Below are 56,758 nucleotides of genomic sequence, written 5' to 3' on the forward strand. Positions count from 1 at the left end.
TCATGCGCGTATGCACATGCTGTGAGTTAGGCAGAGATTTTTCGTGAGAAGTTCTTGTGCGTACAAATACAAAATAATCCACGCAATTATTATTGAATGAGACCCAATGTTCTGTACATCTTTTTATCCATTAGAAAATATCAATATAAGTTTTGAAATAAATATTGCTTTGAATTTTTATTGTGGAATGATTTTATATTCCATTGAATGTAATTAGGGCCCGAGCACCGATGGTGTGAGGACCCTATTGTAATTGCTCAGTCAATTCTTCTTCTTCTCCAAAATGAATCGCATTTTTGAGGGCCTAAACATGCTCGAAAACTCATGAAACAGAAGTGGTGAAAATTTACATCTGATATGGGTTTCAGGATTAGGTGTGGCAAAATGGCTCGATAGTGCCACCTACAAAATTTAAATTAAGCGCCATTTGCGCTACGTTTCACGTACAGGTATGAAATTCGGTAGACAGATGTAACAGCCCAATTTAACAAACTCCTCCTAGAGTTTTTAATCAGATCAAGGTCATATTTGGTCAGTCTAATCTAAAGGCCTTTGTGACGTTAAATTGCGAAGATCTTGACTTTTCACTGAAGGGCGTGTCCGTGGAGGCCTGACAAAGTTCGATGTTTCGCCATGAAACAGGAAGTTGTTGTAACTTGGGCATACGATGTCTTATCTGCCCCAAACTTCACATGATTCATTAGAGTCCTGGCCTGAAGACATCTACATGCCAATATTCAGTTACAGTCATAGCACCACCTGCGGGCAACAGGAAATTACATGTTTTACACTGTGATTAACTCCTCATAGAGATTTAATCAGATCAACAAAATATTTGGTCAGTCTAATCTTAAGGCCTTAGCGATGTTACATTGCAAACATCTTGAGTTTTCACTGTCTGTGGAGGCCTGACAAAATGTGATGTTTCGACATGAAACAGGAAGTTGTTGTAACTCAGGCATGCAGTGTCCGATCTGCGCCAAACTTCACATGTTTTATTACAGTGCTGGCCCGAAGACATCTACATGGCAATATTCAGTTACAGTCATAGCACCACCTGCTGGCAACAGGAAATTACGTGTTTTACACTGTGATTAACTCCTCATAGAGATTTAACCAGATCAAAATAATATTTGGTCAGTCTAATCTTAAGGCCTTAGCAATATTAACTTGCGAAGGTCTTGAGTTTTCGCTGAAGGGTGTGTCCGTGGCGGCCTGACAAAGTCTGATGTTTCGCCATGAAAGAGGAAGCTGTTAACTCAGGCATACAGTGTCCAATCTGCCCCAAACTTCACGTGTGATAAGAGTCCTGGCCTGAAGACATCTACATGGCAATATTTAGTTAGTCATAGCGTCACCTGCTGGCAACAGGAAATGGCATGCTTTGCACTGTAATTCACTCCCAGAAACACATTTGTATATGCCATGAAGTACCAAACATACTAGAAACACGTTAAATCATGAAACACTTGGCATACAATGTTCGATCTGCTCCAAACTTCACGTTTGATAATAGTCCTGGCCTGAAGACATCTACTTGGCAATATTCAGTAATAGTCAAAGCGCCACCTGTTGGCAGCAGGAACTGTGGTGCATCAAAACTTTGCCATATTTCTCCTCTATTTATCCGCTTAAATGAATATCACCCACTGTTCAGTTTTCCTAAGGCCACCGGGTGGCGGAAAGCCCGGGTGCAAGGGCCCTTTCATCGCTGCTTGCAGCTTTAATTTATGGTTTGTTTTTTTTCGTTAGCCAGGAAAGTTTTCTTAAAGGGATAGTGAAAATTTGATGTTTATCTGCTTACCCCCAGGGCATGATTCCCTTGCACGTGCTTCCGTTTTCTGTATTCTTCAAAAAGCTTACGGAAAAAAACGGAACTGGCGCTGCGTTCATTCCGTAAGTTGAATAGGGAAGGTGTAGGACATACAGCGTAAGCTTTTTGAAGAATACGGAAAGCGGAAGCAAGTGCAAGGCGATCATTTGTGTTTATAAAGCATATACATTTGTATTTTTTTAGAAAATGACCGATCGTTTCGCTAGATAAGACCCTTATTCCACATCTGGTATCGTTTAAAGCCCTTTGAAGCTGCACTGAAACTGTAATTTTGACCTTCAACCGTTTGGAGAGACCATTGAAGTCCACTATAAGGAGAATAATCCTGGAATGTTTTCATTAAAAACCTTAATTTCTTTTTGACTGAAGAAAGAAAAGCATGAACATCTTGGATGACATGGGGGTGAGTAAATTATCAGGAAAATTTTATTTGAAAGTGGACTAGTCCTTTAAACTACACCAGCGCGTCTTTGCACACGCGTCATGCATGTCACCCACTATTCACTGTTTTCCTAAGGCCACCAGGTGGCGGTGGCCCCAGGTGCAAGGGCCCTTTCATCGCTGCTTGCAGCTTTAATTATATATACATTTCTACACACATTTCTAAACACACACCATCCATCCATCCATCCATCCATCCACATGAATGTATTAGATCGGATCTATAAAAAAGACTCATTTGTCAGGCTTTATTATGAAATATGTGCCATTTATGCAATTTTTACTGCCCTTCTTGTATATTGGTTATTCTCTTACCTCACAAGTGTGAAAGTTCCTGAAATTAACACAGATGGCCAAATCTACCTGTCAGGCCTACAACCAAATGATGTCAATGCTCTGTAATTCTCTTCCTGTTTTAAAAATAAAGGTCAGACATACCTCTGTTACCCAGATTTTATTCCCCTAACAGGTCATTACAGTCCTGTTGCTAACACCAGGACCCATGTCCCTCCTCACTACGGCTGTGGGTACAATTAAGGAGAACAGTAAATGCAGCTGGGGGATTAACAAAGAGCAGGACTTTACTTACAAATGTGTCGTCAGGTGGCTTCAGAAAGAAAGATGGTTTCAGGAATTGACAAATGGTTGTGTGCTCGTCACACACTGATCCCCTAATAAGGCTATGGTTCTTTAGAGTTTGATTAGCCTATGAACGCCCAGTTAGAGGCTCATAAATGGACCTCCAAAAATGTGTTACTTCGAGAACAACCTTCATACCAGAAAAAGACTAATGAGGCGTTTTAATGAACTAGTTGTCTTGCTGCTGTCTTTCCAAGGAGGGTAAAGGGTAGGGGGTCAAGACCATTACCAGCCTTTATGCAGACGCAAGGCTGTTGGGAAATCTATTGACAGCTACTAAGCAGTTCAAGTGCACTGAGACTTAATTAGAATTACATGTTTGAGATTGACTCTGAGATTTGTTGATAAGTTTTCTGCACTACAACTGGTTATAATGAAGCATTGTGAATTTGTCCTCGACACTGGTACAGAGGATGAAATTGCACTGCTCCTTTACAACCACCTCAAATAGACCCTCCACAAGAAACCTGCAAAGAACTTTGGTCTCATTTGTTTTAGAGCTGTTCATTCTTTAAAACTTTAGTTTTTTCAATGTTAAAACACATTCTCTTATCCCAGTTTAATATGCAACTACAAGTACGCCATTTGTAGGTTGATTTCTTTGAAACATGCTTTCAAAACATTGCTATATGTTTGTTTGAGCATCATGACCAGCCTGGCAACAGCAACACTGACTAACTAATAACATTTGCTTGAGGTAGGACTATCTGTTTGTCCAACCAATGGAAGACCAGGGAAGTATTCAGATATAAAAATACACTGTTAAATGTGTGATAAAAAAAAAAAAAAAAAGGCAGCTGAGGATGCCAAAAATTCACTGTAAAAGTATGGTGACAATGTTTCAGATATTATGGGATCTCTGTATATTTTCATTCATACTTCATTAAATGATATAATATAACATGCTGCTTGTGCTTTGTACCTTAAAATGTACTGATAACCACCATAATAATATAGGTGGTACAGTACAGTCACATCAGTGTTTATCACAAGTGTTTATCATAAGTGGCCTGTCCAAAAAATATGGTCTATACTCGTATATAGACGATGCACAGAGTTATAAGCACCATTTGCAATAAGCATTTCTGTCTAAATAACAGAAAATGTAACACAAACCACCCTGAGAAACAACACTATATAATATATTACATATATAATCATATGTTATGTGGATTTCTGGGAATTTTTTTTTTTTACTGTTTTACACCATAAAAAATATGGTAAAGCATAGTTTTTAATTGTGAAAACCATAAATTGGAAAGACTTTTAGAGTAAAATTACATACAATATGATGTTAAACCTTTTACAATTTTCCACGAAGGTATCTTGGAGTTTACATATTAGCATGCTTTTACTGTAATATTTTTTTGCATTATTATTATTATTTTTTTATAAAAATTACAATAAAAATTTGCAGTGCAGGAAACCTATATGAAAAGTCAATATTTTTTATATTTTTATTTGGTGATGCTAGTTGCATAGATGCTAATTACTCACTTTTATGATCTTTAAAAATATATAACCAATAACTCATGACTGAGCTATCATAATTTAGTCCATCAGAGTAACACTTACAGTAACAGGAACAAATCAAACCAGACTTTCTGTGGGAAAACTCCATGATTTCATCAATTAAACAGAGCTTTAAATAACAGGCATAATGTGAGAGTTCCTTCCCGGTACACAACTGACAAGCCACTTTTGTTGTTTCATATGTACATACAGTAAGGTTACACAATCTGAATAAATATAGTACAGTGCCAGCAATGCTGTTGTTGGCCAGCTAATAATCTAAAAACACTGTAAACGAGTCTCCAACATCTAACCAGAGACGGGAAGGAGGGGTTGAGGGGGGTGAGAGAGGGAGAGATAGAGACAGAGACATGGAAAGAGGAAAGAAAAGCGGGAGACAGAGGAACTAAGAGCGAAAAAACATTAATTATTAGCCCCAGTGGGATCTTTTATATTCTGTCGAGCTTGGACAACACCAATTAATACAGCAATTATTATCCTGGCCTATAGCGAGGGGTTGACTAAGCTGCCTTGCCATCTGACGATCGCGTGAAGAGGGGAGCGCGCCGGGAGAGGCATGCTGGAACCAGATTACTCATCTCACCAGAAGCCTCTTATTATGCATGGAAGATGGAGAGAGAGACACAAACAGAGGGTAATTATTTAGTCTGTGAATTTCAACCCAACAATCACTAATACACAGCCTTTCATGAGATAATAAGCAGTTTGCTTTCACCTTCTGGGGCTTGGAACGGGGCTAATGAGATGAATTAAGACTAAAGATGGTGGAAATGTACTGTTCTTCTAGCTTGGTAAAGAGCACTTTTAGTGTGCTCGGACCTATTCCATATTCTGTTTCCTTTCATCACGTACGTGCTCCTCTCACTTCTTCTTCCAGTCTCTTCTTACGGCTCTCCTCTCAAATTATTCTGCTAGAGACACTCATATATCCAGTTTATTGACAGATACTTGCTTACTCTGCTTACAGTGGTCTGGAGCCAATACATACCCCAATATGGCTTTTGATGTCAGCAGTCCACCATTTTGGGACCATTACAATACTAATGACTTTAGAGTAGTAATGCCTGGAGTGGAGCAGGAGTGGACTGATTATAGAATGCTTTAATCAGATAGTCCATTCCAGTCTGTGTGCTGCTTAGCAATATGCAAACTCGATGCTTTGGCACTATTTTCATTGATGTCGGGGGGCTAAAAAATTCTTTATTGGCATATATAGTTCCATGAATAACCTTTAACATCCATGGAATCTTTGCACTATACAAAAGGTTCTTTATAGTGGAATAAGGTTCCTCTGATTATTAAAATGTTCTTTACACTAGGAAAAACTGTTCACTTAAAAGGGTTTTTTGGGGAACCCAAAATGGTTCTTCTACGGCACTGCTGTGAAAACCCTCTTTTGAAACCTTTATTTTTGAGGTTTATAAAACTATCCATTTTCATAAAACCGGTTTCTCAGTTTAATGCCTCCACTGTCTCTTTCTCTGTTGCTCTCACTTTCTTTCCCTCCCTGTCAGTCTCTCTCTCACCCCCATCTATTTCTTTCTTGCTCTTTTCAGGTGCTATTTTAAGTCCCCTGTCCCTGCCTGGGAAACATAGGCTCCGTTTCCTCAAGGCCACTGTAAAATCTCATCTGACAGGCAATGAATGCCCACTAGATGCTTGCATGTTATCTTGACATGGCCATGTTAAGCTGGCTTCACTGATGCTAAATGGATGTCATAAACCTTTTAGGAGACATGCCGCCTAATGTGTACTTGTGTAAAAGTGTATGCTGGTGTAATACATTTATGTTTTTATTTAGACCGAGAGGGAGAACTTACGGCATAACAATGGTTTTAGGGTCCGTACTCGTCAAACTGATCACGCAGGCTACACTGCAATTTATTCAAACCTCCTGTGGCTTACAAAACGCAAGTAGCGCAGGATACAAATTGCATAAATGTAATGCAAATTAACTGATTCACACATTTGTCAGAATTTACAACATCTCAGATATGTATAACATACGCATTTGCTCAATAATAATGTGCCAAAGTAACCTCTCTGTTCTTCCAGGCTATTATTGCAATGGCAGCAATCTGACATAATGTATTTCAAAGAGAATTTATCTTTGAATTAGCGATGATTGGCGGAGCAAGTGATATTACTGTATATGAAAATAAAATGGAAGAATTTATGAAAAAAAAAAGTTCAGGTTCAAAGTTTAGTCAAGGTTGGACTTGTTTGACATATGCCACAATAAAGTTTAATGGTGAATGATGATTCTTGGACTTTCTATGTGTTTGCTGCCTCTGAATAAAGTTTATGTTCAGCTAATGATAATAGCAATACTTTAAGACCAAAGTAAATTTGATCAATTAAGACCAATTAAAATAGCAAATATGCAGTTTATTTGAACTGTTAATAGGTGAAATTATGCCCTGCCTTCTCAACTTGTCTAGTCAAGTTCTCTTCTGTTTTGTTCCTTGGCTGGCCCTTCCTTCTGGAGAAGCTTCATTTATTTAAAACGGTGTTGTGTTGCATCCCGCGCCCCGTTACACAAAAGCAAAGACGAGCAAGGGACAGAGGTGCTGTCATTGTCACCAGCAGGTGTAGAATAACATCTCTTGAGCAGCTTGTAATTAGAGTGGCTGCTATGTAATGAGGGTGCAAGATTCCTCCCTCTGTTGTTTGTGCCAAACTGGACCTGGCTGTAGATGCCCATCATGGGAGAGACTGCAACAGCCAAAAGCAACAAAAATGATCAAATTAAATAGAATGACCATTCTGTTAAATTATAATCACTTGTCTTTTTTGAGCAGCCAGGATGATTCATCTCTGGATAAATTGTCAAGAAGTACTTCCAGAAAGATCTAAGGAATGATTTATGAAAGTATTAAGGAGCATGCATACTTCTCTAACATTTGTTCTAATAAATTTCAGGGCACAAAAGTGTCTGACTGTTTAATAACACTGTTTATTTTCGCTTACGACATAAAATGTTTGATGGAACAAGCTTTAATATTTTAAAAGTGTCAGACATTCATAAATATTATAAGTCACTACTTAGGTGTGCAGATCAATTTAATTGTAAAAATCTCTTTCAGGCATCCATAAAAACCCTTCACTCCCAATGTTAAAGCTACCACTTGCATCCACATAGTGTGTATATGGTCTCTCCCCTTAACTCGTTTTGCACTCTTGGCAAAATGAAAACTTCTGTCAGAGTCAGATTGAAATTTATATCAGTTTGTCAGGCACAAGCCAAAAACGATCTTACTCAACATTATTGTGATAAGTTTGGTGCCAGAGATAGAGAAGAAATGGAGGGAAGAGGGAGAGAAGTGCCTCACGCTTCGCTCACCAGATAAATCCAGAAGCCAAGATTCTCCACTCTCTCCTCCATCAGAGAGCTCCCCAACCTGACCCTTCAAACAAGAAAAAAAAAACCCCCTCTTTTGTTGGGTTACTGCCTCTTTGCATAATGTTCAGCCTCGAGCTACACTGTGGTTCCAACTGCACACAATTTTCTCAGGAAAATATAATCGATCCTCCTCAAAATAGACTTGAACTGTCTGACAGTAGAGCAGCGCAGTGTTAAGCAATCTGGCGGTAACGCAGATCAAACGTAGGCGTGCTGGGAATGCCTTGCCCCTCGTTTTTGTTTTTTCACTTTTTTTTCTTTCCAGCAGCATGGAACACTCAAGCTGAGTTTGTAATTACAGAAACACAAACCGCCTTGTCATGAACAAAACCCCAACATTAGTAGTAGCTGATATGTAGATATCATCTTACACATAATGATGTCTGAAACCAACATTGAATCCATATAATTTTTTGATGGTGAGCCAGCAGTCACTAATTAAGATTAAATTAATTAAAGAGCCATTGCCAGTGCCATTGTGTTTGACACTGAGATGCGAACAATTGACAAACAATTTCCCTAATTGCCTAATAATTGTCCCTGATTCCCCAGTCATCTTCAGGCGAGTGAGAATGATTTGGATTTGTTAAGTGGCCAGGAAACTAAAGCATGGCTCTTTGAAAAATGATCATAGCCTAGAAAGTTGGTTGAGGCCACGTTATTCACAGCTGCATCTGTAATCAACCACGAGGATCTGAACAATATACATATATTGTGATATAATAATATATGTATTATTAATTGTATAATATTATATATTATATATATAATATATACTTTACCGTCAGTGTGTGACAGAAGAGTATATATATATATATATATATATATATATATATATATATATACACACACACGCTTTTTTTTTTTTTTTTTTAAGTCTTCTGCTCATGAAGGCTGCATTTATTTGATACAAAATACAGCAAAAACAGTATTATTGTGAAATATTTTTGACAACTCAAAATAACTGTTTTCTATTTGAATATATTTTAAAATGCAATTTATTCCTGTGTTGGCAAATTTGAATTTTTAGCATCATTACTCCAGTCTTCAGTGTCACATGATCCTTTAGATATCATTGTAATATGCTGATTTGCTGCTCAAGAAACATTTATTATTATTATCAATGTTGAAAACAGGATTCTTTGATGAATAGAAAGTTCAAAAGAACAGCATTTATCTGAAATGTAAAGCTTTTGTGACATTATGTCTTTACTGTCACATTTAATCAATTTACTGCATCCTTACTGAATTAAAGTATTAATTTCTAATATTAATAAAGTACTATATTCTTACTGACCATTTGTAACTATAATGTTACAAAAGCTTTCTATTTCAGTTTAATACTACTTCATACTATTTACATGCTGAAAAATGTGTGTATATATATATACACACACATATATATATATATATATATATATATATATATATATATATCAGCTTCCTAAAACCAAAAGTGGAGCACAGCAACTCCCTATCCCCTACCCAGGAGTACCAGAATGTCACTGAGCAGTAAAGAATGTCTGGGTAAAATGTCAAGGGGATTTATAAACACCTGGAAACCCTGGACAAGGATTTACAAATGGCAGCAGGACTTAAATATTAACAAGAACATTATCTATGCTAAATAAATGAACATACAGATGTCGATTTAATTGACTTGCATTCATTCCTTCTATAATTCTCTCTCTCTCTCTATATATATATATATATTTTTTTTTTTTTTTTTTTTTTTTTTTTTTTTTTTTACAGAAGACAAAGCAGCAGATGTGTTAATACAGTACACTGAGACTTATCGGGCCTTCAGTGTCTGTCTACGGCCAGATAAACAGTGCCAACTATTGGTGACTTACTATAAAAGCCTGACAGACAATTCACTATATATATTCTGTAAATTCCCTTTTCATCCTAATAGTTCTGCATAAAACGCATCAACATGCAAACCACATTCACACGTTGTTTTGAAAGCACTGTGACGGTACAGTATGGTAGAACACAACATATTCCCATGCACTCTGTGAGAAAACTGACCTCTTTACTTGGCTGGATATTATCCCATGGTAACCTGTAGTAACTGACCTTTGAGACCTGCACTAAGTTGACCTCTCTATAGCCTCTGTTGAAGCCCAGGTCTCTTATGAGGGGAGAGGAGGACGTCTCTCCCTTGTTCCTAAAGCAAGGTGCATTCAAGACTCCGTCACTGCCCACCTCCCTCATTGCTTGCACCTGCTAAAACATTCGAGGTATTTGCACGGCAGGGCAACACATTTGCTTTTCATTTAACCTGCCTGGCTAGATCTTTGAAGTGCAAAATGGCAGAGCCGCAAAAGTTTCTCTCGCTCTCTCTCTCTATCTGTAGCTCTCTCTCTCTCTCTCTCTCTCCCTCCTTAATCATTTACCTCGTCGAGGCGCATTCTCTGCAGCTAACCCATCAAGCGGAAAACGAGGTTGGCCCACTGTTTTTCCCTCCCTCCTGCTCTCTGCCTTTCATTCTGACATTCTCTTTGTGGGAGACTTCATACTCAATCACAAAGAGGGGTTAGAGAGAAAGAGAGACAGAGAGAGAGAGAAAGAAAAGAAACAGATATGTGGTCTTGGCTGAATATGAATGTTGAAGCAGACAGCAGGATTGAAGTGCCATTGATCAGGTTGGGATAATTATCTGATCCGTCCCGGACATCCAGGTTCATTAGTGTTCTCCTCATACACTATCACATCTTTGCGTTCCCACATCCCACTGGTCGCACAATGAACATAACATGCTAAAGATCCTAAGTGACGATAAAATGCTTCATATAACTGATTACCTTTGATTTGCTTGTGATGTTCATCATTTGCAAGTCACTTTGGATAAAAGCGTTTGCTAAATGACTCAATAATGTAGATGTAAATGTGTCGGATCTCATGTGGAGAAATGCCAACTTCATCTTGTAGTAGATTTCTAAAACCAAACACACAAGAATTATGAATTATTTACTGCTGTTTTGCATCATTACTTAAGCCATGAAAATTAAATGACAGCAAGCCAGAAAACAATTATCAACATACATTTGGTACATTTTTTAGCATTTCATTTTGTATTTTACAATTATTTTTATTATTACAATTATTTATATTTTGTATTTTAACAACTTATATATGAAATATGATTTGTTATATGGACATTTTTTTGTGAACAGCATCTGCTGCTTCTAAATAGATAATCAATTACAAGATATGTTATTTTCCTTAAACACTCCTCCATTTATTGTTTTAGATAAATCATGTATGATTTGCAATTTATAAAAAAATGTATGTTGGAATATTCCTCATTACATTACTATATAATTAATATAATATAATAAAATAAAATAATTATACTATTAAAATTTGTTACTCCAAAAGCATTAAAAAGCTATTTATTTAATTAAACTTTGACATTTGTTGAAACTATCAAATATTTAATTATATATAAACATTTAATAATTATGAGGCTATACCACACATTTCTGTACATTTATGAAAACATCTGCTAAATAACTATCACAGCATGCTTTTTTTCTCTCCTGTAGATGTGACACGCTCCATACAAACATATTACCTGAGGTTTAACATGCTAAATTTGCATGCTCAATTTAATGCAATCACTGGACAAGTGGACCGCATTAGACCAGGCTATATAAGAATTATAAATCTCTCTCTCTCTCTCTCTCTCTCTCTCTCTCTCTCTCTCTCATGCTCTCTAACACTTCTCTTTGGTTTTAGATGAACACTACTTGACCATGTAGAGACCCCCGGGGCTTGAGTACAGGAGGAAATAGCTGGATTGATTCCCTCAGTGGAGGCTGTCCCCTGCTGCTATTTATTTACTGCTGTTATGCATCTCCTGCTCGCTCTCTGCGTTTCCTCTACTCTTTATCTTTCCTTTAGTCATGTCAACCGTAACTGAGGTTACCTGTTAATATGGTCAAATCTTCCTGTTACCTATAAATCCCGAATAATGCAAACAGTGGTCAGATGAGAGTTGGGGGATGGTGAAAATCAGATGAAAAAAAGAGGGCTTAAAATCAAATAAATCACACCTGCCGGCTGTTGGAAACTGGCACAGCGTTCCTTATATTACACTCAAAATTACTCCATTTGTTCCTCTAGATATTTTAATCCGCCCTGACCTCAAACTTCCCGTGAACCAGCGCCCGAACAAAAGGCCGCCCACTGTCTTCGCAGTAAATCTGTTGTCTCCTTTCTGGGCTCTGGACTGGGGCTCATAGATCACCACTGCGCCACAGCTTGCTTCAATTTACTCAATTAACTCGGGTAAAGCACTTGTAAGTTCTGCAGATGTTGGTTTATTATCGAGGACTAAAATGTACAAGTGAGTTCAGGAGCCTGGGGTTATGGTAAGGTTGACAGAGGGGGGGGGAAGGGCGACCCTCGCTCTCATACTCAGATGCTGCAGCTGAGAGGATGGGAAATAAAAAGACAGAGAGATAGATAGCATCTAAAAATGTAGAATCCCAAATTGCTGACATCAAGAAGAACATCTCAAAGAAATGCTGGCAGAGAGACTGTGTGACTATTCTGTATCCTACGGAAGAGTTGGTGATTAACCGATTTTAATTGCTCTATCTCTCTGACAGAGAACTGGGCAAAAGACACCAGCGGTCCTGGCTAATCATTTTCACCGTCGCAGCTGTTAGACTCAGCCTGGTGTTGCTTTATGAAACGTGCCTCTGCAGATCTTACACACATGAAATGGCTTAGTCGCTGAACCTGAATCGCTCACAGATGACAAACTTTCAGAGAGCGTTCGTTAATCATCAAGGGAACATCTCGCCAATGCTTAAAGTTGACTTTGTTTAGCACCTTGCGTGTCCTCAAAACAAACTGTGCATTGAGACAAAGCCAGCATCTGAAAAATCAATGACTCAGTGTTTATACGAGTACGAATAAGCCATCTTATCTCTGCTTGACCTCCCTCGGATAAATCAAAGTCAGAGCGACGCATGGAATGTAAAATATACTGTAAGGGGGGTTTGCTAATATTAAGCAGGTGTTGCTAGTATTGCCATAAAACATGCTGGCTGAGGCTAGCTATATTTCCTCAGTTGGCGGACTACATTTCAATTAAGAATGGCAACACATTTTGACATTCATGGAGCTTTAAAATAAGCTTTTGATACATGATTTTCCTGTGTTGGTCTAACATGCTACCAGCAGGTTAGCATGTTTGGATTTAGCTGCTTTTCTTCATAAGCGAAAGGGTGAATTTTGCTGGTAGGGTTGGTGAAATAGCATAATGACATAGTTGATTCTGATTGGCTGCCTATAGTGCAGAGGCAGTTCACACATCTTTAATAAAATTGGTGGGGCAGTACAGCAACAGGTTCATTAGGCTCGAGGCAGCTTTACTGCTGAGATTACATGGGATCATAATCCATAGAAACCGCAATTAACAGCTTAGAAATTGGCAGCAGAAGGAAAAATTATGACACAAGTTTATGATTCAGGCTTAAAAAATCATCTGAAAGTAACCAGATTTGAATTTCCTGAAGAAAAAACAGTGCTTGCAAGGTGGCAAAATATAACGTTAAAGTTTTAGGTAAACTATGATTTTTTAAAAATCTTCTTAAAAATAAATAAAATAATAAATAATAAAATAAAATAAAATAAAATAAAAATGATTCAGTTCATGCATTACCTGGAAATCTAACTGCTGACCTTGGCACCATGCTCTACTGCTCTGCATAAACAAAATATGGCACAATACTGTTTGTGTGCAAAAAGTTTGAATAAAGTGAGTCTGTACATTTAGGCAGAATTAATAGCAAAAATTAATTACTTCAGGTTCGAGGTGTAGAACAAACTCTAACCAGACTGTTTGAAGTTCATTCCAATACAAGCTAATGATGTGCTGTGATGCTATACGATCAGTATTTCAACTCAACACTTGTAGTATCAAGCATTGTAAATTGCACGCTAAATTAATCTAAAGCCATGGATTAATAGATTCTGTCAGACAGCAGCAACAGCGAGCTGCAGTGTGCCAAGAAAAGCATATGCAACTGATAAATATGAGAAACTTTCACTTTACAAATTACAAAAAAGTGTATCCAAATAATTTAGGAAGCAATAATTAGCAATTCCCTGCTAATGGCATTGCCTAAAAACCTTTAATTTATGCAAACAACTGCTTAATTTAGGGTCTGAGGTGTATATGACGCTTCATGATGAAACAAATTCAATTGTTCATCTACATGCATGACAAACAGCATCTTGTTCATTATGCTCTGAGTCAGCTTGATCCAATTAGACTAGAACGGAGGCATTTGTAATCACTTCTCTTCCTACAAACCTCCACCCTCCTGTTCATTTTGTTAGTCAGAGGAAAAATAAAAGTTGTGCTTGGGGAGAACTTAGGAATACAAATGTTTAAGCTGTACTGGAAGAAAAAGGGTGACCTTTTGAGGAGGGGGTCGAGGATGTGGGGGTAGGATAGTAGATGGCCCTCTCACCCTTGGGCCTCTGCTAATAGGTATTGAAGAACAAGACCTAACTCTTGCATTTCTTCAATGTCTTCCCTGTCTGCTCCTAAGGGAGTGATGGGGAAGTGGAGAAAAGTATAATGAACTCGTTTGCCTTTTTTGCCCCCTCCTTTAGCTGTCATCTAAATCACCCGTGTAGCCTAGCATGTCACTAGTCCAACATCCAACACACATTGCACATCTTTCAGCACCCACTCAGGTCAGAGTAAACAGGCTAATTCACTTTATCACAGACTTGAACCTCACTAAGCTTCTGGTCCAGACCATAACTGGAATCTGTTTGAACCGTCACACGTCTTCAGTGGTCATATAACAGAAGAATCACTTGCTTTTTATACACACTAAACTATGCACTGTAAATACCTTCACACTATCGTTAAAAAGTCTGGGGTCAGTAATTTTAATGTTTTTAAGAACAGCATTTATTTGAAATAGCAATCTCAGAGTTCTGAATAGTATATATGCAATATAATAATCACACATTTGAATAATGACATGCAAAACATTAAGAATCACAATGTTATCTACCAAGATATCAATATGAAAACTCCAGGTCCCTGCCAATTCCCACTTCAATAAACACATTGAAGACTGAGCCAATGTTTTAGCACAGCCACTGTGAGCGCTCTCTAGGATACTGGCGAACTAAATGAATGACATTGAGAGAGAGGAAGAGGGAAAGTTTGACACGTGGTCACAAAGTGTGGACAAGTATGTCTGTTTCTGATTAGAAGTACAGATCTTCATCAAGTGTCCTCGGCATCCTCGGCATCCTACAACGATTGATTGGAAACGGTCCATCTCTCCTCCCCCTCTGTAATGATGTAATGGAATCAATTAGCCTCCATTAATTTAGCAAAAACAAATAAGCACCTCTGCCCTCTCTCTCAGGTTTCATATGTGCTCACAGGTGGCTCTGATTTTCAGTACTTTATCAGGGGCTGCCGTTGGGGGTAATCTGAAGACTAAGGAGTCCTGGCCGGTAGAGACCACGACCTTTTCCTCCCTTTCCCTGGACATTAGTCCTGAAGTCTGCAGCTGACCCTGGGTCACCTATCCTCAACATATCCTTTTGTGTGTGTGTATATATATATATATATATATATATATATATATATATATATATATAATATATATATATATATGCAAAAGGGTATGTTGAGCCACAGTGAAGTAACCTGAATTTAAGCTCATCCAGATCCATTTGAAGTTGAATGTCTGAAGGAGCATAAGTATATAAATACTACATTACAAACATTTAGAAGGGCATAATCTGCAAAAAAAATGGCTTAATAGTTGCAACAACGAACAATGAAACATAAAAGACCATTTTCATTCAGATATCTTCCATAGGAACTTTTTGAATCCTAGTGCCTGTATTCGGTACCGAAATCTCATAGGAGGCCTTGGACTACTTTATCTCAGTCAAGCAAGCCAGTAGCACAAATGGATCCTAGACCATGGCTCCATACAGAAGAACAATGAGTGGAAAGCTGAAGTGGTCAGATTAGGGGAATGTGTAGTGACTGGATCACAAGGTATGGTTCACAACGCCCAGAAATTTACCCACCCTCTGCGTGGCGGCACACTGATAAAGAGCCTAGCAATCATTTGATTCTGGCATGCACTCAAAATACTAACCTAACAATCTCCACTCAAGACCCGTCCCCTTTGGCGGTTTAGTCAGAAAGCTCCCTGTACATATGTTTGAAGTTTGCCTTTGTCATACAGAGTTAGCTAGGCTTTCAACTGGATAAAAGTGTTTTTTCTCAAATTTCAGTAACAAACAATCCACAGTAAATCATAATCATCACCTTTGGATCAGGATCCATAATGATTCCTCAAATTGATTTCCTATCAGAAAAATTCAGGAAAAACATAAAACACAAAATCTGTTACTGGGGGAGTACTCTTTCAAAAGGTTCATTATTGTACCTTATTTACCTCTAAAGGGTGCATATAAGTGCAGCACCTTAAAGGTACACATTAGTACCTTTTAAAAGGGAACCACCCCAGTGATTTTTTTGTAACTGTACCATAAAATTATTTGTCGATTCAAGGCAAAACATTTCTCTCGTTTAATTTTGACACCCCCTGAGGTAAGTTTTTCATGCATATTTCATGTCAAATAATTCTATAGACTAATCTACCCGGTAGTTATAGGAACTTGTCACCAGGGCGGTTCCCTGAGAAATAAAGATTCCCCAAGGGCCATTTTCCTGGTTGCATTCGCACCAGCAGTAAGAACTCTGAAGTGATGTAAGCCGGCCGAGACCGGCAGCGTATCATTCAACAACGTCAACAACTGGAGAATGGAGGACGCTGTGATTGGAGCTGTGTTTTTGTTGTGTGTCGTGGGATTCGCAATAACGGAGATGGAATGTAGGACTTATACTGTTATAATGTAGACGTATATCAGTTATGCGATGGAAAAGAGCAAAAAGGAGGGCCAAGAGATGAAATCTCCTACAACTTGCGGTGCTATATGTCATTGAGGCCAAGAAAAGAACAATACTGCAGACAAAGGTGACAGGTAAATGCCAGTAACATTAGCTTTCTGTATGTTTCTTTATGTTCGTGGAGAAAACTGTGCGTTTACACTACTTTTTAAAAATGGCGGGTGCTGTTTTGTATGGCATGTGTTCGACCAATTACGTCAATGTTAGTTACTATTGTGCTGGGTTAGACCCTACTTTGAAGTAGGAGCTAATTTAGTTCCCCCAAAAGGCATATAGAACTAAATTCTTTCCCAGTTCCTGCGGTGCGAACACACCAAAAAGTGGGTACTTCCGCCATTAGTTCTAAGAACTATGAAAAGGTTCCTCTGCTGCAAAAGCCCCTTATCTCAGAGGATTTTGTAAATAAAATTCACATTGGGACATCTATGCATGATCAAAACTTTGAAGAAATGCATTGATGGCCTAAAACATTTTTAAAAAAAACAGTCCTACAGCACTCACCATTACGGCGCACACACACACACACACACACACACACACACACACACACACACACACACACACACACACTTTCTCTCTCTCCTCTAGTTTCACAGAATAAAGATCAGTGGAAAAGTCAAGAGAGCCAGTGTGTGACTCTATAGCACTCTGATTGAAGTTGTTTATCACGACCTAGCCATCGGGAGAGGGCTCGACCAAGGAGTTTATCTGTAGCACGATTCAATTAAACAGCAATGATTTCACTCATGACAAAATCTTAATCTAGACTCCTGTGTTTTCTCGATAGGGGAGCATATGTTGGTTATATGATTGCTTTTCCTGCCTATCATATTTACTTTGGTCTGAGAGAACAGCAAATCTCTAACCCTCTGTCTCGCCTTTCTCACTCTCTGCTAGAAAGCAATTCCGGATACAGAAGTCAAGCACCCTGAAGCGTGTTAATACTCACATATTGAAGTCTTACAGCAGGGTTTAGATGCAGTTCCTGCCGACATGAGCACTGATAACAGTCTCACAACAGCAGTGTAAAGTTTCTCTGGCCTGCGAAAGAGGAACACTACACTTAAAATGTTTTTAATCTAGAAATGTGCTTAATGATAAAAAAGTGCATGAAAATTATTTTGTATTTGCTCAAAGTTTGTTTATTGCAAAAAGCTTTATATTTAGTCATTCATGAGGGAAAGTTTTTTGCATGTCGATTTCAAGAACCTTGTTCAAAACCAGAATAATGGCATGTAAACAAGTTAACAAACACACAAAAACACACCAACATAGATTCAGTCAACTAATTTCAATTTCAATTTCATGAATAATGAGGGTAGACCAAAATTTGAACAAAACTAAACTGCTTCATTGTGACAACTTACCCAATATATTTGGACAACATGTCCTCGTTAATCTTTCAAGAAAGATTAATGAGTGTTCAATTAACACTTTTTTTCCTGGGAAATATTTTTTGTTACCATTTTACAATAAGGTCTCATTTGATATAGTCTCAGCTTCAGACAAGGACCGCTGGCTAAAGCCTGATGCATATGGCACATAAAATTGGAAACACTTTAGGAGTTTCAAAGTCGTCATCTGATTGCTTAAATTCTACAGGATTTCTGGGAGACGTGTGTATTGTGTTCTTTAACAGTCCGCCTTGAAACAAAGCTGTCATGACGCCAAATCTCCTCATAAAAGAAGAAAGCTGCGGTGTTTACAACACTGACAGTGAGTGCTTATAATCAACTAATCGCTGTATTTTTTCAGAATAATGTGAATTATGTATAGTTCACTACGTAGATGTCCAAAAGTTTTAAATGTGGGGCTGTTATTGTAGAGACACTGACTTTACATTTTAACACCCCTAATTATGACACTGAACAAAACAAACTGTGATTGGTTGCCTTACATGTCCAGCTACTATGGAGTCCATGTGTTAACATTAGTTAATGCATTAACTAACAATGAGCAATACAGTATTTATTAACCTTTGTTAATGTTAATTAATAAAAGAGTTTGTTCATGTTAGTTGACAGTGCATTAACTAATATTAACAGATGTTCATTGTTAGTTCATGTTAACTAATGTAGTTAACTATGTTAAAAACTTATTGTTACCGTTTATTTATTTTTTTAAATGGATCCAACTAGTGTGACAACTCGTGCCAATCATAACACTCCACAAAGCTTTTTTTTTTTATTTATTTTTTTTTTAACACAGACACACACACACAACAAAAAGTAGAGAATTGCTGATGCACAAACGGGAAGACATATATGGGACCTTAGACACGTCCTACTGCAGAGGTGCTTATAATGACACTATTAGCATTAGCTTATGCTAATGCAATTCAATGGTCTTGTAGACTTTTATTGTACTCTGTTGTGTTGACAGAGAGACAGTTACAGATATATCTGTCTCACAAGTCCAAAATCATACCTCCAGTCTCTCACTTGATTTTTCTCTCATGTGTGATCATGCACTGCTGACCTCTGGGCAGATGGAGCTGAAGGAAGTGAAGGTCAGATGGGGTCAAATGCTAGTCCTCCTGATGGATTCCACCACAGGACAGTAATGTCACTCTCAGATTATTCATCATGCTGCCAATGAAAAAGAAGCATATTGAAATAAGATCTAAAATACCTTATAATAACACTATAAAATCTGTGTTATTTACACTACCTTTCAAAAATTAGGGTTTTTTAATGTTTTTGAAAGAAGTCTCTTATGCTCACTAAGTTGATCTAGTTGTTTCAATACAGATGCATTTTGAAACAATTGCACCTCTTCACAGCAATATGCTAATGTATTTTTTGTACAGTTGTATTCATGTATCAATGAAATGTACTGAATTTATCTTTACAATTAATGATATAAATTGGAGAATTCAATGTCTGTATGACTGTATACAGTCATGCCAGATGTAGACTCTGGTGCCCTGATTTCTTGGATATTTAGTTTTCCATTTCAGCCTAAATCTGGACACTTGGTAACACGAAGTGAGTGAGTGTGTGTGAGTTTTCTGCGAGCGTGAGCTGTGTGGATAAGGGAGGTGAAAATGTGGAAATAAATAATATGGATTAGGTGCTGTGGAAACCTCATGTTTGTCCACGGCCGAATGAGTTTTTATCCTCTCTCTCTCTCTCTCTCTCTCTCTGTATGATAATACTTTTGTCAGGGCTCATGACCTAGTTGGTACAAAGAGGCGAAAATTACGTCATTTGCAAATGTGCTTTCATTTCACGATAGTGCATAATTGTCTGAATGAAAGGAGATTACCTCTCTAGCCCTCTATAAACAGTAATACCACAGTACAGGGGGAGGCAGGGAAGGAGGGGATGATAATTTGCCAAAAAACCCAAAGCATGGAAGCATGTACTCAACCCAGGGTCCAGGTTATTCTGAGGGAGCCAATCTTTGATCAGCCAAGCTGAAATGGCCAAGATAAGTAGGAGCTACAACTCACGCCGGGACCCGCACACCAGTCTGTTATTGCGATTTCCTCTCTAGTTTCTCAAGAGCGGTAAATAGCTGCTTTGCTCACCCCCCTCGCACCATTTCCCCTACCTTCAGCGAGCACCTTCACCTCACCAACCCCTCCCTTATCTACTCCCCACTTTCTTCTGGAGATCTCTGTCACTTTAATCCAGCCAGTCTGTGGCTGGTTAACAAGGAAATCCTGTGTCAATTATCACCAGGCACTTCCTGCTGGGAGAGCAATGGCGAATCAAAGTGGTCTGAGAGTCTTTCACACCAGAGGGAAGCAGCAGGCCTAATTAAATGGACCCTGTGTCCTGCCAGCAACCCGTAGCCCTAGCTACAGATAGCTTGCCCCTCGATAACCCCCACCTCTCGCCGAGCGATTGTTTTGATTGGGTGGAGCCGGCCGTTCGGCTTTCCCTACAGGCTTTTAAGGAGGGTGATACTAGACTAAGGGAAAGTGATGGATGAATATTTAGATGTGGAGGAGGCATGTGTGAAAGGGAGATCAGGACAATTTGTCCACGGTGATATGGATGGTGACAGAGAGGAGGGGGCAACATGTTTGACTTGTTCTCCCATTTTTTTTAGGCCCCAATGTCGGCTCACTTCCTCTTTCCACTTTGATGATAATTTCTGGTGTTGTTACTTATCATACCTTACTTTAAAATGCATTTTATAACACATAGTTATTTAAAAAGACTATATCTGTCTAAAAAACCAAACATAACTCTTTTTATGGTATTTCTTTTAGAACATAGTCCAAAGGGGGGTAATGCATAAAAAATGCACCTTCTGATGGCCCTGTTTGCTTGTGTTGTTTTAGTGCCTGATTCATTAAAAGGAATTATGCAAATCATATAACACCCACAAAATCTGCAGAGTACAATTTGAATCCCACACCTATTCTAAGATTGCAGATGCTGCAGCAGACCACTGCAATTTGGTTGTCTTTGCTGAGACTGTTAGCATCAATCTACAACTACAATCCATGTACTGAGGGATGCTTTTTAAAACACCAGAAGTACGCTTTTCAACACCACACATTTAGCTATATGACTGGTTATTAGGGCTGTGCAGAGATATCAATACAGCTATCGATAGTAAGATTTCACGATAGTGTATCAATATTCCAACCTATAGTATCGATACATTTTTTTTTTTTTTAATTTAACGTTATTGTTTATAGCAGAGCCTACTGTAAGGCGCAAGATAGGAGGAAAAAGGCAGCTTGTCTAAAGGCAGTTTTACACTGGATGCCACAATCGGAATCACAGCGCGACTGCTGCTTTCTCTCGTTGTGGAAACGTTTTGTGCAGTCGAGGCAGTGCTCGTGTCGCAGTCTCGGAGCGGACGATGCCATAACATAACTCGAGCTACAGCAGGGAACAGTCAGACTCACAGAACCATTTTCACGGTTCGTGTTTTATTCCAACCTCAAGATAAACTCGTATAACTGTCTTCCACAAACGTCCCACTGTCAACAGTGTTACTGAAATTATTTCAATTAACTATTTCAGTGTAAAAACAAAAAATTAAGTGCATGAAGTAAACATTCATAAAAGTTTTATGAATGTTTACTTAATGCACTTAATTTTTTGTTTTTACATCCTGACTATTTCAGCTAGCTTTATAGATTTTGTATACTTGATGCAATTTATTTTTATATGATTTTTGTGGCATCTACATCTTTAGTTAAAAGTGTTCAGTTACAAAATATGCACTTCATACTTTTCAGTGTGTTCACTGTTCAGTGACACTGTGCAATACAAATACCTTTGCTAATAATTAGCTACAGATTTCTTCTTCCATATTGTGATGTACATCAGAATGAAACAGATTACCCAAAAGAAAAACACTGTAGGGCAGGGACTTGGTTCAATCCATTGGTTGTTGGTTGGATGGAGGCAGCTCTAAATGTGAGCTTACAGTCTATTGTAAGAAAGGTCCAGGGTTTAAGCAGACTAAATGACTGGAGCAGTCCGGCATTAGTCAAAGATAAGTCTGTTGTCAAACATTACAAGGTCAAAAAAAAAAAAAAAAACCACTATGCGTGGATGAACCATTCACAGTAAGACTAATAACATGCAATTAGAAAATAGAAAGGGTGATTTTTCATTTCATACTGACTGTAAAATAGTATTAAAATATTTCTGGTTAAATTGGATTATTCGATTATTAAGTCTCAGGTTACTGTGGTGAAATCACCACTGTTGTGGTGCATCAATGGTGCTACCATTTAGTGAATTCACCAAATAATTTTCTAAATATTAATATCTCATGATTTACTTAAAGACTACTTAGAACTTTTCTTTGAAGCATAAAAAGCCAGCAAATGATATCTGGATTTGTATATGCCTCAGGCAGTATAACACTCCAATATGCAGAAAATAGGAATTCTTAGATACGTTTCAAGTGGCTGTTTATGAACCTTTGACTTCAGGTTCAAACCACTATTTATCATCCTATCAGTCTGAGGGGTCAGAATGTGTCCCACTGCCTTTACTTGTAGCAGCCGCTTCACTGAAGGCTGTCATTTACAGAAATAGAGTCGGCTGCATAATGTCAGATTATACCGTCCCCCTCGTGTCACCACTCGAAAAGCTCTATTTATGACTCCATGAATCTATTTATGAGCCCATCTGAAAGTTTAAACTGTTGAAATGAATCATTTAAATGGTGCCAACATCTCGACCCGATAGAAAGCGAAGCGGGAACTGTATCTCCAATGCAGTTGAACCATTAGAAGTGTTGGAGTTGAAATTGAAAACTGTAAAAGAAGGCTTATATCCGCATTCTCGCACTGTATAACTTGTTCAAGAAGAACTTGGCCCATGTTCCCGAGACATATTTTCCATAAATGAATCGAGCTCTAAAAATTCAGACATGCTAGAAACTTTTATGATCTAAACAGTGACAAAATAACCATGTACATAAATGTATAAAAAGACTAGATTCTGCCTGAAGTGCTCACACACTTCTGTCAGTATATCCACAATTCCATATTCTGTCATCTCCTCGCCGTCCACCTCATCCACCTTTTACATTTCCATATGGAGAAGCAGAGACAGGGGAGTGGGAAAAACCAATTTACCCACAGAGCGACATCATCTGCTGGGGCGTTTATCTCTGACACACCACCCCTCGGTCCACTGTTGACAGTACATGATATTCCATTAATCTGCCTAATGAAAATTTAACCAGTGTTATAAACAAATAATTGGCCATTATCCTCTCAAAGATCCAGAATAAATTACTTGGGCCTCTCTTTTTTCCCGCCGACTAGCAGGAGGAGGAGGGAGAGAGAGCTTTAGAGAGTGAGACGCGGAGAGAGACAGTGAAAGCGAGAGAGAGAGACGGCCTTCCTGATTGATGTCGGAATAAACGCATAGGGTTCCCTCCGCCGCTGCGAGTGGGCTTCGGCTAAGCCTGTGATTGACTTAATGAGAGTCTTTGGGGTGAGTAAATGTTCCAAATTGCTCAGTCATTAGCTTTTGCGCGGCTGTCTGAAGATACCCCCGATCTGCTGCGCTGGGTCGACTCCTCTTGTACCATTCCGCCTGCAATTACATTTTCATTTAGAGCAAACCTCTGAAGTCCGATAGCCAGGCCCCCTTTTCATTATGCTGGCCTCCTTTTTCTTTTTTTTTATCTAAATGGTGTGAAATGTCTCTTCATTTAGACCAATTAAAGTTGAAAAAGACGCCACTGTAATGAATTATCATACAAATTATTTACTTAATGCTACGATCTCGCTCACTCTCTCTCGCTTTCGCGTCCTCTCATCTCGTCCTGCGCTTCCCATCAGGGATGCAGGGCATGGATGGAGAGAGGGAAAGAAAGAGAGGACGGCGATAAGAGAGAAGTGCATTTGGCCTGCTGAGACCACATTAACATCTCTCGGCCTTTTAGCGAATACTCTTTGCAGCCTATGCGGCGAGACTGTGTTTTATGACAACATGGAAACCGAAGTCGATGAATATTACTCTACCATTTGAGAGGTGATGAGGAAGGGGCATCCTATGAGCTGGGGAATATGAGGACATTAAAACTCATTTCAGGAATTTGATTTCAGTGCTCAACTAACCTCCTTTAATTAAGTAGCTTATGCTTTTAAATTAACTCCACTTGATTGATGGAGACAGACGTTTGCTGTCGGAGGCAGGGGAGAGGATATTCCTATATCTTCGGAGGCTGTTGAGTGTTCGCAAACACTGTGACAGTTTGAGACTATTACAGTCTCCACGTCACATCCTACGGGAATGCTCTTTTTCCTGGTTGTTCTAACTATATCGGCCTCAACATTTCAAGCTTCAAGCTTTTCGATCTTTTAACACCACTAGGCCTTTTGATCTGTTGATCATGCAAAGATTGGTCGAACATTTTTTAGGCCTGAGACTTCCACAGGAGATATATGTACATGTTTTAATATTTAGACCACTTATATTCTGGATCAGGATGTGAAAAGAGTTTTCAACCAAAAGTGTTTATAAAACAAATTGCCCACACTGCCTTTAATAGCTTGAAGTATGAGATCGATAGGGCTGCACAAAATATCGAAATATCGCGAATGTACATATCGCAAGGGTTTGCGATAGCTGCATGATTTTAATACTCCAAAAGATTACAAAAAGTCCAAGTTTTAGGTCGACACAGGCAGCAGAGAGTAGACTGGACACATGACTGTTGCATACATGTGACATGCTTAATGTTATTAAATGCAATAAGCCAAGTACTCTTCCGCAGCTTATATGGCCATATACAGACAAAATTATGTCAAGATGCCTGTCTTTGTGAGTATTCACATAAATACAGTCAGTTATGCCTTAAGTGGACTAAACAGTTGAGAAAGATAGTGTGCGTGTAACAGGATCCGTGTAGCTCTTAAAGTGACAGCAGCTTAATAAACCTGCTTCCGTCTATGTGCTTAATGTTAATCAAACAACAAAAGACAAAGAGAAAAATCACACAGCTGTTGACTGAATAACTTTTATAGCTTTAATAAGAATCAGTATATATTTAATTCATACAGTGAAGACTAAGCAGTGTTTTATTTGTACATTAGATTACTCAATTTCTGTTGTTAAATAAACCTAATGTAGGCCTAAAAACCCTAAATGACACTTACTTTTTATTTAATGCTACAGTAAAATACTGCTGTTCACTTTCAGAACTTGTAGGGATGCTTTCTTCTCACAAAAAGATTGTGAAACATGTTGGTTATATAATTTTCAGTTTTTAAATATAATTTATATTTATTTTACACACTTAAAGCATCATCGTATCGCAAATCGCATATCAGCATTATTTAATTATATGCGATATGCTAAATTTATAATGCGATATGCTAAATTATAATCCCATACTGCATTTTTCTTCAATATCGTGCAGGCCTACTTAAAGACCTTTCCTCTAATAAAAATGATAAACAAAAATGTAACTTGATAATGCACTTTAATTGTCATCCATTAATAAAGCTCTCCAGATATAAAAAATATTTGGGCTCTCCAGATATAAAAATGAATAAATGCAGTTTTCACAATTCACATTCATACCATAAGAAGCTATTGTACTTGGCCCCGTTTACACTAGTACGTTTTCGTTTTAAAACACATCAGTTTTGCTACGGTTACGCCTGTCGTTTACACTACGTCGGCATTTTCGAACCTCAAAAACTGAGACTTTTGAAAATGCTGCAGACCCTGTTTTAGTTTGAAAACGTGGGGGTTGCGTTTTAATAAATGATGGCGTGGCTGCCCACGTTCGCTCTGTATCTCCTTGACGACCGTGTAAACAATAACATGGAGACTGAACTGCAATCTTTGCTGGCTTTGTTGTAATTTTTAGCAGCCATTGTACAGTTTTTAATACTGCAGCTATATACATGCGCAAAAGGGCATCTGTTTACACTTGTACGCACATGCCCAGTGTGTTCGAACGGTCATGTGACATGCGTTTTCGGCCGTGTAGTGTAGACGGAGATCATTTCTGAAACACTGTGGAAACGCCAGTGTAGACGAGGATTGTTTTCATTTTAAAACACCGTTTTAAGACAAAAACTCACAAGTGTAAACTGGGCCTAAGTTTTCATTAAGTTAGAGAAACACATTAAAAGAATTTCAAAGGAAAGTTAATTTCAAAATTTCAATATATATATATTTTTTTTTAACACTTGCATCACTGTGATCTCTGGGACCTCAAACAATGAAAAAACAGTGAAGTAAGCCTTACCAGAAAATGAGGGTTAAAAAGTTGTCATTTTTATAATTACAATATAATTCTCTATTCATCATAATTCATAATGTCCATCCAACATACAGTAATTATTGTGACCCATAAACCCAACAGTTATATTCTTTTATTCTTTCAAATTCTGTTTGATTCAAAGCTTGTTAACACTGGGCACCACTGACTGAGCTGAAGTGGCTTGTCACCATGGCGACAGCAGCTTCTGTGGCATGCCAAGCCTCTGTATACTGGGGGGGTTTAGGGAGAGCGCCACCAACGTTTCCCTGTAAACCCCTAAATACTCCCATTCTACGGCTTAGAACTTTATTCCAAACAAACCGCCTGCCTCATTCTTTTTTTTTACACACTGACACATATAATTTGTGACTGGGGTTCTTTGGGCTATCAAAAAAAAAAAAAAAAAAAATCATAATAAACTTAGGCAAGTGGCACATCACAAATTTTACACGAGGTGTCAAGCTGTTATTAGCCCTTCTGGGCAATAACGTTAAGTGCTGGGTGATTTGCACTAATCGCTATGAAATCAGCCACAGTGCTAAAGTGCCACTTCCGCCACTGCTTCTGCACAGCGTCTGTTCAGCATCAGCTCGTATTCATTCTGACAGCTAATAATACAAATGCCAGATCACTCCTACAGCGAACACCCAACAGGGGGACCATTTCTCCATTGGTAAAAACAGATCACGGGTCACCTATCAGACTCTTTGCGGTTCTCCAAAGCATATTTTTAAATGCAGTATAAGGCATTTCTTTTAATGATTTTGACAAACAAAAATGGTCAAAACATTAAAAAGGTTGTGTTTAAGATTACTTGAAGGATTTTAAATGTCCCGACTGACTGTGTTTTACTTAAAGGTATAGTTCAGCCTCTCGTGTTGTTCCAAATACAGAAGCATAAAAATAATTCAGGTTTGGAATGACATTAGTAAACGATGACAGAATTGAACTATCCCTTTAAAAGACAAAGTTAATTCAGGATTGTCAAAAATGTCAAGTTTCTAGTCTAATCTAGAAAAATATGCAGTGCAAAAAGAGTTATGACCCAATAGTGTTCCATTGCTCTGGTTAATCTGTGCTTGATAAGGTAAGGTGGAGTTTGATGTCTAAACAGGATTCTGTGAAGTTGCCGGTAATCAAGGCTAAGTCCCACCTAAACACTGTGTAATTAAATTGTTGACTTGCATAATTGCTCACCAATTAGAAGCCTGGTGCACTTGACTCTGCTTTCAGGGTCACTCGGTAGGGTGGCTAGCATCCAGTCAAGCAGACGTGTGTTTGCACACTACTGCACCGAGCTGCCTGCGAGGGGTCTTGATAGCAATGTACATAAAGCAAGGCTGCATGCTGTCTGCAGCAGATGTATGCTAATTGTTAGCCGAGTGTGGACAACTGATCCAAAAGCAAACATCAGTCACACCGATGAACAAACACAATGCTAGCTGTCTAAGAAGCATGCTAAGATTCGCCTTCACCGTTGTCATTTACATTAAGGAGTGGTTAGGCTTTATTTAGGACTGTCTGCTCAGATTAGAAATACTTTATGGTGGAGGTTTTGCTAATAACCCACGCAACAAGCCCAGATGCGTCATTATTTGCTTTTAATTGGCATAAAACGAAAATTCACTAAACTGAAAAAAATTTGGTGTAGAAACAATTTGCACTCAAAAATTGCTAGAAAATGTCACAAACAATTACGAAACAGCAAGTAACACACTGAATTAATCAGGAAATTTTGAAGCACAAAATATGAAATAGTATTTTCTTGTTAAAGGCACACTATGTAGTTTTTGCCTCTAGAGGTCACTTATTCAAAACAAAGGCATTGCTTGATGACGCCTTGATTTTGCGACATCATGGGAGGTGTTGTCTTCATGTCTACAGCCGGTGGAAAAGAATCCGACAAGACTTCAGAAATCATATTCATGGATGAGCTAATGTATTAAAGATTTATTAACATTAGTATGAAGCAGGGTGTGGCTGAAAACCGTTGGAGTGGAACAAGGCCCCTGGAGCGATTGCTAATAAGAAACGGGCGCAACACACGACACGGCTAGAGAGCAGTAGAGCTTTTATTATGCCACAGATGAGTGCTTCTGCTTCTTCCGGTCATGAGTATGTGGGGTAAGGCAGCATTGTTTTATCACACTAGATACATTTTTGTGCTAAAAAAAATACTACTCTGTGTGTTCGCTCGGCGGCTGCTATGAGACACTTGTTGCACACTGCAGTAAGCTAGATAGATATTAGGCATGGTGAAACATGGTACTAGCTGTAAATCAAGAAAATGAGATTTAAACAATAAGACTTACTGTGTTGAGCTATATAACATGATTAGTTTTCTGTCGATGAATGTATCCATTCAAACAGTTGCTCACCTGTCTAATAAAAAACATAATATATTAAAGCATCTTTGGTGTTTCCACAAAATAAAACCGGAAATCGAGGATAGCACGGGTAAGATGTCATTGATAGGCGACACACGGACATGATCCGTGTTGTAGTCAAAATTGCTTATTTCTCTGGATTTAAACATTCTTGGAAACATTTGGGATAATGTAAGTACACAAGTCAACAAAATATATAACATTGTTCTAGTGGTTTCTGGATATTTTAATCCAAAAATCTTACATATTGTGCCTTTAAATGTACTCTAGTAATCTTTATTGTATTTACAACTTCAAAAAATATTTTTTTGAGTGTATTTAGATCTTACTGTGAAGGATTTATCCATTTATATTAATTTGCATGCTTCATTCCATATCTACAAACTTAAAATGTCATGACTTCTCTCTGCTGACATATGCAGGACTAAGTTCTCCAATCATTTGGTCCGCTTAAACCCTGTCCTCACAAGCTCCATTTTTGAGTGCCATGCCCACATCTCAACATCCAATCAACTACTGATCACAGAACCAAGTCCCCCACCCTACATTTTTTGTTTTCGCTGATCCATTACACTCGGATTTACGTCACAACACAGAAGAAAAGATCTGACGCTACTTCCGTTTCATCTCGACTTTATGGTACATTCATAATTACCTGCCAGAAGAGCTTCCCGAGTACATAACATAACGTTAGTTTGGTGTATTTATAATTACGAGCAGTAGAGTTACGTAATTTCGGTTGGCAGATCACATCAGAATTAAAAGCTTTTGTAAACCTGTGTGATCAAATTACTCCCCTGCAATCCTAGAACAATGCTTTTGTTTTTCCCCGTGCTAATGAGCAAGCTCACCTCCGAAATCAATTTAAAAGTCTGCCGTAGCCTTTGAATGAAGAAGAGTAGAACCATTAATTAAAAGTGGAACAGGTTCTTATTTTAGTGGAAAGTGGAAAAATCGTGAGCCTTTGTTGAGGAAAGCCCAGGAGCCAGGCTTTCATTAGCCTACATGCATGGCAGAAGCAATTCATCAACCGTAATTTTCTCTCAATGGGGAAAAAAGAAGGGGATGAACCTCAGTACGCTATTTATGGTGTTTTACGGAAGTGGGAAAACAGTAATGTGATTAACAGTTATCTACAACATGTTTGAAATGGCCCCTCCTGCAAGTGTTTGGGTCTAGATTAAAAAAATAGACTGCAGCAGAAAGAGAGAGGAAGAGCGGGAGGGAGGAAGATACTGTAGGTTGATATAAAAAATCTGCTTTGCTGTGCGGCACTGTAGCACATTGATGGAGATTTTCTTTCTCGCTTTTTAGCCGAATTCTGTGTCACATTAAAAGAGGATTTTTTTTGCGCCCCATCCACCCCCCTTCTCTAAATATCTGTATTTAAATGTGTCTGTCCCTCGACTAAGGCGCGACGAGCGGAGTGTCTGCCTTTGTCCTGCGCGAGAGTATCTTCACGACATATGAACTGCTTTTAGGATTAGCTGAGTGCAGATTTATTTAATGCAACCTCGTGGAGTATTGTTGAAAATCTATTTTGGGAAACACAGGGCTTGCCAAGCTCTAAGCCTGGTAATATATGCCTGCTACAGTTTAAGAGACTAGGTTCAGGCACCCTCTTTATGCCGGGATCATATGGTTCATGCATACCCATTCAATATGAAAATATCGCGGGGGCTGATAGGACACTTTGCGAAATAACCCCATAATACAATCACTTGTTTGTCTGGCCTGTTTAAATATTTGGTATTCTGAAAATGTTTGAGATATTCAATTGATACGATACTGTGCATGCATATGCGTGGAGTGCTTAAGAGACATGGCAATATGGCTAACAATGGAGGAGAAGATGTGAGGGAAAACAAAAGCCAAACTGCTTTATGAAAAATGTGACATTTGAAAAAAAATGCTCAATATTTGCCATGTAAGTATATGAAAATATAATACAATTTAATACAAACTCATTTCACTTATTCATGAAACCTATATATAATTTCCTCATTGTTTTTCACAATAAATGATGAAAATTTATCTAATTAAAACTAAAATCTAGTCTAAAAAAAAGGCAAAATATACACAGCAACAGCAAGGGTCAAACACAAATAAATGGAAGAAAATAACCCACAAAACTATTCCCCCAACTACATCTCCCATGAAGCCTCGGGATAAGGCTTTGGGCCCATTCTCCACACAGTGTAATGTGGGCATGGTGACAGGCGAGCAGACAATAGAGGGGAGCCAGGGGGAGCGCAGGCAAGGGGAAGAGAGCGTCAGACAAAGGGGGAGGACATGGGCTTTGCACGGAAGACACGCTAAACCCGACGGCTTTATCAGAAGTGTGAAAGACAGGGGCCAGACTTCAAACATGATTTTCTTCAGCGTGACAAAAGCACTCTTCAAACATAGCCTACCTCTCTATCCGAGAGGCTGCAGCCGATGTAGAGAGCCGCACATTCTTCGCTACGAGTAAAATGGATGATTTGTGCTATAAATAAGCTGTTGTGACTGACATTGAGGAAACCAGTGTAAAAAAAGTAGAGTGAGACCTTCATTGCTCATTTTAAAACATTAAAAAGAGTGTTCAGTGTACACTGTATTATCGCAAAATGTATGCCTGCCATGTTAAATCCGTGTTCATCCCAAAAATTTAAATTCTGTCATAATTTATTCACCATTATGTCATTTCAAATCTGTATAACACATATATATATATATATATATATATATACAGATTTGAAACGACACAAGGCTGTATAAATTATGACAGAATTTTATTTTTTGGGATGAACATGGATACATATATATATCCATGGTCCAACTAAACTGTTAATGGGGTAAATAACTGCACTATATTAAACCCCAATTAATGTCAATGTCATTGGTCCAAAAAAACAAAACAAAACAAAACCAAACAAAAAATAGACATTTTTCAAAATATCTTCCTTTGTCTTCCACAGAAAAAAAGTCTTACAGGTTTGGGACAAAATGAGGGTGAATAAATGAGAGAATGAACATTTTTGAGTGAATATTCCTTTAACAATGAAATGCTCAGTTGTCCTCCATTGAAAATTTCTCATAAGGAATATACACTTTTAGCAGCACGTAAAAAAAGTAGGTATATTTTGGCTCAATAACATATATTTCTGACTATTTCAAACATGACTGGATGCATAGTTCTCAGACTCTTAGGGAAAAAAATAAGTTCCCAATATTTCTTCTGTGCTACTCATTACTTTAGCAAACAAAAGGTATTCAACAAGCAATTTCCATGATCATCAGTACCTCATCCTTAAAAACAAGTGCTCTAAGCATCCCTCATTATATTAGCTTTAATTCTACAGACTTCAAGGGGAGCTCTAGGCTTGTCAAAATATCTACTCTCTGGCTAGGAAGCACACAAAGTTCAATCAATTAGTCCGTGATTATTATTACTACTGTTGTTATTACTAGTCCCACTAGCCAGACTGTTATGGTAACCCCAGACACAGCCCATAATACTAATCCTCACCCTCTCAATGACCCTAACCTTTACACCTTTTAATCAAAATCATATTTTGTGGAGAAGGGCAAAATATTGACATGTTATTTCTTAATGTGTTCAGCGAGAGGATCACGGGCAATGTTCTGGGAATGAAGTCAGTTTTTTGTCTTGGGAAGCTCTCTCTTTCTTTTTTTCCTCTCAGCATTTTTTCTCCTTTTGTATCATTTTTCCTGCGCTTTAGTGTCTGTAGTCACAAGGACATTACGTTTGGAGCAAATTAGAAGAACAAAGAGAGTGGTTGTAGATGGGCTGTTTTGGGTGTGTGGCTCAATGTTTTATTGGAATCAGTCATGTACACAGCCGTCTATAAAGGGCTGTTTAGCATTGTCTAGCTCTCAAAACTTGTGGTATGAAATCCAATATTACTATTAAAGAGAAACAGAAAAGGGAAATGCTGGGTTTTACCACAGCTGAAGCAGACAAAGCAGTGAACTGTTTCTTGTCCTTCTGTTTTAATATTTGACCCTTTTTTTGTGCAAAATAAACGAAAATAACACAAATATAGACAATAAATATAGACCGGGCGCCATGATAAGACAGCAGCAAGAAGCTTCCCGTTGAGCAAACACAACAGAGAAGACAAAGATATTTCCTATGCAAAGCTCACACACAATGTCATGTGTGATAGCGAACGAGGTTGTCCAAGTCACATGGGGAGCGGGGGTCTGGACGGCGGGGGGGAGGGGGGGATGTGCCGAATTGAGGTCGGCTGGGCTGCATCTTGCGCCGATTGGAACTCCTTGCTTTGATTCGGTTGATCCCGGATCTCAGAGTATTCCGGGTGACACAAAGCAGAGCTAGGCTTTGGGGTAATCTCATTACAAAACTTACCAACAGATGAAAAAAAAATGAGGAGAGAGAGAAAGGGAAAAGCCTCACAAACCACACCATGCCAAAGCGGTGGCTCACAGAGGCAGGTGTAATGTTACCAAATTAGCCTCTAAACGGTAAAAAGGAGATTATTGCATATGCCCCAGCTAGCCAGAGCTTGGAGCCCCCAGGGGCGGCCCAAATTAGAGGCGCTGAGGACTCCCTGAGGGCTTTGGCCCAAAGCAGACACACTGGCTGAAGGATGAATGGAAGAGGATACAGTGTGAGCACAGCGAGACGGTCTTGAGTTCGACAGACAGACAGATAGACAGACACTTCATGGACACCTCAGATACACTACATTCAAGTATAAACTTAGGTCTCAGGTGTTGTCTCAACTTTTTCTAAGATGTTTTTCCCTTTTGTTTTGATACATGCAGTTTGATACATGCTCCGAACCACTGATTCGAAATAAAAGATTCGTGAAGCAGTGTTTTGAAATCGCCCATCACTAGATATTGTTGAATAAAGTTGTTATTTTGCACAAAAAGTATTCGCGTCACTTCATAACATAACTTCATAACTGATTTAAATATGTCTTTAGTAGCTTTCTGGGCTGTGTTAATTATCTTGCTGGCAATGGAGGCCTCACTGAGCCATTGGATTTCATCAAAAATATCTTAATTTGTGTTCCGAAGATGAACGAAGGTCTTATGGGTGTGGAACGACATGAGGGTGAGTAATTAATGACAGAATTTTCATTTTTGGGTGAACTAACCCTTTAAAAATTAATCATTGACACTACGGATTGTAACTGTTTTTCACCTGACAGGAAAGAAAAAACAATGATAACATAAAATCTCTTTAATATCTTATCGCATAGTTTCTTATATATATAATTTTTGGAAGAAACATATTTGTTATCTATTACTTTATTATCTATGACTTTTCTGTCAGGTGAAAAACAATTACAATACACAGAGCCAATAATTCACTTTTAAGTCTGAGGGATCAAACTCTCATACGCATTTTTTTCCAAACTCAAACCCATGTGGTCTTAAATTACAGCACCCTGCAAATCAGCAACGGTTGTTACTCATGCTGTTGGGGCTAAGATGACACTGCTGGAGGTAGATTCCCCACCACTGGCAAATGATTCTGTCAGCTACCACTTAAGACTGCTGGCTATGTTCTTCTCATAAAAATGGTGCATAGAAGATGTGATGGAGTGTGCATGATCTAGGGAGCCCGAACCCGAAGTCGTCTAATCTCTGGCTGGATTAGTGTGGCAGATTGTTGCCATATGTGGCACGGCGCTCTGCTTCCACCATGACAATGATCAAGTGCGGTGTGCAGAGTTTTCATCTCTTAGAGCGACTTAAGTGCTATTACTGGAGTTTAAAACCCTCCTAAAAGGGCTTCCATGAATAAAAAAGGGAGAAAATGACTACTGAGCTGTCTGGAAAATGTGGCAATGGGACACTGGATTTAAGATATTCATCCAAAACAGATAAACCAGAGGTTATAAGTGAAAGGTCCAGGTCTCGTTTAACATTAAAGAGGGAGAAGAGGAGAGACGAAGGATGAGTGCAGATGCATTCCTACGTTGCTACCCCCTTTTTTCCTCTCAGACGCACCGAGGCTTCAGCTCATTGTTACATAAAGTTGTGTAACAAATGAGCCGTGCTGCTTTGAACTGGTTGACCACACCAGGCTGGAGGAACCGCTTGGAGAGGGACCTCAACATGTGGCAGCAATAAGATGGCCCCCTCCCTGCCCGAGACATGTGGGAGACAGAGCATTCTTGCCAAGCTCATTAAAGCTGAAAACACTCATCCCACAAACACTGTAGCACTCTCATGCATGGGGTGACGAGACATGTGTCTTTATTTTCCCACTAAGACGATAGTTGCGAGTAGAGGGTCAACTGAGGAATCTGTGCTTCATGGAAAAAGTTGTCAGGTTGTCTCTGACAAATATTACTATTAACTGGAGGTTAAATAACATATTATTTATTATTATTGGGTTTCAATACAAGCTTAATTGGCAGCACTTGTGGCATAATGTTGATAACAAAAAAAGAAAAAAAGAAAAAAATCTGGATTACAGTGATGCTTTACAATGGATGGGAATAGGGAATAAGGGCAATAAACAACAATAAGCATAAACAATGAGACATAAACAATAAGCATGATGACATGAGTTTAGTGTGAAAAAACTGCTTACCAACATTTACTATGTAGTTATATTCAATTTTACACTAGATAGATAGATAGATAGATAGATTTTTTTTTCTTGTGGTAATCAACATTATGCCTCATTATGCCATCAATTGAAATTAACTTGTATTGTACCTGGAATATTCCTTGAATAGGATGTTCTTAAACTCTAAATTGGGCTAACCTTTGTTACAGGGATTAAAAAAAGAAATAAATTTAAAAAGAAAAGAAGCTTAGTGTCCAGTCGTTTACATTATCCTGTAAGCTACTGACTTTAGACCACTAAAACGTTTAAGGCAGTTAATTGTACAGCCTTAAATTATAAATCAAAGAAGAAAAGTCCAGTAAAAGCGTATTAGTTAATTTAACAACCTGACAGAAGCAACAACGCCCCTCTGTAATGAAAATGTACAGGCTATTAAAGTTCTCAGCACTTTAAACTAATTTCTTTGCTGTTCATTCATCTGCCTGCTGTCCAGTTTATTTTTACGCAATTTTCAACAAAAGAGGCATTTTGAGTTTCTCCTCTGACAAGTACCACTACAAACAACAGTAATGAGTAAATCTGGTAATGTTGTAAAACTTGACAGACATGAGAGGACTCGAATTCGCATACACAACATCTTGACATGAGATTTAACATGTCTAAAGGCCCCAAAATGTTTTCACTTAAAAGTGATATGGAAAAAAAAAGAATAAAAACAAAATGGCCACCGGGGAGGCTCTTTTTCTGGATGTAAGGAGACATCTGGCATGATTATTTTTGAGCTCTTCTGCTAATCCGCTAGAAATGTAAACTGGTGAGGGGACGTGCCAAATGGCTTTGGAGCAAGACTGCCTTTTGGACTTGTGGAAGATTCAAATGAGTTTTCATAGAAGCGTTTGCGGCATTATTGGAAAACGCAGTGAAACAATTGTAATTAGTTTTCATGCTGTCACATTTATCATCATTATCCTAGTTTTTAGACATGCCAAATTTACTCCACCATTTAATGCCACTGCCATATGCACAGAAGCCTCAAAATATGCTGTAGCGTATCTGTTGTTTTTTTCCCATCTTCCTTCTTTCCTTTCTTTTTTGCAAACACCGAGCATTGTCAGATGTACGATATGTGGCACTGATGCTCGTCAATGCTCGTCGCCATGGCTGCAAGTCGTGTGGGTACCATTCAGAGGTGGCCTTGCCTCCACTAATCCACTTGTCAGCGTTGACTGCCAAGCAAGTCGTCCCACACACTCAACAATGTGAGTTTATTCAGTGATCTGGGACAGAGACTGCATCTGCCCACTGCTAAGGCCAGAAGAGCCATTGAAAAACGCCCACGAGCCTAAACTCATAGCCATCCATAGCTCGCTTAAAAAAGGATCATGTAAAACTCTTTAGCTTAAACGCCGTAGCTTCATTTCCAAATGTTCTCGAGTAAACTTTACATTCTGCCAACTGAGAGCTACTGTTTTTCATAGTGGATGCAGAAGATGCTGTATTTTTTCTATGTGTTCATACAAGCTCATGAAAAAAATATTGCTATGGTACATCCTTTTTGTGTTAACCCTGGATATTACAGTGTAAGAACAGACAAGTAAATGACAAATGAAGTTAAGTAATAATATTTATAACAAATAATAATACTTTAACAAATCTGCCTCACAGCTTTTTATTTTTTATGTGATAAACCAACATGTGGTAAAAGAATTAAAAAAAAAAAACCTGCAGAAAAAAAGTGTTTCAAGGTCATTAAATATCAGATAATTTGATCTTAAAGACCTCGCGTCAGTTACACTTGTTTTGTAAGTTGAACAGGGAAGGCGTAGGACGTAACGTAAGCGGTTTGAACTGCGAGAGACGTTACACTTTCTTCGTAAGTTAAACACAGAAGGCGGTCTGGAAGAAGCTAGTTATTTTACTTTATAACGTGTTAAATATGGATATTTTTCTTACACAAATGCATCGCTTTGCTTCAGAAGGCCTTTATTAAGCCCCAGAGCCACGTGGAGTACGTTTATGATGGATGGATGCACTTTTTTGAGCTTCAAATATGGTTTCCGTGCACTGCCATTATAAAGCTTAGGAATATCAGGGTGACTATTAATATAACTCTGATTGTATTTTTCTGAAAGAAGAAAGTCACCTATAGGATATACACCTATAGGATGGCTTGAGGGTGAGTAAATCATAGGGTAATTTTCATTTTAAAGTGAACGAATCCTTTAATATGACAGGGCAAAGTTAGTTCAGGGTGTAAAACGCCATTTGGTGTGACTACCCCGAAACGCAATGATATTTATGTATTAAAATAATTCTTTAGGTGTGAAGTATATATATACACCTACACACACAAATATAGATAGATTGTGAAATATTACTACATTTTAAAATAAATGTTTTCTAAATAAAGTTTTCTATTTTAACATTTTTTAAAATGTAGTTCATTCATATGATGGCAAAACTGAATTTTCAGCAGTCTTCAGTGTCTGAAGTTTTAATAGTTTAATGAAAACCCAAGATGTGTACAGTTACATTATGTGTTATTAAAAAAAAACTGACTTGATGGCTAAACCACATTTCAAAATTTTCTTAAAGATTGTTTACTCTTTCTTAACGTGGACACACTTATTTGTCATCGACCCTTGTACTCCTTTCAAAATGCAAACACACGCACACTATTGTTCTTTAAATACTGTCCCACTTTATACTCAGTAATATAAAGAGACCTAAAGAGACTGTAATACATTGGGTTACAAAAACAATTAGGCTTATTCATCCACTTGCTTTGACATATAGAGGAACATGTTCTGCATTACACAGTGGAAGTTTAGATGGAGCTTTTTCATACTGAGAAAGAGGGATGGGCTCAATCCACTGAAGTGTGCCGTCTACACTGATCTTTGAATCCCCTTTTGACTTCAAACAAACTTCCACAATTTACAGAGAGTGATGCATTTGATGGAGGTTATAACGGCGGAGTCACAACAATGCTAGAACAGCGTGGCGTGATAGATTGGGCTTCTGTAATCGTTCTCAGTTGCCGTTTCATAAATCTTCAATGGGCCGCTGACCTCAGTCCCAAACACTTCATAAATCAACATATTCAGCATTGAAGCGATGGAAGGGGGAAAAGGGGGAAAATGCAGCAGGGAATATGTTTAATCTAACTTTGCAGCTATTTAAAGCATGCTTCAAGTTCACCAAGGCAAGGTTCACAGATGCACGGGGAGCCACCTGTTGAACAATCATTTAGGAAGTAATAAATTGTGAGTCTTGATAAAGAAGAACCTGAGGCAGGCATCTGCTGCTGATTATAAATCGCACAAATTAACCAAAAGGATGTGTTTGATGTCAAGTATTAAACAAAAGGTTTACGGTTGTTTGTTTCAGTACAGCTTTCACTTGGTCATAAGGTGTGCAATTCATTTAAGGGCTAAATTTTGCATTCTAGTCAACATGCTGTAACCTAGGAGCTAAATTACTTGAAAACAGTTTGCTTGTATGGGGTCTGTTTGTGAATGGGAGTATATGGTTGCTTGGTACCTGGCGGGACTTATAAATGGCTGAGTGCTTGTGCGCCCATCTGAGCAAGATTGCTTGCTGAACAGAAAATTCAAATACCAAAAGGTTTTGGATTGTCTACTGAATAGCGGAAAATTTGTTGTTAAAGTAGCGTTTCTAATGTGCCGCCTGCAATAAAAAGGGTAAGAGGCCATAGAAAATGCAACATTTAATTTTCTATGCTTAGGATATAAAACTTAAGTGTGGTTAATGTTTGAGAGCTGCACAGGAGGGTGGGGGGTAATACACACCTTTTCTGTTTAAACTGCCAAATTCAGATTCCATGGCTAAAACAGTAGCACCTGGACAGAAGAATTCTCTGCATACTTTGGCTTTTAAACATCAGGTTCTAAGCAGACCATAAACCAGCACTGTCTGAAGAAATAACAATTATTAAACAGGATTTTATCATGAGCATAACTGGCCAGTGCAAAAAAGTTAAAATGAGACCATACTATTTCCTGTTACTCAAGGCAGTAAACAGAATATGTGTGTAATTCAGTTCCTCCCCAGCAGGGGCGCTGTGTTATGCATTTACTATCTTGCTCCAAAAAAATTAAGTTTCTAAGTTTTTTAACTTGCCAACAGGACATTACCACAAATATTTGTTTTGGAAAGGCATGTTTAATCAGAAAAAAAAGTATAATAATAATCAGACGTGGATCAAAAGTGGATTTTACATGCAATTTGAAGAAAACATATATATATATATATATATGAAGAAAAAAAAAAGGTTAAAAAAATGGGAAAAAAGTTTTTACATGCTTATTTTGAGTTAAAATAATGTAGAATAATTTGTCCAAAAATGGCTACACAAAGCGAGCCAGGACTGCCAGGTACATGATGCCCCTGTAACGGTGTGTATCTAAAGGTGCATTTCAAGGCCTTACGAAAATTTTCATCAAAATATTGCTCAAACAGGAATGGGTCTGTTATTCATCCCAGCTGTGCATCCCTACACTTCAATATCCTTTGCACTCACCAGCCCCCATTAATCCTAATGTCTAAGTTATTTCGCTCCGGCAGTATCTACAACTACATTAATAATCTCTGAGAGAGGGAGAGAGAGAGACGAGAGAGGGAAGGCCAGCCTGTCATATGCAGCACAGTCTTAATCATTGCATCAAAGTGTTATTGTACAGCACAGAACCGAGGCTGCCCGTGGAGAGCTTTCTCTGGATTCTCCATGTCAGATGGACTATTAATATGAAATACAAGCTGGTTGAAGAGACTAATATTCAAACCTGCTGTGATGCTTGGGGGGGGCAAAGATACTGAAACATGGCTAATGTTCTGCAGACAATCACAGCGCTTAGCTGTCAGTGACAAAACTACCACATCACAATGTCAGACAACCACAGTGCCTGCTGTGACTCTGTGAATCAGTGAAGATTTTATTCAATAAATTAAAATGCCGTTTGAGCAATTAACCAAGAGTAGTGGCAGAAAGTGACCAAATGCACCAGACAAAATGGACCCTGCAGTGCATTACTGTTTTTACATTTTAGGCTCACCTTGTTATGAGATTAGTCCCTCTGCAGCCACTGTAGCTGTCAGATATCTGTATTCACTGGCTCAGAAGCTAGTGTTGTTGAATGTGTGGCTGATATGAGGTAGTTTTTCATGAAAAACAGTTTTAAAAACTGCAGCAGACACTCCCAATTTCATCAAAATGTACTGTGTATACAGAGTAGAAAGTCATATCTAAGAACAATTACTTAAAGGTACGTTATGTAAGTTTTGGCTCTCTAGCGGTTAAAAAACAAAACTGCATGTATTTTGCCTCTGCAAGACTGTGCAAGTGAATATGACCCTTCAAATAGATAACACCTTAGAGTGAACTCTGTTAGAGAGCTATGGCAATTTATCTATTCAATAAAATAACTTACTCACCTGTTGAGTAATAAAACGCCATCTCCGCATCATTTTTACAAAATTTCAAATCCTTCAGTTTCCCGCCATCACCGAAAAGCCAAGCCAGCTGTGTCTTTGCCTCTGTTCCGCATTTTTTAAACGGGAGATTCCCCGGAGGTTCCAGGTTTAACATGCTCCATGTCAACCTTTCTTGCTTGTTATGACAACTAACATCTGACACTCAAGCCCTGGGTATATTTTGTTTTTTTACGCGTACGCGCACAGTCAAACGCACAGCCTCGGAAAGTACACTTCATTTGACTCGTATGCGTACGCAGGCGTTCGACGCATGCGCAATTTTGAGCATTCTCTCGCCACCAGTTACAACCCATGTAAACATCTTTGTATTCTTTCATGCTAAAGTTGTACAAATGAGGGTACTTTCTAACCTCTTCACACAATCGTCTATGTATGCCTCCATTGTCGCTGTAGCTTGCAATACAGGCGCTCTGGTCTGTTCTGTTTATGCAGTTTTTTTTTTTTTGACTACCGTGTGAACCGACGCCCCCCAGGGCATGGTTGCCACCTTGTGGATAAACTAATTACTGCAAAAAAATAAAAAATAAATAAATGCGCATGTACGACCTGCGCGTACAAGTAGCAGTTACAAAAATCTGGCAGTGCGCATACAGGGGTACTCTTCTGATGATGAAATTCGCGTCACGTGCACTGTACACTGACCCTAGCATACAAGTAAAAATGAACTATACTTTGGGCTTCACATACCATGCGTCAAAGTAGCCAGCGCAACTTTTCTCTATTTATGGATATGACGAGACATGTTACCAATGTTACCATTGTTTAACAACAATCCGATTGTTCAGCTTGAACGTCTTTCCGAAAAACTACCAGGAGACAAAAACCCCATGAAACAGATTTAAAAGTTGTGCGTTGTAAAAATGACATGATCTATGACCTTTATAAAGTGCTTGCCATTGTAAAGACTGTAGGGGAGAGTGGGGTAAGATGAGCCAGTGGGTAAGTTGATCCACCCCCTGTATCTTGGCAACCATACCCTTTTATTGTCATGTGACCATATATTTTGGAACTATCCATTATTTCTGCCAGACTGTGGAAAGGAGAAGCACATGGGAGGAGTGGAAGGCGCCAGTTTACTTTAAAAACAGTTTTTTGGCTTGTCAAAATAAAATTTTAACATAACAGATGTAATGGCTGTTACATCAAAGCAAATTTGTCCATGTCTAAAAATATTTATGAATCATATTGGTGATTTAGCAATTCATAAAACCATGCAAATCATTTAGTTAAATATTATCCTGAATTGGTAAGCTAGCTTGTTTTTCCCAAAATGGCAGCTATGGGGCAAAGTGAGCCAAATGCTGTGGGGTAAATTGAGCCAGTGTTTACCCCACCATAAGGCACTGAATTTACAGTGTAAGTGCTATAATTTCAATGTAATATTATGCAGCTGGGTTATTTTTTTCTTTTCTTTTTTGAGTTTATTTGATAGGAACAGTGTATAAGTCCACCAAATCCTTCTCTGATATGAACCAGAAGATGTTTCATCATATATATCTTTCCACCAGTAGTCTCTAATGGCCTAACATGGTCAACATTGCAGAAAAACTACCAGACCAAGAACATTTTGACTAAAATATTTATTAGTTTCAGTAACATTCATTCATTCTAATTCAGTTTTTATTTAATTTTACGCAAATTTCTGTTTAGTCTGTTTTTGGGAAGGTTACAACTGTTGTTTAAGGTATCTTTAAGAAAAGAAATATAAATATTTGTAAACGGATATTTGATTATTACATTATTTTTCAAAAGAGGTAATCTTTTAAAAGAGGTTATCTTCAAAATTTCACATGGGTTTGATTCAGATTCAGTTAGATGGTCAGTTTACACCCACCTACCGACTCGGCTCAACTTACCCCTAATCTGGGGCAAATTGAGCCACAGGAACACTTTTTTTATAAGAAGCCATATTTTTAGAGCCCTTTGTCATAGAACTATTCTGATCACTTAAAATGATAGGAAACATCCTGAAATTACTTTAAATACTTTCATTGTACTTCTGCCTCATTTTCCCTTATCGTGAGGACCACATAAGTAAAAAATGGCTCATCTTACCCCACCCTCCCCCTACGTCTAATTCAATATGGCGTCTAGAGAATTTATTGTGTTCTACAATCATATGCATTAATCACAGTTACTTCACATTATTTTTAATTAATAGCCAGTGTTCAAAATGACTTGAACTAAATGATTTAAACTGCTTGACATTTATTTGAACTATTTAACATACTATAAATAGATGGCACACTGTGTGTTTTTACATTATTAGAGGGGAAAAATCATACAAGTATAAAATATTTTCTGAGGCTAAATATTGCCAATTAATGAGAAAGTGAATTCCAGACACTTAAATGTCATAAATGTGAGGTGTTATTCGTTTAGAACAATGAACGGCTCCATTTAAATGGATTGCACCATGTTGGAGGTGCTGGGAGGAGGAATGATCCAACGATGAGCAGATTAAGAGAATGGTTATGGGGAAAAATTAAGGGGTGTAACTCGATTAGCCACTTGATTTGAGTGACATGCAGGTCTTGGCCTGAGTCAATCCAGGGAGTCTCTCAAAGGAATAGGTGATGAGAATAACATGGCTGCCATTGCCACCCAAGGCTTATTTACATTAAATTAGATTCTATTAATTTTCAAAAAATGCCATTAAATGTGACCACAGGGAGATACATATAAAATCATATTGCCAGTTTGATAATTGTGATTTGCTGGAGGCTTTGCTCTTCACTCATTTAATTCATTATTTGATTGTTTCAGAGGGAATGAACTACACAAGCTGTAGTTATTTCCATGTCTGTTTGTGTACAGACATGTGTATATGTGGGATTTGATGCCCTATTCTCATTTAAATGTATCACACAACACAATATACGCTGCTGTCTGTATGTACTTGAACTTGCACCCTCAAATCAGTGAAGGTGTGTGCATGCGAATGCATTTAAATGCTTTTTATCGAGTCTCTGTAGTATGTAAACACATATTTATTTTCATACATATGGTTTAATCTCCCTGAATGCATGTATATGATTATGATAATGTTTATCCACGTTGATGTACGTGCAGCCATGAGCATGATAAATCTATGCTGTTGTCTTACTCATCCTCCGACCCAATTTAAATCCACGGCTGGAGTCGGGGCAGGTCAGGGGTGAGGTGGGGAGAGGTGCTGTGTGTAAATTTGTGCAGAGCGGGTGTGTATGTGTGTGTGTGGATGGGGGTAGTGGATCTGTGTTAGTAAAAAGAGGACTGGAACTCGATAGCATGAGCTGAATCACATTCAATCTGTGTACCAAATTGATGGCGATGAAATTTGGAGAAGAGGGACACAAAAAAACACTTGTTTGCAGATTAATGTTCTGAATGGCGGTCTGTGAGATTGCCCTTTATGGATGGCTTCACATGTGGGCCTCAAGACCAAGTCTGAGGATTACCTACAACTCACTCCTGTTACACACTGCGCGCACACACGTACACGCGAGTACCATAAACCCAGTCGAGATTTTGTAGCGTTTTGTTGCAATATATTTTGAATGTTTCCAACAGTCGTATTGCATATAACAGTGACCGAATCTTTCAAAGCCACATTAAAAATATTGGTAACACTTTATTTCGATAGTCCACTTTAAACATTCTACTAATTATAAGTAACTTTGCAACAACATGGCAACTACCAGTCATTAGAGTATTAGTAGTCTGTCTGCTTAATATACCAACACTTTATTTTAATGGTCCCCAACAGACATTCTACTGACTATAAGTAACTTTGCAAGTACATGCCAACTAACTCTAACCTAACAGTCTATTTCTACTCTAATGAGACTTAGTTGACATGTAATAGCAAATTAATATGAGTTAGTTGACACATAGTTTACACATTTACTTAAACTTATTTGAAGTGGACTATCAAAAAAAGCGTAACCAAAATATTCACTTTAGTACAATAAACAGCATTAAAGACTAAAAATAATTGAATGTCTTTATGTAAGAATTTAGGGATTAATATATTTTGGATGCACAGATATCCTAAATTGAATGTTGGACCTCCCAGAATGGAAACATACGACAAAAAATGTGTTTTAAGACAATAGATCTCATACTTGCTCCTGTTTATTGCACTATTTTAAAATGCAATGAATTTTTCTTGAGGATTCATACAAATGTCTGTTGACTAACAGCAATAAATAATGCCATAAATATTCAATATTTTTAATCTAGTTTAATATATCCTCCCGTTTTATGCAAATTATGAGTCATTAGCATAATCACATTTGACTACATCCTTATAAACCAAGTGAAAGATTACAGCGCATTTTAAAATACATGTATATTAAAGAAACATATTCAAATGTTAATGTAAACGTGGTGTGGACTGTGAAGGAATTAGTGCGCAGTGTGTTCAGGCATTAGTAGACTCATATATGTATGACAAATCGTACAAATTCTAGGTCGGAACGTCAATGAGGAAAGTTTCCAATTGCCTAAATGTGTCATCAGATTGAGCATTTAAGAGAGGTTTCTTTAAACAAACACAACTCTGTGTGACTTTTTCTGCATTGTTTTTCAAATTTTTTCCCCCTGCAAAATTCATTACCGGATAAAATGAGTGTAAACGGGGAGGGGGAACAAATTGCAGAGATGGAGAGAGAAAGTGATAGTGAAAAGGACATTACCTATAGCAGCACTTAAGTTGACATGGGGCCTGTTAAAGCTTCAGCCAGATATCAAGCTGGATAAAGACGCCAGAAAAAGGCCATTATGTAGCCACGAGAGACTCTATCCCTCTCCCTTATTTCACTTGTCCCTCTCTCGCTCCCTCTCTCCAACCTTGAACTTGTCAGGAGTTCAGTGGCTGAGTGTCTGAGGGGCCCCCTGGATGCAAGTGAGCGAGAGGTCCCTTCGGATTCGTCCGACATCTCACCAGCCCCGGCTTCGTTTTCACTCCGTAGCCCATCTCTCATCCAAACTTTCGCTCTCTCACTCACACAAGCACACAAAAACAACAAACGGAGTTTTATCTTTGCCCCAAACATAACATTAACTACCGAAGAACTGGTAAGACACTATAAATCCGCCCCCAAAAGCCTGGATGGCTTCCTTCTCAAATAAGATCATTATTGCTCTAGTAATCCCATTAAATAGATCATTTTGCAAATATCTAAATCCAATTAATAATTTGTTTTCAAAGGAGGTGAGGAAAAACAGTATGCTATAGAGAGTTGACACGCTGTGACTCACAGGCCTTTGTTGCCCGCCTCAGCGTCAGCACTGCACGTAAGGCTGAAAAAAGCAAACTTAAGCCTGGAGCATCATGTTGGGGAAAACAGGATGATGAAAGCCACACTCATTACAGGAAAATAAGACATTCACTTTCCACGAGCTTTTTAATTAATGCGTCAGACTCCGAAAAGGCCTTTCCCCAGAATCCATGGTGCTTTAGAGAAGCAGAGCTTTTTTGATATCCATGAACCCTTGAATTCATGAGTCAAGGAGCACTCTGGTTAAGTGAATTAACATGTAATTAAATAAGTGAGCATCTGTTTTGTGGATTTTAGAGATATATATACACCAGAGACGTTTTTTTTTTTTTTTTTTCATAAGCACAGTCAAAGTAGTATAAGCCAATTAAATAACTAGTCTAAAAAAAATTTAGCAGTCCAGACTAACATTACCGTGAAATACTGTGCATACTCATTGCCGGTGCAACAAATCACAGCTGCGGTGAAATAACAGAAGTATAGTTAATTAGAACAATGTTTAAACAATGACTGCATACCTTAAATAATGCCCTTAGCAGTGCTGGGGAAAGTTTTTTTTAAAAGTAATCCGTTATAATATTTAGTTTCCCCAAAAAGTAACTAAGGCTACGGTCAGACTGCAGGTAAATGTGGCCCAAATCCTTTTTTTTTTTTTTTTTGTGCTCATATGTGACTCAGATCTGTTTTTGTCATGACAGCGTGAACAGGACAAACCTCATGGAATCTGATCTTTTCGATTCTGATTTGGGCCACTTCCATATGTCCGATACAGGTCTGATGTTTTGTAATGTGACCTCAGTCTGAACAGTCATATCGGAATTCATGCGACTTTTAATTCACTCTAGATCGACATTCGTCACACAATTCTGCACTCATGGGAGTTACTTCAAAGATTTTACATACCTGAAGTTATCAAGACACCTGCAGGTTCACCTGCAGATCACACAATAAATAAATGTGTAATCACCTACGTTAATGTCCTCTGTGTTTACTTCTGTATGACAGCGTATTACGTGACATCTTTTTATCATTCTTTTGCACATGCGGGTCAGTTCAGGACCATGATCTCTTCACACTGGAATCTGATATTGGCCACATTTAAAACAACAATGTGAACAGAGCTATACAAAAATAAATAAATAAATCAGATGTGAGCAATAAATCTGAATTGAGCATTAAGGCTTGCAGTGTGAACGTAGCCTAATTGCATTACTTAGTTACTTTTTATGGAAAGTAATGTTATGTTAATTTTGCTTTACTTTTTCTAACCTGGGCTGGACTTGCTTGTTTGTTTGTTTTTTTTAATAACTAAAAAAGTTCTGTTTTTAGCAAATGTAAAGGCCCTTTCACACCAAAAGTAAAATGAATTAGCATCAAGCTGAAGGAACGCCTGAGCTCAAACAAACCTTACAGCTGGAGAATAGGACACAGGAGAAGAAAGTTCAACACTCTTCCTTTAGCAATAAAAACAAAAATGGATCACAAATGTGATGTTTATCTAAAGTAATTTTTGCTTTTTAGTGTGGCTGAATTTGGTCATTGAAGGTGAGCAGCAAAGACATAGTGAGATTAAATTCATAAAGTATAAGTATAGCCTATTTGTATTGTTTAACATATTTAATTATTGCAGGTTTGCGTATAATATTCTGAGTTTGCACTTCACTGTTTTGATTTATTTTGAAGAATATTGAATCTGTTTTTGTGCAAGTGAGATGAGATGCATGCTCACATTTAGTCTAGAACTGCAATAGCCATCATGTTTCAGCGCACACAACACCTCTGCACTTACAAATTCTCTCAACATGGGGACAGAAGTGTCAGTCAATAAATGGGAAAACAAAGTAACTTGCGTTACTTATTTAAAAAAGTATCTCAGATGTTTTGTAAATATAAAAGGAATGCATTACTTTAGTTACTTGAAAAAAAGTAATCTGATTACATAACTCCAGTTACTTGTAATGCGTCACTCCAACACTGCCCCTTAGTATGGTCAAACTTTTTGCGTTTTCCGTTCATGTTTATCTTTTTCATGACTTTTAGTTGTGCTGCTCTGAAGTAAAAAAAAAAAAAAAATTAAAAACATATAATTAAATTATATATAAACTTAATTTTCCTTAACTATTATCCACATGTCTGTGGAAAAATAAAAAATCATGTTAGAAGACAATGTGAACAGGTTGTGAGAACTTGTTTAGCAAACGGCATTTGACACAGAGCAAATTAGCAACTGACAAGTCCAGCAACTCAAAAAAATAAATAAATAAAATAAATAATTAAAAAATGTTTTAGTGAAAAACTACTAGGGGCCTTTTGCTTGAAAATCTACTATGGCTTTGCAAATACAGCACCTATTATGCAAGTTAAAAGTTTAAGTCAAATAATGGTGAAAGACACCCATTTTTATTAAAAAAAAAAAAAAAAGGGCATGAAAACTCAGAATATTATATTTTTATCAAGCTCTAAATTGTGCCAAAGTGTTTTTACTAAAAGCAAGGGTGCTAGGAGGCTGAGTTTATAGGTTTTACCAGGACCGCACACACATGATGGGTTTTCATGTTTTATGGGGACATTTCATTAACATAGATTTTTATACTGTAAAAATTGTATTCCCCTAACCTTAAACCTAGCCCTAAACTACTAATCACAGAAAACCTTCTGCATTTTTACATTTTCAAAAAACATACAAGTATGGTTTATATGCTGTTACCTCATGGGGACCAAAAAAATGTTTCCACAAGGACAAGGATTTCAGATATTGCCATCTCTGTGGGAACATTTTGTTCCCATAACATATGGTATACTTGAAGCATACACACACACACACACACACACACACACACACAATTAATTTCTCAATATATATATATATTTATTTATTTTCTACAGATTAAAGAAATGCATACAGGTTGAGATGACATGAGCAAATTAGAATTTTTTTTTTTTGTGTGTGTGAAATTTTACTTTAATTATATAAAGTTATATAATTAATGGGAGAAACCCGCAAAAAAGTTTACACGTGACCATGTGCAGACCGGCATCATGTGACATTGTCACACTTATCAACACATACAAGCATTCTAAGGAAAAAAAAGATGACAGGGCTAGTTAGTACTTCAGGTGGGGACACAGAACACTAGTTTAATAAACTGTAAAACACCACAGTGGAAATGAATGCACACACAAAAGATCAGGTATTATGAGGAATATTTGTGATCAGTAAAAAAATATAGCACCTGTAACTTAATATTGCAAGTATCTCAGCTGCATGTACCTCATTTTCCAGGTCTGCCATAGACAAAGCACCTAAATGTATTATCTTTAGTGAGAAAAAAGAAGTTCTGTGCATAAAGAGCGCTGTTTTCAAGTGTCTGAGCATGCAGATTGCCCCCTCTTGTTTGTTTTGATCGGTTAATGAGTGTGCCATTTAGATCTTTATCATGAATGAGAATTCGAGGCTCACAGCTTTACTGTGCCTGAAGAGGTGTGTGTTACTTTTGGGGAATTTATGCACAGACACTCTTGCTGTTGATTTCATGGTTTTTGCTATCTCTTAGTTAACAAATGTAGTTAACAGAACATTGTTATGGTTGAAAGGAATGAGAGAGAAACACTTGAGGGCGGTTATGACATATCTCTGTGCTTGACTGTCCTTATTTGCACCTATGTGGGGAAAAAAGTCAAAAATTCAAAGACTGTGACCAATACAGAGGAGTCAAAGTTTGAAAGCATATTGAAAATCATGCAAGCAAATATGCTTGCATTTATCTGTAAATATGCTTAACCCTTACATTGTGTTCCAGTCAGTTTTACCCCAACTTCCCCAAAAAAGTAATCATTTTGTACCCCTTGTTTTCTTTCAATTAGGACAGGTTTTGTATTTCTTTTTCGAACGGAATGATTGTAGACCTCATTGAAGAAAAATATGAGATGGAGGAAAAATTATTTGTCAATGCTTTTGCGTTCGCTCGCAAAAACTTTTGCGTTCCACCGAGAAACTTTGCATTCGCTTGCAAAGAGCTCAAAAAGTTTTGCGAGCGAACACAAAGTTTCTCGGGGAAACGCAAAACATCTGCAAGAGAACGCATTCACTTGTTATTTTTCCTGCCATTTCATATTTTTTTCCACCACCATGTCCCTTTAGGAGCTCCATATGAAAGAGAATTATCAATCAAACAAATAATCAGTACTAAATGTGTCTAAAAAAGATGTTGTTGACTACCATGTTAAAGCAGCACAGTGAAATGACTGGAAATGACCAATTACCTTCATCCCAAAATGAAATCAGAAAGAGTTGACAGTTAATAGAGAAAAAACATGTGCTAAGGAAAAAAATTTGAGGGCAGAGAGAAAGAGAGAGGGAAAGATTCCGAAATGGAAGCTGAATCTGAGCAGAGGTCAAACTCTGGAGGTTAATACCTGCTGTTGAACACGGTGGCGAGCCTGCGCTGAGCTCATCTCACTAATGAAACAGAAACACATCCTCTCCTCAGCTCAAACGCCGATCGCTGCCAGCTAAAAAAGCAGCCCATTCATGCCTCCTGGCAGTCTGTGTTTAAGTATGTGTGCGTGTGTATGTGTGTATAAGGGGAATGTTACCTGCCCTAGTGGAGTTTGATTAATGAAGAGAACAATAGCGCTCTTGTGGATGGCTCAGTCAGCCCCACTTGGTTCTGGTCCAGTGAGTCAGAGGGTACTCCATACTCTGGCCTTAAACTCATCCACATCTACCCATCTGTCCATCCGTCTTCCTATCTGCTTTCTCCTTCAGTATCTATGCTCATCCCGGTCTCTCTTCTTATTCAATTCAGCCCCTTCCTGCTCTTTCAGGATATACAGTATATCACATCTGTGTGTGTGCTGATAAGCATTGGAAACTGATGTAGAGTTTCAGTCCTAATGGACATTCTCTGTCAAAGAGCAGGAAAATACCACCGTCAAAGACTGCAGGACATTTTATACATTTATGGGCGTTTCTTCAACTATGGTGACTTTTGGCTCTGTGGACTTTTTTAAATAAAATAAATGTTCTTAAAACACACTTTTCACACTCTCACTAGTTTATTTAAAGGGATAGTTCACCCAAAAATGAAAATTTTTGTCATCACTTACTCACACTAAAGTTGTTCCAAACGTGTATAAGTTTGTGTTGAGCACAAAAGAAGAATGTTTAAAGAATGTCAGTAATCAAACATTTGATGGTAGCCATTGACTTCCATAGTAGGAAAAAAAAAAATACTATGGAAGTCAATGGCTACTGTCAACTGTCTGGTTACCGACATTCTTTAAAATACGTATTTTCTTTCGTGTTCAACAGAAGAAAGAAACTCATACAGGTTTGGAACAAAAAAATTTGACAAAATTTTCATTTTTGGGTGAACTATCCCTTTAATGTAGACATACATACAATTCCCACCAGATTATGTTGTGTTTATGCAGCACAGACTAATTTCATTTTATGTATCCCAAATGTTCCTAATAAAATAATATTTTCACACTTTTTGCACAATTTAACAAAATTACAGCTTAACTGGCACATTAAAAACTATGCCCAATAAAAATATTCTGCTTATTAGTGATATTTACTCTTTTGACACTAACATCTGTACACACATTATTGGGGCACATAAAATTACACCACAAATGAGGGACAGTAGTGTTTTTTGATGTACAAAAATGTATAAAAAATATATTTTACACACACTTAAAAAGGTTTAAGTATATTTCACTTCTTGTTTAGATTGTCATAGTCTTATTTTTATTTGCGATATTTCATATTTTTAGGATGTTTTTTCATCATTGAAACTCTGAAGCAAGGATAAAACAAAAAAGATGCATTTCATTTCCATATATGCAACAAAATACTGTATTGTTTTGATCTCTACAGTTTGCTAGCAAGAACATGATGCATGTTTCTTTGTCACGCTTCTTTTCCTTCTACTATACAGGTGTATCCTTTTGCTCTTATAATTCATCATGTGACAGCCAGCAATTACTTATTTGGATGAGGATATAAGAATCTCCATTCTTACAGTCTGACAGCTTAATTCTTGCCCCGTCAAAACCGATGCCTCACAATTAATTACTCATATTTTCCCAACTCTCACAGTCAGAGACCCCTTTTGAACCCCCCTCCCTCTATCTGTTGCCTAATTGTATCAAAACACCCCTTCAAATCGAACCACCTGCGAGTAGTTTACAAGGCCGACTCTTGTGCTCATTTTACTTGCAAATCAAGAACGTTTCAGAGAAAAACACGGATGGGAAAAAAAAGAGGGGTGACTGAGGGTCAGTGATATTCCAGCCAGCCTGTGCTTGATGGCTCATCACCCAGCTATGTGACACTTGCAAAACATTGGAGAATTTCCACCTTGTTTGCACTATGGAAACGGAGCGCGAGAGACCCTAATGAGGACATATGGGCGAAAACCGGCCTGAATGACGCTGTGGGCCTGTTTTGAGAAGTACTGCGCGATTATCTGCCATGTTCCCGTGTTTATAAAATAAACCTTGGCATGTTTGCAAGCACGCCGCTAAGAGGGGATTGTGAGAGCCTGGGGTTGTTAGCCATGACTGGGAACTGAACGATCATTCTTCATGTCAACACCACAATCATTTAGAAAGTTTGCCACAAAGGCCGAAAAATAAATGAAGCATTGTGAGGCCGTATTGGCTCTCCAGGATAATTACAGCGTCAAAGGAAGAAGGTAAAACATCTGTGCTGACTCATATTCAGCAATGCTTCATTTCTGCACCAAAAATGCGCTCGGCACGATTTGGCATCGCTGTTTATCATTATAGCCGGGGTGACCTCGTGACTTCTGGGATTACTAGGAGATGGGTTTCAGTCCACGGTTTGCTGTCAAGTGGTGTCAAATCAGCAGAGTATTTGACTGTAATGTAAACGGTCTGGCTTTCAGAGGGAAAGGAGGGAGGAAGAAAATGAGAAAGTCTCTCGATAGCAGAGAAAGAGGCGAACGTGAATGACTCGAGCTAATTCATTTCTTAAACACCACTGTAATCCTCACTGGTAGCAGTTTTATAGTGGGGTAAATGATTGTTTATCTCAGATTAATTTGATTAAAGAGCTTTTAAGTCTCTTCTGTGGAGCGCCCATGGAGCTTTTCTTTGTAAGCGGCGGAAAGCAGCAGTGCATCTTTCCAGCCAGTCATTTTCTGTAGATTAGAGGATTGTAATTAATTGGGCAATTGGCTAATTGTCCTGTTTCTTAATGAGGGACCACCGAGAGACTGATGTCTCCTCTTGCACAGTGACCTTTTTCACGCCGGAGACACTGCCAATTTTATTCTGCCAATATATTTAGTCCATGCTTAGCTATAGGCTAAAGAATATCCAAACATAAAACGTCCCAAAGAATTATTCTATTGAGGTTCAAAAAAATGGGAATAATGGGAAAAAATACGGCTGGGAAATCATATCACCTGTTGTTAGCGGCTAGCAGAGAGGATTAGAGTGAAATTACACTAAGTACCTTGACACCTCTAATGCAGGCAGAGAAATTAGAGTATTCACATGAGACTGACTGTTAAAGCTTTACGAAGATTTCAGACGTAGTGAGATGCAATAAAAGTGAAGTGACATTCACACTGGGGGAAGCCGGTTTGATTTTAGGCACCTGTAAAACGGAGGTGGCAGGTGTAAAGAGGGATTGGGTCCCACCATCATGATCTATCAAAACCGATCTTATATCATTACGTTTGCAGCTTTCCAAAGTAATATGTTCCGTCCCAACGAGAGAGATTATACTGCTTTGCTTTGTGATGAAGTGCATGGGACCATCATCACTCTTAAAAATTAATTACAAGAATGAATGAAAAAACTATTGGAAAATTAAAATGAATTTTTTAACAAAATTGGGATAATTATATAATGATTAAGATAAGCTGTTTAGGCTAATCTAGTTCAAAATGCAAGTGCAAAATTCTGTGTAGTATTCATGTTGAAAATAACTTTGGCCATTTTAGAAAAGTGACTTAACTCAAAAAAAAATTTCATGTGAATGTATTCAAAGTTTTTTGAATCATGAATATCATTAGGATCTTAGATTTGCTCCATTTCATACAAAGATTTTATTTTTAAAAAGGTTTTTTTTTTATTTTTATTACTGACCTTGACAAAAGCATGTATTTAAAAAAAAATATATATATATAGTAAGAAAAAAAAACATGCCTCACGTCATTGACCCATAATTAGTGCACAGAGAGGGAAATAAGTCCTTGAGAAAATCTTGACAACACTGCATTATTGTACAACCTCTATTGAAATTCCGTACTAAACAACCTGGAATAAAAGTGCCACCATTTTTCTTTATGCTTAATCCCTCACTGCATTTTCTTAACAGTGAAAATACAATCATAATGCAAAACAGTGAGGCATGAACACTATTTTCTTGATGTTAACTGTCTGTGTTGACGGCCAAAGCTACAGTGTTACAGATTATGCTAGACACTGAGGTTTATAGGTTAAAAAGTAGCTTGGTATCATATCCTTTAATATAACAAATACAGACTAGTCTAGTCACGGTCATCCTGTCCTTCTTTCTCTCTGTGCTCATTTGGCATGATCAGACATCTGAATGTGCCCTCTGTTAGCATTGAGACAAGAAAACTAGCTGGCCATACATTTTCAGACTGCCTAGTTTACAGCATACCAAACAAATAAAATAAATAAACAAACAAATGCATCACACTAAAATTCAACACTACTTCAAAATTCATCAAGCATCACAGTATTTACAAAATCAAAACACAGAGACACTAGCTGCTGGAATGACACCTCAATCATCCATTTTGTGAATGTTTTCATCTCATCAGATAACTCAGTATGTACATGCTTTTGTGTACTGAAATATGGGAAAAAATACAGCACCTCTCATGTTTTAGTGTCCATCCATTTGGTCTCAGTGTTCCCTGTTATTAATCAAGAAAATAACATGGAGAAATGTACACTATTTAATTGAGCAGTTGTTAAAAGCATATGAAGGAGGGTGTTGATCAGGTGACTTAATCTAGCCAATGAGAGGAGTTGGATTTTCCAAAACAAAGGTTTGGGTTTATATAAATGATCACATTTTCATTTCATTTTCAGAGGATCTGGAAACATTAGAAAAACAATATTAAATAATAAAAAAGTGAAATAAAAGGCCTTGCAATGACAATACATCTACTATTAATATATCACATTACATAACACAAAGCAAAACAAGTTATAGAAAGAAAGTTTTGTATTTTATTTATTTTTTCACAATCACATCCACTTAATAAATATATATTTACACTACCAAAATGTTGGGGCCAGTAAGATTTTTTTTTTTAATACATTTATTCAGCAAGGACGCACTAAACTGATTAAAAGAGACAGTAAAGACATTTATAATGTCACAAAATATTTTAAATAAATGCTGTACTTCAGAACTTTCTATACATCGAAGAATCCTGAAAAATATGCATCACAGTTCCCACAAAAATATTTAAGCAGCACAACTCTTTTCACCATTGATAATAATGATAAATGTTTCTTGAGCACCAAAATCAGCATATTAGAATGATTATTGAAGGATCATGTGACACTGGCTGCTGAAAATTCATCTTTGCCATCACAGGAATAAATTACATTTTTAAATAAATTAAAATAGAAAACAGTTATTTCAAATGGTTATAATATTTCACAATATAACCATTTTTACTTTTTGCCTTGGTAATCATAAGAGACATCTTTCAAAAACATTACAAAACCTTACAGACACTAAACTATAAAATGGTAGTTTATATATTTTTAAAAAATATAATAATTTTCACAACACATTGCATTTGGTGTAATTTTCCAAAACCTTGAATGAAAGCCTAAAATGTATTTGAATGAGCTGGAAATTCCTTTGGAAGGAAAATGACTAATATTCTTAGTATTCTCTTCATTGAACATCTTTCTGCTGAAATTTCATTAACCACATTTAGCACAGAGCAGCTTTCCCTAATGTGCATCTAAATCCATCCACTTCAATTCTTCACCATGTGTTCAATTATCAGAAACAGCATAGAGGAGGAAGATGCGCATTTAAATACCACAAAAAGTGTCAGCAAGGTGCCGGAAGAATAAACATTTATGACGGTGAAGGAAACAGAGAGAAAGTGTGTGTGTGAGAGAGAGCAAAATAGGAAATAGAAAAAGGCAGGCTGCAACTTGCCCCACATTTACAAAGTGGATTATCATGGTTTAGGATGTTGATTTGAGTCTCTGGGAGTTGACACATCACAGATGTTGCTTTTGAAGAGACCTGTTAAGGCATGGTGGGAAGCCACTCAGCCTCCCAGCTTCCATCGCCTCCCTCCGCCCAGATTGCTGTGATTTTGGGCCGTGTTTAGGTGTAAACACCATTACATTTTGTCAGGTTGTGATACTGTTTGTCTGGCCTGCAAAATGACAAGCTCTTACACAGGAACCAGTAAAAAATGGTGAAAACATTCTGCTTC

At 37.8% G+C, this 56,758-nt stretch overlaps 1 long non-coding RNA gene across 1 annotated transcript; it reads right to left on the reverse strand.

Annotated features, from left to right (window-relative positions):
* Positions 1-10,657: 10,657 nt before the first annotated feature.
* LOC127525084 (uncharacterized) lies at positions 10,658-55,249 on the reverse strand. Its single transcript, XR_007933248.1, has 4 exons — positions 55,158-55,249; positions 19,261-19,421; positions 17,783-17,874; positions 10,658-10,791 (listed from the first exon to the last, which is right to left on the reverse strand). It is a non-coding gene; the product is annotated as an uncharacterized LOC127525084 (long non-coding RNA).
* Positions 55,250-56,758: the final 1,509 nt, after the last annotated feature.

Source organism: Ctenopharyngodon idella, chromosome 13 (genome assembly GCF_019924925.1).
Source record: "Ctenopharyngodon idella isolate HZGC_01 chromosome 13, HZGC01, whole genome shotgun sequence".
Lineage (NCBI taxonomy): Eukaryota > Metazoa > Chordata > Actinopteri > Cypriniformes > Xenocyprididae > Ctenopharyngodon > Ctenopharyngodon idella.